Source organism: Lycium ferocissimum, chromosome 7 (assembly GCF_029784015.1).
Source record: "Lycium ferocissimum isolate CSIRO_LF1 chromosome 7, AGI_CSIRO_Lferr_CH_V1, whole genome shotgun sequence".
NCBI classification, from domain to species: Eukaryota; Viridiplantae; Streptophyta; class Magnoliopsida; order Solanales; family Solanaceae; genus Lycium; species Lycium ferocissimum.
In genome coordinates this window covers 6,808,775-6,880,863 of record NC_081348.1, presented here as the reverse complement: position 1 = coordinate 6,880,863, position 72,089 = coordinate 6,808,775, and the positions used below count along the sequence as shown (strand labels likewise).

The following is a 72,089-nucleotide window of genomic DNA, read 5'->3' as shown; positions in this document are numbered from 1 at the left end:
CACCTCGTACATTCGGGCTAAGATTTGACTCGTAAGACGGGGGTCTAATGAAGCTAATATGAGTAGTGTAGAACGGTGTTTGAAACCACTCAAGACATAAGAAGTGTCCTTGGGCAAAGTAAAGTCGGAAGCTACCCAACGGAGCGTGTTTCAAGTGAGTTTGCACCAAGTCTCACTTAAAATGAGTATACGGAAAATTCTGTATGGAATTTGGGAAACCTTCCTTCTTGAAAGTTGTAGATCTTTGAAATATCTTTCCAACGGTATATTATGGAGGTAAGACGGACATCTGTACAAAAGGTTATGCCCATTTTACTAAAACAGTGTTTTGCAGATTTACGGCAGAATTTACGGGCCGTAAATTATTTACGGGTCGTAAAATTGGGCCTTAAAATTGTCCAAAAAATCCAGCAAACTGTTACGGATTTATGGCCCGTAAATCTGATTTACGGGCCGTAAAATGGGCCTAAAGTGAGAGTGTAATTTTAAAACTTCGTTTTAAGGATTTTTCACTTCATTCTTCACATCCCCAAGCCCTAGAACGACCATTCTCTCTTCTCCTCATCCTCATACATCAAGGTAAGTCCCTCCCATGTATTCCCAAGTGAATTTTAATGATTATACATGAATTCTAAGCGAAATCCTATGTTAACAACCTTGGGTTTTCAAGAAAACCCATCTCAAGGTTTAAGATTTTGGTATTCTTCTTCAAAGATTCAGACTTTTCTCAAGTTTTTAGAGTGATTAAGGTATGTAGGGCTTCTATCCATGTGTGCGAACATCTTTGTTCTTTCCCACACCACGTTCCTACATGATTATACAAGAGTTCACCAAAACAAGGGTTTTAGACATGTTCATGATAACCCTAAGTATATATATACCATGATGTACCATGTTTCTATACGTAGTTCGTTATTGTGTTCTTGATATTCCATTTTGGTTATTGAGAATTTGTCCGTAATCCATAAAAAAAAAAACCATCATTTGCATTCCATGGGTTCTTACATGCAAGTTATTAATTACTAAGTTTATTTTCATGAAACATTCTACATGTTTACACGTTTTCATGCAAGTATATTATATAACTACAACCATGTATAATGCAAGTCACGTTTTATGAAAAACCATGGGCTCAGATGCCACCTATATTATGTTCATACTTTGGGAGTTGCACAGATTACGGAGAAGGTTTTAATAGCCTGAAACTATGCTAGCCACTGTAGGATAAGGAACGCTCCGCCCATATTTAGGACGATTCCTTCATGCTTTATTGATTGGATCCTTTCATGCTATATTTATATCCTATACCCCTGGAAAGGTATGAGAGCTCTGCTGGTTAGGTTAGGTACCAGACTCCACCTACCCACGTGGTGATTCATGTTGTTGGTTATACTTATACGCTCCCCACTTAAAATGTTTTTACTCATGATTATATATATATATATGTATTCATGTTCATGACCAGGTTTCAGTTTCAGTTTTCATCATGTTATTTCATGTGCCATGTTTATTTCATTCAGTTGCTTTACATACCAGTATATTCAATGTGCTGACATCCCCTTTCTATTGCCCGGGGCTGGCATTTCACGATGCAGGTACGGATTTACCGGACGACGCATCTGCTCAGTAAGATATCCACGTATCAGCTTTTGGTGAGCCCCATCTTCTTCGGGGTTTAGTCATTTATCTATGTCCTATTAGTTATGCATTAAAGGTATGCTGGGGGCCTTGTCCCAGCAGTTATGTTTAGCAGACTCATGTTCATGTTAGAGGTTTCATAGACTAGTCAGTTATGTTATGTCAGATATTCGGAGTCGTTTAGCCATTTTGGCTCATTATTATTATGTTTATTCAGACTTATGATTTATGATCCCACGCTTTACTTAAATTATGCTTGTTCACTGGTTATTCCACATCAGTTCATGCCCATGTTGAGTCAGCAAGCCATGTGGTTCGCTCGGTCACATACAGCCAGACATCGGGTGCCGTGTTACGCCAAGGCCATGATTCGGGGCATGACAAAGCTTGGTATCAGAGCACTAGGTTCAAGTGTCTTAGGGAGTCTATGAAATCGTGTCCAGTGGGGTCACTTTTATATGTGTGAGGGCCCCACACATATAAACAGTTGACCACCAAGACATTCAGGATTGTCTCACTTCTTTCATACTCTAGATCATGCAGTTAGAGCAGTACTTTCAAGAATTCTCTAACTCGTGCAAATTACGTATTTCAGAATATGGCTCCGACAAGAAATTAAACAAAGAGGAACTCAACTACTATCATGACCTATTTTACTAGGACGTGCGGGCACCTATCTTTCCCACCGCGATAGGCGAACCCTTATCTCAATTTAACCAATTTAAGTAAAAGCGGAAGAAATCAATATAGAATAAGTCTCAAATCATCCATATAAGATAAATTGCGGAAATACTAAATACAACCCCATAGATCTGATCTGGTCATACAAGAGCACTAACTACATACTACGAGTCTGAAAGATGATAAATTCTCATAATACAACTGTCTCGAAATAAGAGTAAGACAAGTAAGTAAAGAGAGAACATCCGGGCAGCCCAACGCTGAAACATGGAGACCCTGTAACCCTCTGAACTAACTCCTAATTTCTCATGAACTTCCACAATAAATGAGTCTAACAGCGACTCCACACAGTAACCGAGTCTAGTCGCGACTCCACACAATCGAAGCCTCAGGCCATAACTGTGACTGAACTGAATCACGCGTCCGAATCAGGATAACACATCTCGTACCATTCCATGACACGTCATAGATCAACGATTCGCGTAAGAATTTAAGGACAGATTTTCATATTCTGAGGATGATCAAGATAGGAAGGTCCAGCTACCAATTAAAATCGACTAGATACCAATTTGAATAACGTCGCATGAGGGAATGAAAGAATTCAAAGTTTCCTAAATATCTTATAGTCTCTCGCGGATAAGTACGAAGCTCATTGTACTGATCCACAAGACTCTACTAGACGCGCTCTTGTATTAAAGATCGGGTAACCTAGGGCTCTGATACCAACTTGTCACGACCTATTTTGCCTAAGTCGTGTGGGTACTTACCTTCCCACCTCGGTAAGCGAACCCTAAACCCAACAATGAATAAGTACATAAAAGAATGAAATTAAGCAACGGAATAAAATAAATACGTAAGTCTCACGATATATATATATATATATATATGAGTAGTAGAATAGTGCGGAATGACGATAACACCCCCAGGGTCTAGTCTGAATAACACAAGAGCATCTAAAAGGGAAATAATAGAATCTGGAATACTAATACATAAAGTGTCTTTGTCTCTGAATAGAATAGGACATAAAGATAGAAAAGTCTTTAAGGCGTTATGGACGACCATGCTTACCATGAAACTCGAAGGAAGATAAGTGCAGAACGACTATCAGCCACGCGTCACAGAAGTGGACCCAACCTGATACTCTGCATTCATAAAAGAATGCAGCAAGTACAGGTCAGTACAAACAACAATATTGGTAGGTATCATCGGCCGACTAAGCATAGCTAACACAACAAATAACAAAGTATAAGTCAATGTAATCAAATCCAAGTATCTGGCATCGCCTATGTAAAGCATCTAAACCCAAATGTGCCAAGTCTGAATATATCCAATCCAATCCAACATCACGATACAACACCAAACATCTCAAATCGAGTCATAATGCAATGCAATGCAATAGTGTATGAATGCAATGCAATGCAGTAGTGTATGAATGCAATGCAATGCAGTAGTGTATGAATGCAATGCAATGCAAATGCGGTGCAAACTTGTACTCCGGACGAAAATATCGATGTCTCGGTAGCACAACCCAGCGTGACTCACGAAGTCTAAGTGCTACCCATCCCGAATTTTTTTCCAACAGACAAATGAGACCCCGGATCTTTGGCTATGGTTGTTCTCACCGGCACCACCCTGGATAAAGATCCGGGATCCCGTCTGTCTGTTGGGCAAAGATCTGAGATGGGTGGTACTTAGACTTCGCGAGTCACTCTGGGTTGTGCTACCGAGAGGTCGATATTTCCGTCCGAAGTACAGGTGTACACCACATTTGCATTGTATTGCATTCATACACAACTGCATTGCATTGCATTATGACTTGATTTGATATGTTTGGTGTTGTATCGTGATGTTAGATTGGATTGGATATGTTCAGACTTGGCACGTTTGGGTTTAGATGCTTTACATAGGCGATGACGGATACTTGGATTTGATTACATTGACTTATACTTGTTGGTTTATTTGCTTATCTGCTTTGTTGGTTGAGTTGTGTTAGCTATGCTTAGCGGCCGATGATCTAGTATCAAGATCACGTTGTTTGTACTTGACCGCACTTTGAATTCTTTTATGAATGCGAGGATATCGGTTGGGTCCACTTCGTGACCACGGTTGATAGTCGCTTGACCTTCCTCTTCGAGTTTCCAGGGTGAGCATGGCCGTCCGCTGCCTTGAAGACTTTTTTTTATCTTTATGTACTATTCTATTCAGAGACATAGACACATTCTGTATTAGTATTCCAGATTGTAGTATTTCCCTTTTAGATGCTCTTGTGTTATTCAGACTAGACCCTGGGGGTGTTACCGTCATTCCGCACTATTCTACTATATATATATATATATATATATATATATATATATATATATATATATATATATATATATATGTGTGTGTGAGACTTACGTATTTATTCTATTCCGTTGCTTAATTTCATTCTTTTATATACTTATTCATTGTTGGGTTGAGGGTTCGCTTACCGAGGTGGAAAGGTAAGTGCCCGCACGACTTAGGAAAAATAGGTCGTGACGGCCTACTACCAAAGAATCATGACTACTTTTAGGAAGAAACTCGTTCCGTACTCAAACAACTGCTACGTTCCGGCGGTCCACATTTAGACTAATGCGATAACTATACCTCCTAATGCTTCGGACATGGATCCTAGGGGAGCTCTTCAGTTGCTTACCCAGATTGTGGATAATCAGGCTCAACGTCAAGAAACTGCTCTTAGCGCCAGTGCTAGTGGAGGATCTGCTAGTTTCATGACTCAGGAATTCATGCGGATGAAACCTCCAATGTTCACAGGGACTAAGGCAGAGGAGGATCCGCAGAACTATATAGATGGGCTGCTGAAGTTGTTCCTCATTATGCATGCTACTGAGATAGAAGCATTGGAGTTTGGTTGATCACTTCATGCCAATTGAGGTCAGGGAAGCAAAGGCTATTGAATTCGAGAGGCTAAGGCAGAATAACATGACAGTCTAAGAATATTATTATAAGTTCATTTCATTGGCTAAGCATGCTCCCCATATGTTTCCCGATATGAAGGCCGTAGTTAGGAGATTTGTGCTTGGACTCAAATCTGATTTGCACGACGATGCAAATACGGCTACTCAGAACAACAACATGACCATTGCGAAGATGGTTGCTTTTGTGCAAGGTAATGAGGACCGAATGAAAGAAAGAGAAAGAGAGGGAAATCAGTAAAACAACTAAGTGTATAGGTAACTCCGCGTTTCGTCATGAGGGGAGTGGAAGGAATATTCTTTAAGAACAAAGTCATCGGACCCGCTTTATCGGCAACCCGGTGCCCCCGATCTCAAAGTTCGGGGAATGATCGAGAGAGAGAGAATTTCCAAAACCGACTCGTAAACTCCTATTCTCGAGCTAATGTGGGTCGGAAGACTTATGACATTTCGAAATTTAACAGAAGTGTGGTAAGAGACACCCGGGGTGTGTCTTATGGGTATGGATGTTTGCTATGGGTATGGCTATGTGGCCATTTTCGCAGAGATTGTCCGTCGGCCTAGAAAAGGTACCGAGGTAACGGTGGCCGATCCACAAATTCACAGCTCTCCTCGTAATTCTCAAGCCCAGCAGGGGCGTGGAGCTGCAAAGTCTAGCAATACGGGCGGTGGTTCAGAGCCGTTTGTAAGCATTGACAGGTCATCAAGATACAGAGGCACGTGCAGATGTTGTCACAGGTACACTAACAGTTTTCACTTTTGACATCTATGCCCTTATTGACCTAGGATCCACCTTATCTTATGTAACCCCATTTATTGCTAAGAAATTTGGGATTGAACCAGAAAAGTTGCATGAACCCTTTGAGGTGTCCACTCCAATTGGGGAATCAGTTATAGCTAGACGTATTTATAGGGGTTGCCCAATTTTAGTCTATCACCGCAGAACCATAGCTGATCTAGCATAATTAGAAATGGTAGACTTTAATGTAATCATGGGTATGGATTGGCTATCTTCATGTTATGCTACAGTGGATTGTAGGACCAAAATAGTGAGATTCGAGTATCCTAACGAACCAGTCATAGAGTGGAAGGGTGATTCAGTAGTATCCAGGGGTAGATTTATTTCCTATATTAAAGCCGTAAAAGATAATTTCCAGGGGTATATCTGTCACTTAGTTCGAGTCAGGGATTTAGATGCCCAGACCCCAACTCTCCAGTCCGTACTAGTCGTTAATGAATTTTCAGAGGTCTTCCCAGAAGATCTTCCCGAAGTCCCTCCCGACAACGATTTTGACTTTGGAATTGATATACTTCCCGACACTCAGTCGATATCTATTTCGCCATACAGAATGGCTCCACCAGAGTTGAAAGAATTAAAAGTCCAGTTGAAAGACCTTCTTGATAGGGGATTTATTAGATCAAGTGTCTCACCCTGGGGCCCCCCGATCTTGTTTGTCCAAAAGAAAGATGGATCCTTGCATATGTGTATAAACTAAATCGTTGAACAAGGTCACCATTAAGGACTAGTGTCCCCTTCCTAGAATCGATGACTTATTTGACAAACTTCAGGGTGCTCAGTGTTATTCCAAGATTGATTTTAGATCAGGCTACCATCAGTTAAAGGTTAAAGAAGTTGATATTCCCAAGACCGCTTTCAGGACCCGCTATGGGCATTTCGAATTTCTTGTCATGTTTTTTAGGTTGACGAATGCACCAAAAACTTTCATGGACCTTATGAACAGGGTCTTCAAGTCTTATCTTAATTTATTCGTCATTGTGGTTATTGATGACATATTGGTGTATTCCCGTAGCGAGGCTGATCATGCAGAACATCTCAGGATAGTGTTACAGACACTCAAGGATCGTAAGCTTTATGCAAAATTCTCAAAGTGTGAGTTTTGGCTTAAGTCAGTGGAATTCTTATGCCATGTGATTTCAGGCGAAGGATTTAAAGTTGATTTTCAGAAAATTGACGTTGTTAAGAATTGGCCCAGACCCACCTCAACATCAGATATCAGAAGTTTCTTGGGTCTGGCAGGCTATTACAGGCGTTTTGTCGAGGGATTTCCTCTATCTCAGCTCTGCTAACTAAGTTGACTCAGAAGAAAGTCAAATTTCAATGGTCAGATGCATGTGAGCAGAGTTTCGAAGAGTTGAAGAAGAGATTGATTTCTGCTCCAGCTTTGACGCTACCAAAAGGAACCGAAGGGTTTATGATTTATTGTGATGCTTCGGGAGTTAGTCTTGGATGTGTCTTAATGCAGCATGGTAGGGTTGTTGCTTATATGTCTAGATAGCTTAAGACTCATGAGAAGAATTATCCGACTCATGACTTAGAATTGGCAGCCGTGGTTTTTGTACTTAAGATATGGCGTCATTATTTGTATGGAGTGCATGTTGATATTTTCACGGATTATAAAAGCCTACAATATATCTTCAAGCAAAGGGAGCTAAATCTTAGGCAGAGAAGATGGCTCGAGTTGCTTAAGGACTATGATGTGGATATTCTCTACCATCCGGGGAAAGCGAATGTTGTAGCCGATGCTCTTAGTCGGCGTTCCATGGGAAGTTTAGCTCACATTAAGGCAGATGAAAGAACTCTGACCAAGGAAGTTCACCGTTTAGCTAATTTAGGAGTTCGACTCTTGGACTCCGAAGATGGTGGCGTTGTTGTTCATAACAGAGCTCATTCCTCCTTAGTGGTAGAAGTTAAAGAGAAGCAGTTTAGTGATCCCTTTTTATTGCAGCTGAAAGAGGGGATTTACAGGCATAATACAATGGCTTTTGAACAAGGGAGAGATGATGGTACCTTGAGGTACCGAGGAAGATTATGTGTTCCAGATGTAGATGGGCTCAGAGAGCGAATTATGTCAGAAGCTCACAATTCCAGGTATTCCATTCATCCAGGTTCCACTAAGATGTATCATGATCTTAAAGAGATTTATTGGCGGAAGGACATGAAAAAGAATGTAGCAAATTTTGTGGCTATGTGCCCGAATTGTCAACAAGTGAAAGCGGAACACCAGAGGCCTGGTGGCATGTCTCAGAATATTGATATTCCTATCTGGAAATGGGAAATGATTAATATGGACTTGGTATCATGTTTACCTCGTTCAGCTAGGAGGCATGACTCTATTTGTGTAATCGTTGACCGGCTTACTAAGTCGGCACACTTTTTGCTAGTCAAGACCACAGATTCGGCAGAAGATTACGCCAAGTTGTATGTTAATGAAATTGTCAGATTGTATGGGACTCCAGTGTCTATTATTTCAGATCGTGGTGCCCAGTTCACGGCCCATTTTTGGAAATCCTTTCATAAGGGATTGGGTACCAAGGTAAACCTCAGCACAACTTTTCATCCGCAGACAGATGGTCAGGCAGAGCGTATTATTCAGACTCTTGAAGACATGTTGAGAGAATGTGTCCTAGATTTCAAAGGTAATTGGGATGATCACGTACCTCTCATTAAGTTTGCTTATAATAACAGTTATCATGCTAGCATTGGGATGACACCGTTTGAAGCTCTCTATGGGCGAAGGTGTAGATCACCAATTGGTTGGTTCGAAGTTAGTAAGTAGAGTTGTTAGGACTAGATTTGGTCTATCGGGCTATGGAGAAAGTCAAGTTGACTCAAGAGCGTTTGAAAACGGCTCAAAGTCGCCAGACGTCTTACACAAATGTGAGGCGAAGGGACTTAGAATTTCAAGTTAATGATTGGGTATTCCTTAAGGTTTCGCCTAGAAGGGTGTTATGAGATTTGGAAAGAAAGGAAAACTCAGTCCCAGATATATTGGACCTTACAGAATTCTGCGAAAGGTCGGTCAAGTAGCTTATGAACTTAAGTTGCCCCAAGAGTTGGCTGCTGTTCATCCAGTGTTTCATGTATCCATGTTGAGGAAGTGTGTAGGAGACCTGTCATTGGTTATTCCTGCTGATATTATAACAGTTAAGGATGGCCTCACCTATGAGGAGATCCCCGTAGCCATTCTTGATCGTCAAGTTCGCAAGTTGAGAACTAAGGAAGTAGCCTCAGTAAAGGTCTTATGGAGGAGTTAGAAAGTTGAAGAGGCTACATAGGAAGCCGAAAAAGACATGAAATCCAGATATCCTCACTTGTTTGAAGAGAAAGCAGATAAAGTTCAAGGTAAATACCTTTAGTATTCATGTCATGTCTCTTACATAGTCATGCCTCACATTTCACGTTCACGTTCATGTATTCTCTATTCATGTCTCATGTTTCAGCACTCATGTTTTCACGAAACCATGTCATGTCAGTTCAGTTCCCATGTTCCATGTCATGTTTCTTCACGTTCATGTATTCAAGGCATGTCCTGTCGCATTCTTAACCATGACCCATCATTCGAGGACGAATGATCCCAAGGGGAAGATATTATGACACCTCGTGCATTCGGGCTAATATTTGACTCATAAAATAGGAGTATAATGAAGTCAATATGAGTAGTGTAGAAACGGTGTTTGAAACCCACTCAAGACATAAGAAGAGTCCTCGGTCAAAGTAAAGTCGAAAGCTACCCTACGGAGCGTGTTTTCAAGTGAGTTTGCACCAGGTCTCCCTTAAAATGAGTATATGAAAAAATCTATATGGAATTTTGGACAACTTCCTTCTTGAGAGTTGTATATCTTTGAAATAAATTTCCAACGGTATATTATAGAGGTCAAATGGACATCTGTACAAAAGGTTATGCTCGTTTTACTAAAACAGTGTTCTGCCGATTTACGGCAGAATTTATGGGCCGTAAAATTTTCCAAAAAATCCAGCAAACTGTTACGGGTTTACAGTAGGATTTATGGCCCGTAAATCTGATTTACGGGCTGTAAAATGGGCCTAAAGTGAGTGTAAAACAGGTCCGATAGTTAATTTAAAATTTTCAGTTCATTCTTCACATCCCCAAGCCCTAGAACGACCATTCTCTCTTCTCCTCATCCTCATATATCAAGGTAAGTCCCTCCCATGTATTCCCAAGTGAATTTTAATGACTATACATGAATTCTAAGCAAAATCCTATGTTAACAACCTAGGGTTTTCAAGAAAACCCATCTCAAGGTTCAAGATTCAAGATTTTGGAATTCTTATTCAAAGATTCAGAATTTTCTCTAGTTTTTGGAGCGATTAAGGTATGTAGGGCTTCTATCCACGTGTGGGAACATCTTTATTCTTCCCCACACCACGTTCCTCTATAATTATACAAGAGTTCACCAAAATAAGGGTTTTAGACATGTTCATGATAACCCTAAGTATATATATACCATGATGTACCATGTTTCTATACGTAGTTCGTTATTGTATTCTTGATATTTCATTTTTGTTATTGAGAATCTGTCCGTAATCCATAAAAAAAAAACCCATCATTTGCATTCCATGGGTTCTTACATGCAAGTTATTAATTACTATGTTTATTTTCATGAAACACTCTACATGTTTACACATTTTCATGCAAGTATATTATGTAACTACATCCATGTATAATGCAAGTCATGTTTTATGAAAAACCATGGGCTCAGATGCCACCTATATTATGTTCATGCTTTTGGGAGTTGCACAGATTACCGAGAAGGCTTTAATAGCCTGAAACTACGCTAGCCACCGTAGGATAAGGATCGCTCCGCCCATGTTTAGGACGATTCCTTCATGCTTTATTGATTGGATCCTTTCATGCTATATATATATATATATATCTTATACCCCTGGCAAGGTATGAGAGCTCTACTGGTCGGGTCAGGTACCAGACTCCACGTACCCACATGGTGATTCATGTTGTCGGTTATACTTATGCGCTCCCCACTTAAAATGTGTTTACTTATGATATATATATATATATATATATATATATATATATATATATATATATGTATGTATTCATGTTCATGACCAGGTTTCAGTTTCAGTTTCAGCTTTCATCATGTTATTTCATGTGCCATGTTTATTTTATTTAGTTACTTTACATACCAGAACATTCAATGTGCTGACGTCCCCTTTCTATTGCCTGGAGGCCTGCATTTCACGATGCAGGTACGGATTTACAGGACGACGCATCTGCTCAGTAGGATCATCCATGTATCAGCTTTTGGTGAGCCCCATCTTCTTCGGGGTTTAGTCATTTATCTATGTCCTATTAGTTATGCATTAAAGGTATGCTGGGGGCCTTGTCCAACAGTTATGTTTAGCAGACTCATGTTCATGTTAGATGTTTCATAGACTAGTCAGTTATGTTATGTCATATATTCGGGATCGTTTAGCCATTTTGGCTCGTTATTATTATGCTTATTCAGACTTATTATTTATGGTCCCACGCTTTACTTAAATTATGCATGTTCATCGGTTATTCCGCATCAGTTCATGCCCATGCTGAGTCAGCAAGCCGTGTGGTTTGCTCGATCACATGCAGCCAGGCATCGAATGTCGTGTTACGCCCAGGCCATGGTTTGGGGCATGACATGTCCAAAAGTTATAACTAACAAATTATCCATTCAAGTAGACCCTCAACTGCTTCTTTTTGTTGCAAGGATCTCAATTTTATCTAGCTTAACATTCCTACCCATTCCAAAGTAATATGCAACATTTTTATTTTCGATAACATATTCCATATCTTCAAGAGCGATTCACAGCTTTATATTCTTTCTATATTTTAAATTTAACTATTCAATGTCTTACTCAATAAGCAAGCAGAGAGCATCATTCCATAGGTCTAAGGAGGTTAATGAAATGCCTCCACTTTAGAGAATGAGAATAAATTCCTAGTATTTCACTGGTCATTGTAACATTTAACTTCAGAGCACACTGAAAGTATAACAAAGAGGTAAAAAGACTTAACAAAGAGGTAAAAAGACTTCTTGTTCAAATATAAAAAGCATTTAGTTCAACACATTTGTCTCTGCAAAAGAAATGAAATTTTAAAATATAAATAATGTGTAAGAAAGATAACTAACATGTTAATAAGCATAAAATAGTAAATTTACAGGGAAAAGGATATAGAGAATAGGGAAACAAAACTTAAATAAGAACATGTCATGTGTTTGTTAGCCTTTAACCACTGAAACAAAAACACAGAACATCAAGACACAAAGTTACAATCTCATAAGCACAACTTAATACACTATAAAAATCATATCATTTGTTTGGAAAGCTTGAAAATCTACATCTATAGAGGAATTGCCCATTAGCATTTCATACATGTATGAACGCTTCCAAAAACTAAAGGCACAGTTCAACTTTATCAAAAGGAATTTATGATGGTCTAACATCTTTTGAAGCGGACTGAAAGTATAAATTTTTACGAATATTTATTTGGTAATTTTGATTCACTGGCTATGAGTTTGAGGCATCGTTTCAAAAGTCTAGCCTTGAAATTTTATGTGCTAAGATTCAATATTCTTTCAAGACATCTTAACAAGAAATTAACAACAAGGTAATGCTCTAACTACAACATTAAATTTGAAAGAAGTACTTAAAAAATGTTATAGTAACAGAGAATTTAGCATAGATGCAATATCATAAGAAGATGAAACTTCTAATTTTTTCTATATAAATTTAAAGGAACTCAGTCCCAAGATAACCTTGAGTTCTCTCTCGCTGTTTTTTTTTTTTTTTTTTACTTTGTCAGCTCGCTATCCTAGGCATCGCTACTTCGTGTTGGAGCTGACGATCTTTCCTTTGCGATCTTTATATTTTTTACTATCTGCATCTTCTTGATACCATTAATAAAACTACTTCATCAAAAAATAAAACTCATACTTGAGCATAATAAATGACTCATGGTAGACAAAGTAAAAAAAGCATAGGAGGTGAAATCGTGGTAGATAAATGAATTAATGGATGTTATCTTAGAGTATAATTAATTTTGGCATTGTAGCATTTGGAAAACTTTTCACCCAAGGTACTTTGAAAGGACGACTCTACTTAAAATTCATGTATGATTGGATAATCATAAAGTTTCTTTTTATTCAATGGATGGAACAATGAAACTTTCTATCTAGACAAAGCTCAACTTCTATTCACTTCAATTGTATTTTTGCTGGCTGCTTGATACATCGTAAGAACTAAGCTATGACAGTACTAAGTTAAAAATATTAACGTTATAATCTTCTAGTGAAACAAATCCAAAGGCAAAAAATGAGATTGTAACACCTCGTGCATTCGGGCTAAGGTTTGAATCGTAAGACGGGGTATAATGAAACCAATATGAGTAGTGTAGAAAGAGAGTTTGAAACCTAATCAAGTCATAAGGAGAGTCTTAGGATGAAGTAAACACAGAAGCTACCCTACGGAGCATGTTTCCAAGTGAGTTTGCACAAAGCCTCACTTTAATCAAGAATATGGAAAAATGTATAAGGAATTTGGGAAAACTTCCAACATGAACCATAAAATTGGGCAGTAAAAATGCACAAAAGATCCAGTACACTGCTACGGTTTCACAGTATGAGTTACGGGCCGTAAAATGGGCCTACAATGAGCGTAAAACGGGTCCAACAGCAACTTTAAACCTTCATTTTTTGGCCTTTTCACTTCATTCTTCACATCCTCAAGCCCTAGAGTTACACCTAGTACTTTTGTACGTTAAGCATCTTCGTGAGTTGGTGGTTACAGTTTGAAAAGTGGAATTATCTTCGAGGTTTTATAAGGTTAGACGTGTTCGTCTTGAGTATACGAAGGTTTAATTTCATGTTTGGTATGTGTTGGAAGTATTAGGGGATAAACAAATCGAAGAGAATACGTTTCGTCGGAGTTTGATTTTGGAAAGTAGAAAATACAGACCATATATTATAAATAGGGATCGTACTTTGGAATACGGTCCGTACTTCTCTTGGCAGAGAGGGAAAAAATTTTGCTAATAAATACGGTCCATATATATATACGTCCAATATTTTGGACCGTATATATACGACCAGTATTTTTATGTCGGTTCTAGTTTTTTTTTTTTTTTTTTTTAATATTTTCGCATAATCCTCATTTTATCTTATTTTCTTCACTTCGCCTAACCGCTAACCTTCCATAAAACCTTCTCTAACTTATCTAATCAATTCCTAAGTGAAATCAAGGAACAAAAGAGAAGATCAAGTGCTTAAAGGTTCTATGTGTTGTGAAAGCTTGTTTCTCCTCTTGGTAGTAGCTTGGAGGATACTTCAAGGTGAAGTAATCTTGGAATTGAAGTGTTCTTGAGTTCTTAAGGTAAGACTCCATTTTTAATCCCATGTTTACGAGTTTATGTGATGAATATAGTAGGTTTGGAAGGACAGAAGTTGGAGGGAAGGTCCAAATATGAGCTTGAGTTTATGTTGAGATGTAATCTAACTTGAGTTATGTTGTTAATGTGTTTTTAAGCTAAAATCTTGTTGAAAGGATAGTAGTTGGTGTTGGAAGAAGAAAGTGAATAGGTGTCGTATACAAAGCGTATATTGGGTCGTTTTGATGTAAATCTTGTTGTTGTGTTGTTGGCTGTTAGGTGTGCTGTAGTGACTAAGGAGTTTGGAGTATTAGTCTGACAGATTCGTTGTGGGATTGTGTTGACGAGTTGAGGTATATTAAGGCTAACTTTCCTTCTTTCGGCATTGATCCTTATGAACAAAACATAAACGTAACGCTACTTCATAATGAATTTATTCTTAGCAGTTAGGGATGTTCTATGTTGATTCATGTTCTAGTAATAATGTTCTTAGTAAGTTCTTCTTCAGATTCAGTACGCTTCATAAAGTCACATACTGATGAAAATGCTATTTCATAATGATGATCGGAAGTGTAACGACCTTACGTCACTCCGACAAATTCAGGATGCACTCTTATCATATTCATGCATTGCATTATATATATATATATATATATATATATATATATATATATATATATATATATATATATAGGGTATGAGGAAGGTTACGGCATTATATACGCACTACCACCTGATCAGCTGGTCATATGATGATGATTATGCCCACAAAGGCTGATATGATGATGATTATGTACACACACACACACACACACACACACATATATATATATATATATATATACAAAAAATATTTATGCATATCATTGGCCCTCGAGGCAGTTCAGATGTACAGGTTGCATTTTTTTCATCCTATGTACGTTTATGTCTCATTTATATTACTTTCATGCCTTACATACTCAGTACTTTGCTCGTACTGACACCCCTTTTGCCTGGGGAATTTTGTGTTTCATGCCCGCAGGTTTAGGTAGACAGGTTGTCGATCTGCCGCAGTAGGTTGTTGTCCTGCTGATATTGGAGCACTCCACTTGTCTCGGAGTTGTTGTCGTGTTTTGGTACGTTATATATATTTTTGTTGTACATACGGGTATGGCGGGGCCTATCCCTACCTTGCTATGTCATATACTCCAATAGAGGCTTGTTGATAGTTATGGTACAGTTAGACGCTGTATGGCCCCCTCGGCCTATATTTGTTGTATAATTGTCTATCATGGCTTTGTCGGCTTGTACAGTTTTGTCCAGTATAGTTATATACGTATGTCCTTTGGGATCGTTCCTTTTAAGTATAGCTCTCTTGTGATCTAGTATATTGCCATCTGATGACCCTCGTGGTCCACCCTTGTTCATGATTATGATATGAAGGCATTATTAGCGGTGCTCGGCAGGTAGGGCCTGGATGCCCGTCATGGCCCTCCGGATTGGGTTGTGACACCTAGAACGACCAATATCTCTTCCCATCATACTCCTACACCAAGGTAACCCTCTTCCAAGTGATTCTAAGTGTTTCTAACATCAACACATGAATTCTAAGTGGAAATCCATTGTTCCTAACATAGGGTTTTCAAGAAAAATCCATCTCAAGGTTCAAGATTCAAGCTTTTGGAATTCTTCTTCAAAGATTCAGACTTTTCTCAAGTTTTGGAGCGATTAAGGTATGTAGGGCTACTATCCACGTGTAAGAACATCATTATTCTTCCCCACGCCACGGTTCTTCTATGATTTCCTATCATTGCCCTAGTTCATGAAAATACAAAACCATGTTATAATTAAGTTATAATCACTTTGTTTGTGTTCATGATATATCATTCTGAATGCCATGAACACTGCACGTAATCCATGAATGCTCATAATATCGATTCCATGAGTTTCAAGCATGCAACACAAGTATTTATGAACTACTATAGAATTACTTCATAAATCCTCCATGATTTTCTAAGTCTTATGAAAACTAAATTCATGCTATATTATACTTACAAATCATGTCTATAAGTCATGTTGATGAAATCCATGGGCTTCTAAGCCAACTATATTCATGTTCATGTTTTGGGAGTTGCACAGATTATCGAGAGGATTTAATACCTGAAACTACGTATGCCAACGTAGGATAAAGATCGGTTCACCCAGATAGGACAATTCCATCATATTTACCCATTGCGGGTTATTTTATGGATTCATTCATGTCATGTTCATGTCTTGTATCCCGGCAAGGTACGAGATGGATTAGCTGAACAGGCAGAGATCAGGGGCCACGTGCTCACGTGGTGGTTACATGTCAGTTATACTGAGGCTCTCCCATTTAATAATGTTTTACTCATGTTATTTTATATTTAAGACAGATTATGTTTGAGTTCATGTTCAGCTTACAGTTTTAGTTTCAGTTCTATTATTTCATGTGCCATGTTTATTCATTCAGTTATTCTACATACCAATGCAATTCAAATGTACTGACGTCCCTATTGCTCTGGGCCTGCATTTTATAATGCATGTATTGATTTAAAGGACGATAGATCTACCCGCTAGGATTTCTCTATCGCCCTACTGGTGAGCCCCACTTTATTCGGGGTGTTGTCTTGTTTTATGTTATGTCATGTCATACAGTAGAGGTATGCCGAGGGCCTTGTCCTAGTAAAAAATTTAGCATTCAGACTCATGTCAGATGTTTCATAGACTAGTCTAGCATATCATGTCAGATACTCTGTTGTGTTTAGCCTTATCGGCTACGTTATCATGATTTCTGTATTATGTTTAAAACGTTATTTTCAGACTTATGATTACAAAATCTCATGATTATTCAGACTTGTGATTTAACTTATATTCTGCATCAGTATATGTCCCATGTTAATTCAGCAAGCCATGTGGTTCGCTCAGTCACATGCAACAAGGCGTCGAGTGTTGTGTTACGCCCAGGCCATGGTTCAGGCGTGACAAAGCTTGGTAGCAGAGCCTAGGTTCAAGTGTCTTAGGGAGTCTATGAAACCGTGTCCAATGGGGTCACTTTTATGTGTGTGCACATACCACACATGTAAACAGTCGACTACTAAGACATCTAGGATTGTCTCACTTCTTTCATACTCTAGATCATACAATTAGAGCTATGCTTTTAGGAATTCTTCTAACTCGTGCGTATTACGTATTTCAAAAAATGCCTGAGAAAAGAAAGTACACCAAGAGGACTTTAGTTATTAGCCGGAGAGCTACTGCTAATGTTGCTATAGAGGTGGACCTCAGACTCAGAGAGTCGTATCAGGTTCAGCACCCCCACCTGCTATTAAAGGGCATGTGGATGTCTGTACTCCAGTGCCGCCACCCAGTTCCACTGACATGGATGTTAGGGGAGCCATCCAATTGCTCACCCAAATTTTTTCTACCCAAGCACAACGTCAAGGAATGGCTCCAAGCGCAGGTACTAGTGCAGGGTGGTCCAGTTCTAGGACCCAGGAATTTCTGCGAATGAAGCCTCCAGTGTTCACAGGGTCTATTAAGGCGGAGGATCCGAAAAATTTCATCCATGGGCTTCAGAAGGTTTTTTGTGTAATGCATGCTACTGAGACAGAGGCGGCAAACTTAGGAGTTTATCAGTTGCAGGATGTTGCTCATATTTGGTATAAGTCGTAGGAATAATCCCGAAGGGAAAGTGCGTCTTTTGCGACTTGGGATGAATTTATAGAAGCTTTTATTGACCCCTTCCAGTCGCTAGAGGTCAGAGAGGCAAAGGCCTTTGAATTTGAGAGACTCAAGCAGAATAACATAAGTGCCAACGAGTACTACCTCAAGATTGTTTCTTTGGCCAAGTATGTTCTGCATATAGTCCCCAATATGAGGGCCAGAGTTAGGCGATTTGTGTTGGGACTTACACCCGACTTGTATGGTGATGCTAATATTGCTGCTCAGAACAAGACATGACCATTATCAAGATGGCTGCTTTTGTACAAGGTAACGAGGACAGAATGAAGAAACAAGAGGCACTGCAGAAACAGAGAGACAAGGAATACAATAAGAGGGTGAAGTCTGTAGGTAACTTCAATCATGGGGGATCTCAGGGAGGTAGAGGCAAGAAGTTCTTCAAAAAACGTCAGGACCCGCTCCATCTGCAGCCAATGCCCCAGCTCTAAAGTTCAGGCACAATTAGAAAAGACAGAGTTTCAGGGCAGTAGGCCCCCAGTCTCAGGCCAGTGTAGGCCAAAAGACTTATGATAACCCGATTTGCAGTAAATGTTGTAAGAGACGCCGGGGGAGTGTCGCATAGGTATGGATATATGCTATGGATGTGACCAGCGGGGCTATTTTCAGAGGGACTGTCCATCGGCGAGGCAGGGTTCCGGAGGTATAATGGCTCAGTCTATAAATTCAGTAGCTCCTCTGAATGCTCAAGCCCAACAGGGGCGTGGTGTAGCTAAGTCCGGTAACATAGTCGGAGGTAAGAACCACTTATATGCACTAGCAGGTCGTCAGGATATAGAGGCATGTGCAGATGTTGTTGCAAGTACATTAACAGTTTTTACCTCTGATGTTTATGCCCTTATTGACCCAGGATCCACCTTATCATATGTAACCTCTTTTGTTGCTAAGAAATTTGGGATAAAACCAGAAAAGTTGCATGAACCCTTTGAAGTGTCCACTCCAATTGGAGAGTAAGTTATAGCTAGATGCATTGATCGGGATTGTCCAGTTATGGTCTATCACCGCAATACCATAGCCGACTTAGTAGAGTTGGAAATGGTAGAATTCGATGTAATCATGGGTATGGATTGGTTGGATTCATGTTATGCCACAGTATGTTGTAGAACCAAAATAGTAAGTTTTGAGTTTCCTAATGAACTAGACATAGAATGGAAGGGCAATTCAGTAGTACTCAGGGTAGGTTTATTTCCTATCTCAAAGCCAGAGACATGGTTTCCAAGGGGTATATTTATCACTTAGTCCGAGTCAGGGATGTAGATACCTAGACCCCAACTCTCCAATCTGTACCAGTCATTAATGATTTTCCAAAAGTTTTCCCATAAGATCTCCTCGAAGTTTCTCCCGACAGGGAGATAGACTTTGGAATTAATTTACTTCTCAGCACTGAGCCAATATCTATTCCACCATACATAATGGCTCCAGCAGAGTTGAAAGAGTTAAAAGCCCAGTTCAAAGATCTTCTTGACAAGGGATTTATTAGGCCAAGTGTTTCACCTTAGGGCGCACCAATCCTGTTTGTCCGAAAGAAAGATGAATCCTTACGCATTACATTAACTACCGTCAGTTGAACAAAGTCACCTTTAAGAATAATCTTCTCCCTAAATTTGATGATTTATTCGACTAACTTCAGGGTGCCCAGTGTTATTCCAAGATTGACCTCATATCAGGATACCACCAGTTAAAGGTTAAGGAAGTTGATATTCCAAAGACCACTTTCAGAACCCGTTATGGCCATTTTGAATTCCTTGTCATGTCATGTGGTTGAAAAATGCACCAGCCGTTTTCGCGGACCTTATGAACAGGGTCTTCAAGTCTTATCTTGATTTATTAGTCATTGTCTTTATTGATTACATTTTGGTGTATTCCTGTAGTGAGACTGATCATGTACAACATCTCAGAATAGTGTTGCAGATACTTTAGGATCATGAGCTTTATGATTTTCAAAGTGAGAATTTTGGCTAAATTCAGTGGCCTTTTTAGGCCATGTAATTTCAAGTGAAGGCGTTAGAGTGGATTTTCGAAAAATAGATGCTGTGAAGATTCACCCAAACCCACTACAGCAACAGAGATGAGAAATTTCTTGGATCTGGCAAGCTATTATAAGCATTTTGTTGAGGGGTTTTCCTCTATCTCAGCTCCATTGATTAAGTTGACTCTGCAGAAGGCCAAGTTTCAATGGTCACATGCGTGTGAACAAAGTTTTGAGGAGTGGAAAACGAGGTTGACTTCTGCCCTAATTCTGACACTACCAGAGGGAATCGAAGGGTTCGTGGTGTACTGTGATGCTTTAGGAGTTGGTCTCGGATGTGTCTTAATGCAGAATGGTAAGGTTGTAGTCTATGCATCTCGACAACTTAAGGCTTATGAAAAGAATTATCCGACTCATGACTTGGAATTGGCAGCTGTGGTTTTCGCACTTAAGATATGGCGTCACTATTTGTATAGCGTTAACGTGGATATCTTCACTAATCATAAGGGCCTTCAATATATTTTCAAGCAGAGGGAGTTGAATCTTAGACAGAGAATATGGCTCGAGCTTCTTAAGTATTATAATGTAGATATCCTCTACTACCCATGGAAAGCAAATGTAGTAGCCGATGCTCTTAGTCGGCGATCCATGGAAAGTTTAGCTCACGTTGAGGAAGATAAGATAATTATGGCAAGGGAATTTCATCGCTTGGCAAACCTAGGAGTTCGACTCTTGGATTTTGAAGATGGTGGAGTTGTTGGTCAAAACAGGGCTTATTCCTCCTTAGTAGCCGAAGTGAAAGAGAAACAGTTTGATGATACCCTTTTACTCCAGCTGAAGGAGGGGATTCACAAGCATAAGACAACGACTTTAGAACAACGGGGAGATGATGGTACCCTGAGGTACTAAGTCAGATTATGTGTTCCAGACGTAGATGGTCTTAGAGAGCGAATTATGTTAGAAGTCCACAATTCCAGGTATTCTATCCACGCATGTTCCATGAAGATGTTCATGAGCTTAAAAAGATTTATTGCTGGAATGACATGAAAAAGAATGCAGCGGATTTTGTGGCTAAGTGTCTAACTATCAGCAAGTGAAGGCCGAACACCAAAGGCCTGGTGGGTTAGCTCAGAATATTGACATTCCAATTTGGAAATGGGGAATGATAAATATGAACTTTATAACAGGTTTACCTCGCTCATTTCGGAAACATGACTTGATTTAGGTGATTGTGGACCGACTTACTAAGTCAGCGCACTTTCTGCCAGTCAAGAACACCAATTCAGCAGAAGATTATGCCAAGCTGTATAGTCAGGAAATTGTCAGATTGCGTGGGACCCCAGTGTCTATTATTTCAGATCGTGGTGCTCAGTTCACAGCGAATTTTTGGAATTCCTTTAAAAATGATTGGGCACTAAGTTAAACCTCAGCACAACTTTCCATCCTCAGACAGATGGCTAAGTAGAGCACCCTATTCTGACTCTTGAGGACATATTGAGAGCATGTGTCCGAGATTTTAATCATAATTGGGATGATCATTTGCCTCGTATTGAATTTTCTTATAATAACAATTATCATGCTAGTATCAAGATGGCCCTGTATGGGCGAAGGTGTAGATCACCCATCGGGTGGTTCGAAGTTGGCGAAACAAAGTTGTTAGGGCTAGACGTACTCTATCAGGCTATGAAAAAGTCAAGTTGATCCAGTAGCATTTGAAAATGGCTCAAAGTCGCTAGAAGTCCTATTTAGATGTGCGGCGAAGGGACTTAGAGTTTCAGGTTTAGATTGGGTGCTCCTAAAGGTCTCACCGATGAAGGGTGTCATGAGGTTTGGAAAGAAATGGAAACTTAGTCTTAGATATATCGAGCTATACAGGATTCTGCAAAAATTGGTCAAGTGGCTTATGAGCTTGAGTTACAGAAGAATTGACTTCTGTGCACCCAGTGTTTCATGTATCTATGTTGAGAAAGTGTGTGGGATACGCACCATTAGTTGTTCCTACTGAAACTATAACGGTTAAGGATGGTTTATCCTATGAAGAGATCCCTGTAGCTATTTTTGATCGTCAAGTTCACAAGTTGAGTGTCATGACCCAACCGGAGGGCCATGATGGGCACCCGGAGCTAACCCACCGGGCACCTCTTATCATACTTTCACAATCATATCTATGCGAGCCACATGGCCTTCTAATAATCTCTACACATCAATAATACCATTTCCATTGGGCTAAGGCACTTTTATATCAACATCAACAAACATGCCCATGTACATATATACAAGCCGACGAGGTTGACAAAATGATATACAAAATATGAGCCGACAAGGCTAAAAGACATCTAATTATACACAACTATCTACGAGCCTCTAGAGAGAGTATGTAACATCATATAGACGGGACAGGGCCCCGCCATGCCCATATATACATAAAAGAATAGTACCAACAGCTACAGCTCCGAATCAAGTGGAGCTCCTCTAAGCGCGATCTTGAATAGCGACCCTAAGGATCAAGTCTATCTCCCCGTCCACTGCGGGCATGACGCAGCGTCCACAAACAAAAGGATCGTCGTCACGGATAATGTGCGAGTATGTAAGGCATAATCAATAACATAATAGAAGCATGAACGATAACATAAGAAAGAAAAGTCATGGGATGATAGAGCCATTTATACCTCTAGCGACGTTCATCATATTCACATACCTTTTTTCTAATGGGAACCTTCCATTACATACACTTAAATATATAGTATTATCATACCCGACCATAGAGGTTCGTTTGTCTTACATACCCGACCATAACAAGGTTCGGTGTTATACATACCTGGCCCTACCAAAGGCTCGTTGTTATCCGTACCCAATCGGTAGTGGTGCGCACGCAATAGATATCATACCCGGCCATATAAGCTCGGTGTTACTTAATAGCATATATATATATATATATATATATATATATATATATATATATATATATACATACATACATAGGAGTACATAAGTATCGTCAACATCATCATCATTATCATCACTATCACTATATCTTTCCTTAGAGGATCAACTATCATAGGATGGAACCAATAGTATCATGAGAATATCAAGAACTGTGAGCTTTAGTGATTCTAGGAATTGAAGTCATCATGGAAGACATTATGGAATTCACATGAAGGTATACGACAAATGAGAACATGCCTTAAGAAGAAGGGTTAGCCTTACATACCTTTACGTCTTCTTAACTACTTAATGTTCACCTCCAAAGCTTGGGAAATCTATATTTAAAAAGGATTCATACCATGGTTAAGCCTTAAAGACACTCTTAAGTTCAATCTAGAATAATTCATGAGCTAACGAAAATTGGGCAGCATTTCCCTTATTTCATCGTCTTCCACCATATTGCAAAACAACTCCCAAACAACTATAATAACATCCACCATATCATAATCAAGTAGTCATATTCAATTAAGTCTCAAAATTCATTCTCATATTCAACCTATATCAACAACTTCACACCAACCCTTTGCACAATTGCATACAGCACTTCCTTGTCATCATTAATACCCTTCATAAAAAGATTATATCCATAGCATACTAAGAATCATGACTCAAGTTATTTTACTACTCAAAATATCATTAAATCTATATTTGAACTCCATCTTCTATTTTCTTCCCTATCCAAGTTATTCAACAACCAAGCATGCTTAAAAACATGAAATAGACATGAAAACTAACATTTTATCTCATAGGAATGAGCTTTGGATCAATTTACCAACTTGTATGAAAACCCTAGCTTCAATACCAAAGAAATTCTTAAAGTCTACCAACCCTAGTGAGTCTACCAACACATGGATATCTTAATTCTTGCTATATGATCTTTGATTTCTCTTGGGTTTGAGTGGAATATGCTTGAGACAAGGTTCTAGAGCCTTTAAGAGTTTGGGAGAAGTGGAAAATGAAAAATAGAAACAAGGGTCGTTCATATATAAAAAGAGGAAAAACTGACCCGACCCGATTATACGCCCATTTATACTATCCGTATAACTTATACAGTCCGTATAAATGGACCGTATAATCCCACCATGGTTTTACCCCTCTCTAGAATGGTTATACGGACAATTTATGCGGGCCGTATAACTTATACGGTCCGTATAAGTGGTCGTACAACCCAAAAATTTTCGAAACTTTCTCTCGTCGATTCGATCAACCTCCAATCCTTATGGAACCTTATTGACACTTATAAAACACTTCATTAACCATCTAAGAGGCCCTATAGCTCCTGCTTAAGACATTACTAAATAAGTATTAGCTCAATTGTTACGAACCCTTCTCAAACATGACTTACACTTCACTTCCTTCAACGAACTTAATTTCACTTATTCATATGGCTTCAAAATCTTATGATGCGCACTTTAAAGTTATCAAATTATTCCCTTAATCTCATAAGGACTTCATGCTCACGCTAAGATCGTGTTAGTCTACTCACAACGCAACAATCCGAAATCTCCGAGGTGTAATATTGAGGACTAAGGAGGTTGCCTCGATAAAAGTATTATGGAGGAGTCAAAAAGTCGAAGAGGCTACATGAGAAGCCAAAGAAAACATGAAATCCAAATATCCGAACTTGTTTGAGGAGCAAGCAGGAAGCATCTAAGGTAATGGTAAATACCTTTCTATCCATGGCATGTCCCCATATGTATTCATGTCACATGTTTCACGTTTATGTATTCACTACTCATGTCTCATGTCCCAGCATTCATATTTTCATGAAACCATGTCATGTTATTTCAGTCTCCATGTTCTATGTCATGTTTCCTCATGTTCATGTACCCAAGCCATGTCCAGACGCATTCTTAACCGCGACCCAACATTCGAGGATGAATGATACTAAGGGAGAGATATTGTAACACCTCGTGCATTCGGGCAAAGGTTTGACTCGTAAACGAGGGTATAATGAAACAAATATGAGTAGTGTATAAAGAAGGTTTGAAACCTAATCAAGTCATAAGGAGAGCCTTAGGAAGAAGTAAACACGAAAGCTACCCTACGGAGTATATTTCTAAGTGAGTTGCACAGAGCCTCAATTTAATCAAGACTATGGAAAAATGTATAAAGAATTTGGAAAAACTTCCAACATGAAGTTTGTATCCCTTTGAAATACCTTTCCAACAGTATATTATGGGGGTCAAACAAACATCTGTACAAAAATTTATGTATGATTTACTAAATAGTGTTTTGCTGACTCCGACAGAATTTACGAGCCATAAAAATGCCCAAAAAATCAAGCACACAATTACGGTTTCACAGTATGATTTACGGGTTGTAAAATGGGCCTAAAGTGAGCATAAAACGGGTCCAACAACAACTTAAAAACTTCATTTTTTTTAGCTTTTCATTTCATTCTTCACATCCTCAAGCCCTAGAGCAACCAACAACCATTCTCTCTTCCCATCATCCTCCTACACCAAGGTAAGCCTCTTCCAAGTGATTCCAAGTGTTTCTAACATCAACACATGAATTCTAAGTGAAAATCCATTGTTCCTAACCTAGGGTTTTCAAGAAAACCCATCTCAAGGTTCAAGATTCAAGCTTTTGGAATTCTTCTTCAAAGATTCAGACTTTTCTCAAGTTTTTGGAGCGACTAAGGTATGTAGGGCTTCTATCCATGTTGGGACCATCATTGTTCTTCCCTACCGGTTCTCCCATGATTTTCTATAATTGCCCTAGTTCATGAAAATAACAAACCATGTTATAATTAAGTTATAATCTCTTTGTTTGTGTTCATGATATATCATTTTGAATGCCATGAACCCTGCACGTAATCCATGAATGCTCATTGAAAAGTCCAAGTGCATTCATTTTTTTATGATTATCAAAATATTTCAGAACCAGATAAAGAACTGGTCTGTAATCTGCTCTCTGTGCACCTTGCATCGTCAGCAGAGACAACTGTAACGCCGAGCTACTCACTGCACACCAGTACAGCAGTTGACCTGGCCCATGCTTTCTGTCAAATATTGAAAGATTGGTCTCTATCCATCTCCCATGCTCCTACTATATATACAACTTATTGCAACATATTATGCATCACTTGAAAAAACTAATCTAACTTGTGCAAAAGCTGCCACCGCAAGAATTCAAGTGATAACAAGAACAAAGTTACTTTCAAGCTGAAGAACCAGATCCTGATATGAGTTTAGTGTATGTTCTTTAGGTTGTTATAAATCTTTGTACGTTTATGCTTAAACTGCAAACCTACTCTTCTTATTTAAAAGTTGTTTTTAGGTATTTTAAATTCTCAAAGTATGCTTGTTGGAAGTGTGTTTCCTTAAGGCGAGTGGTACATTAGGTCAGATTAGTCTAAGTGTATTAGTGTCCTTAGCTAGAGTTAGCTAAGTGCAGTTGCTTGCAATCGGAGTATTGCAAGGGTTGAGGGACTATGAGAGTTAGTTCCTAGGTTACATAAGTGTTATTGTAAAGGTGAGGGATTATGGGAGTTAGTTCCTAACTTACAATAGAGTTGTAACCTGAAGTTGCTCGGTTAGTGGAGTTGAAATCCTACTGAGGTAGGTCGTGATTTTTAATCCCTTGAGCAAGGAGTTTTCCATGGTAAAAGCGTGCCTTCTTTACTTACTGCACTGCATAAGGGAATTGGTACACAACCAGGTCTCTCCGTATTGTGTTTGGTGGACGCACAGCCTACAATAATTGGTGTTAGAGCAGGTCCTTTCTAAAAGGTTAACACCTAGAAAGGTTCATTCTAATGGTTGTCTTACCAAACGAAAAAGGATAATCCAACTCAGCATCATCAAGCCTCAGGAGAAAATGTATTTTTTCAAAGGAAATCTGGGATGCCCATCAAATGCTCTCCTCAAAATATGACTTTTTTAGAATGAACGTTGGCGAATCAGTTCATGACATGCATAGTAGATTCACCTCAATCACAAATGAAGTCTGGGGTCAATCATGGAGACAAGGCTTCTAGTTCACAAACTACTTGATGCCCTTCCAGAATCTTGGTTGAACCAGGTGAATATCATCGCTGAAACCAAGAATCTCCAAAATCTGACCATTGAGGAACTCATTAGCCACCTCAAGATACATGAGCTTACGAGAAAGTCAGATTTTGAAGCTAAGAAGGCAAAGGAAGAGAAAAGAAATGTTTTGGATAAAGATAGTAGAAGAGATTCAATCTACGATGATGAATCAGAAATGGAGTATCTCACTCGCTGGTTTCAAAGATTGATTCGAAGAAGTGATAAATCTCTGAAGAGAAGAAACCATGGCAAAGATCTCAAGAAAAATCACCGTGAGAACAACAGTGAAATTTCAACGGATGAGTCAGACTCTGTTTCAAATGAACAAACTGATACTGGAAGTAAAAGAAAGAAGGTTAAAGTTAATCCTCTTGACGATCAAGTGAAGATAAAGGGATGTCCCTATAAGATATTAGTCTCCTTGATTAAGAAATTGTTAAATGAGTGTTATGAACTCATTGAAGATAAGAAGGAGATAATTAATAAACTCAACAGTTTCGAGCAAGAACGGGATGATATGGTGGTGTGCATTTGTTATACCCCGCATTTTCAGAGCATGAGTATGACATGTACCTCACCGTAGTAATGGAGTGTCGGAGACGTCCCATGATGTTTTGAAAGGCACAAGCCATGGAAAGTACGTAACAACGAAGTAAAAGGATGAATTACAATCTCGTAAGTCGTAATCGGGAAAGACTATTTTGAGACCCGAGAACATGACCATTTTTAGTATAATGAATGACAAATACCATGTATGGAGAGTTTCGAAATATTTCGAGGTCGAATAAATTGAAGAGAAATTAGTTCGACGAAAATTTGAGAAATGCTGGGCGGATTTTTAGTCAAGTTTGGAGGCGCATATCTCCTAGTATATTTGGAGTTCTAAGGTGAAACCAAAGCCTAAAATGAAGCTCGTCGAGTCTAGTTTGTAATGCAATAAACCGCTCGTTGATAGGACGTCGGAGTAGAGAATTATAGACGTTACAAACCGGGCGTCGACGCGAGAAACGGGCGCTACAAGATCGCTACGCATCTTTGCTACGGTGATGCGACTACGGTGCGCCGCCTCGCCCCCTATAAAAAGGGTTAAAACCCCATTTTTTTCATCTAAAAATTTCTAGAAAATTCAGCAACAAAAGGGAGAAATATATATCACAAAAATTGAGGATTTTGACTGAAATTTCAAGTAACGAAGTATCAATCGAGGTCCGGGCAACCCGTAGTCGCGAATATAATTTCGTTTAATGTTGGAGTGGCTTGGGAACACGAAAATGATGAAGATTTGGGCTGCCTTCATAAAACAAGGTATGAATCTTCAAATCCCTCTTTTTATTAAGTTTGATTAAGGGATATTTGAAAGAATAAAGATTATAGTTGTTGTGTTGATGTTGTTGGATTATGGATTGAGGGTTGAAGAGAAATTTGGATGAAAAATACATATATTTATCTTGTAGGATGTTGAGAATGTTGTTATTGATGTTGTTAGTATTAATTTCGACTTCCACTACTAAAAAATCAGCGTTTAGTGACGGAATATTAGCGACAGACCATATTCTGTTGCTAATTAACGACGGATTAGCTACGGATACCTCATTTTGTCGCAAAAAAAGAAACTAAAATTTTATCTCATTATATAGCGACGGATTAGCAACGAAAAATGAGTTTCGTTACTAATAATTAGCGCGAATTTTTGGCGCCTTAAATTTACTGATTTAGCAATGTAAGAGGCGCGACAAATTTTATTTTTAATTAGCGACGGATTCAAAGAACGAAATATCCGTCGCTAGGCCTTTAATTTTTCTAGAAAAAAATATATATTTGCAGCAACGGAAAATTTTGTCGCAATATTAACTATTAAAAGAAATCAATGTATTATTTAGCGACGGATTGTAAAATCCGTCGCTATTCCGTCGTTAAATGTAAAAAACAAAAGATATCTCCTAGCTAGGTTACGCATTCTTTCATTTCCAACACAGTAGCCAACACGGATAGAGAGATAGACTGTGCGAAATTGGTAACATAGAGAGAGAGAGAGCACAACATAGATCAAAATAATGTGAATCTAGGGTTTACATTGTGTTTTTCTCTTCTTCTACTGCAATTTTTATCTAAAGGAAAGGTATGTTTTGATTTTTGTATGTGTTATGGCGAGCTTTTCTTTCTTCTTTACCTCCTTCTTTGTGTTTTACGACATTAAATCTAAAACGAAATTAAGATATCCGTGTTTTCTTGCTTATTATCTAAATGACAGAGTGTTTTAAGTGTTTTTTTGGCTAAAATCGAAGTTGGGTGTGTTGAAAACCGTTGGGTTTATAATTTATTTGGAGGTTAAGTATTGGGAATCTCTATTTGGGCGAAAATCGATGAAAATGGAAATTCGACCTTTGTTTGTGCTAAATCTTGTAGGATAATATTATTTGGTGGTTAAAGTTTGTTTTAATTTATTGCATGTCGAGAAAAAGCTTGAAGAACTCAACATTCTTTATATAATCTGTGATTTGAAATCAGTGTTAGTGAACTCGGGTTTCTTACTCGATTTTTTTTTGTTTGATTTTCAGTTTTGTTAATTTCAGTTTGTCATTTTTTTTTTTAACTAAAAGGTGAATGATATGGTCTGTTTCACTAAGTTATTTCGGCTTGTTCTTCCATTTAGAGGTCATTCGGTTGTATTAATGATATGAAGACGAACATTAATTTGATTGCCACCGTTTATGTCAACATTAATAGGAACATGAATAATCTAGAGCGTGATTGGATGTACAATAGGTTGGATGGCCGAGGGGGTATAAATTCTAGCTTTGTAACCGGTGTAGATAATTTTATCCAATTTGCACTTTCTAACGAAATTACATGAGCGGTAACAAGGTTAGATGTCCATGTAAAAAATGTCACAACATTAAATACATGGATGTTGAAATCGTTGAATATCACTTTTTAATTTTGGATTTGTTGAGGACTATTTTGTTTGGGAGTATCAAGGGGAAAAAGATGTGATCGGTGAGATAGCTTCTGGTAATGATTTGCATGATGGTTATCAACCTGAATCGGGATTCGATGATCCATACCGACAAATGGTCTTGGATGCAGCTGGACCCAACTTTGGTCAGGGTTCGAGTTCGCAATCTTATAGCAATATTGAAGTATGTATGTGCAACGTCTGCAAGGAGAATTCCCGAATCTATCTCAAGGTCAAATAGATGAGAGCCTTGAAGCATATTTCTCTATATGGTTCAAGGAATATGTAAGTTTCAACAATCATTAATTTTTATACAATATGTTATTAAATTCTCAAAATTTAACTAAGTCTTACATTTTTCCAAATAGGTCCGCTGCAACCATATTGAGAATAAATTCTTGCGTAGTCTTGCTCATGGACCACTAATAGGCGCTACATGTCATTCTGTGTATTTTACTAATGGATACAAATTTCACACGAACAACCATGGTAGCGCAAGATCAACAATGAACGATTGGAGTTTGTATCTCGGATCCAAATTTTGGTGATTACTATGGACGGATAAAAGAGATTATACAAGTGGAATTTCGTGAAGATCCTTTAAAGCAAACCGTGTTATTCAACTCGTGAATGGTTTGATCCAACTATGGATGTTGGTGTTAAAAAGCATAATCAAGACAAATTGGTTGATGTTAATCATCGTCGCCGATATAAAAAATATGAACCTTTTATTCTTGCGATGCAAGCAACTCAAGTGTGTTATGTGTCGTATCCTAGCAAGAAAAGGATAAGGATGATTGGGTCGCTGTGTTGAAAGTCAAACCTCGAAATGTTGTTGAATTAGCCGATGAGGAAGTAATGGTGACAGCTCCAGATTTGAATGTTCCATTCCAAGTTGAAGAAGTTGAAGTCCACGAGATAGATATGAATGTTTCGATTGATGAAAATATACTCTTATATGATCCAAACGGGAATGCAATTGTAATGGATGAACCCATCGATGATAGGTTATTGCCGTAGCATCATGAAATCCAAAATGAATCTACGGAAGAAGAGTTTGAAATCGAAGAAGAGTATGAAAGCGAAGAAGAGTATGAAACGAGATAGGAAACTACGGAGGATGAGGAAGAGTTCGAAGAAGGAACAGATAGTGACTAATGCTTAGTAACATGTGTTGTTGTATCTTTATTGTATTTTGCTTAAGATTTGGGTGTAAAAATTTTCTGATGGATGGTTGAGTGTTTTGATTTGCACCACAGTTTTTCTTTATTGTTTTCTTTAACCTATTTTACCACTTTCATCATTACTTACTGAATCTTGTAGTGTACTATGCGACTATGTTGTTTGATAAATGCCATTATAGTTTTAGTTCAACCTTTGATAGAATCCTCCTGATGTTATTTATATTACAGATACGTAGTGGACAGCTGGTCAGAATTCATTGACGTGCTACTCATTGAAGGTTCTGCATTTTAGCTGTTGTTGTTGAGGTATTGTTGCCTGTATTGAAGTTCTTCTCACTTAAGTTTATTTATCTCCTCTCTCTCTGTACAGTAACTTGACTATTGATTTGTATAAAATGATAAATAGCAGTTGTTGATGACAAAGAACTGCTACATTTTTTCTACAACTGATGAGCAAGTATGGCCAAAATTGAATTTGATGAAAACTACGCTTGTGTTGTCATGTATTCGCATTTTCGAAATTCCCCGCAAACCGTTAACTCATCATGTGTGTCATACCATGTGATTCCGTTGTCATGATTCCGTTGTGGTGTTAATATCTTCTTGGAAGCTGTAATGTGATCCTAGATTCTCATCAATGTATCAAATTGCGATGTGACCGTAGTAGAAAATCTGCATCCGTCGCTACTAGTCTTAAACTTGCCTAACAAGATTAGAAAACCGTGGACTCAGTTCTTCAAGAGATTTGCTAATCTGTAGCCTTTGAGATTGTGACATTTGTTCGTTTCAAGCTTGCCCTGAGTTAACAATTTGTGCCCCTATGACTTATTTGTTGAAAGACATCTGCTTGCAGTCTTTGTTTCCCCTTGTGCTATCATAACATCACTTCCCATATCCCTTCCTATAGATGTAGGATCAATGGAAAGAGAGACTGCTCCAGCCTGTACCACATCATTTCCTACTTTACAGAAGAAATTGAATGTCCATACGTACCTTAGCCCCGCAAAAAAGAAAAAATGTTAGTGAAAAAATATATCACCATGTTCTCCTCCAAAAGGATTTGAACATGATGATAATGTATTCTTTCCAATCCAAAGACCAAACATCACCTTCTTTGCATAAACATAGTCCCAAACCAAATCCCGTAGCAAAGAAAGTACCGCATCTCTCCATAGCCGATTCTTATAGTTGCATTAGAGCAATGATACTCCCTTCATGGTCTCTTAGTATGCAGCTAAGGATATGCAGCAAGTTGTATCTCCCAGCTCTGCATTGATTCCTTGCAGTTGCTGCACATTTTATTGCAGCCTCCCTTTTTTTTTTTCTCCTGATTCCTGATTCACACCAGCAGTAAATTTTGTTCTTGTGATTTGTTCTTTTGAGTCAAACCTGCAATCTCCTTGTTTCATAATTAAGTTTCATGAGTTATGCCAAGGAATCCCCGCAATCTCCTTGCCATCACACCAGCAGTCAAATAACAAATCAGATGCAGCATGCACCAAATCATGTTAATCAGGTTAAGCCACAACTTCTGGTGAATTTCTCCATGAATTCTGATGTCAATTGCAGGCATTGCTGCAAAGCTACAGCAGTCACTGCAAATGCAGGCTGACATTGCAGCAAACTACAGCAGTCTCTCATTACAGCAAATTATTGTTTCCTTCTCCAAGGGAAAACAACAATGATGCTCCCTTCATGATCTGTTAGTATGCCCTCAGCACCAATTTTCCAGGATTACCTAAAGCACTGCCATCAGTGTTTAGTTTTACCCTTCCCAGATCAGGTCAGGCTTCAATTTCTGCATTATTGTTGGTCCTAATCCCCAAAGGTATGGCATAAGCCATTATAATCTCACCAGTACCAGTAGGTCCAGGATTCCCAAATGCACTGCCATCAGTGTTGAGTTTAACCTTGCCAAATTCTAGTTTGATCCAGCAAACCTTTGTGATTTTTATTACCAGGGTGCATTTTTCCATTACTCTCTCCACCTCACCACCCTTGTGTCTCCATGTTGAATCATATCAGTAGCATGTTGCAAGAAACACCAGATTTTTTTTTTTTTTTTTAACATCATGCCATTTTCTTTCCTGGCCACCTTGAGTTGTATACTCAGCACCCTTTTGTGTCCAAGTTATCTGCAAAACACCTCCAAGCTTCTGTGGCCACTGTTGCATATAATACCCATGCTGCTGCTTGATGTCCTTCATGTGCTCTTTGTTGACTTTCCTTGCTCCAAACCAGCTTTCTAATGCAATTCCTAGTGATGTGTAAAGTTTGTCACACCAGCAGTCTGTTTCCAGCCTTTTCTTCACCCTTTTTTTTTTTTTTTTTTTCTGTACAAGCAAACCACATACACCACCAGCACAGTCCCTTTCTCTCCACCTCACCAGCCTTATGTCTCCTTATTAAATCACCCCAAAATATACGACTAAGTTGCTTAGTGGTTATTATTATATATCAAACGAAACCAATCAGCTGTACAAGTAACACTGTCAAAATAAAAGCACAACAATAAACAAATTTTATGCTATGAATCATTTCCCAGCATCTATCACTATATGAACTTGGTTTGCTTCCATGCATTTGTTTGCTGTTAACCACAAACCAGTGTCATCAAACCAGCTCAATATGTAAGTGCTTCTTGTTCCTCTCAGTAGTTGTAATGCTATGTAGTTTTGTATTACTATATGTGTCAAACTTAGCCAGATATTGCAAGTTTTCAATAGGAATGAGCATAGCTAATACTGCCCATTAAAAACCATACAATAGCAGTACTTGGTTGGGAATATGGCTAAGGTTGGGAATATGAAACTTATCCATGTTGATAAGCCTTCTTCCAGTACTTGGTAGTTCTGAAAAATGACTGAACTCAACTTCACTTTGATACTTCTCAGTCAATTTTCTGAAAGTCTCTTCCTTTTCCCTCGAAAATTCCTTATTTGCCAATTGAATTTTCATTTCTTCTCTCTTTTTCTTGAGCTCATTGATGGCTACCAGCTTCTTAGCATGCTCCTTTTCACTGTTTTGCAAGCTTTGACTTCTTTTTCTTACCTGAAGCATGTGAACCATGAAGCATGATCCTTTGCTTAACTTGTGAAAGAAATCCTGGATATAAATGAATAGAAATCTGGCTTAGGATGTTGTTAAGACTGATGAACTGATGAGCATAAAGACTGTGTTTAGCATAATTGTGCAGTTAATTGATGTTCGTCGTTCCCCTGCTGACTCGCAGCAGCAACAAGTGCTGCATTTATGCAACCTTGTGCCTGTTAGTCTGTATTACTTGTACACCAACGAAAAATGGATAAATATCTGCTCTTTTATCTTTGGAATTCATTTCTCTTTTTATTTGGTAAAATTGAATGGTTAGTATTCTTGATGTTTTAATTTAACTAATTATTACAGGAAAGATATCAAGAAATATTACGGGAAAAATCACAGTCTCAGTCTGATATTGATCAATGTGAAGCATATTACGAAGCTGCTGGGGGAACAAGGAAGAGAAGAATATATGGTCTTGGATCTCAAGCACAAAGTTATTATGGGCCAAATCTTTGCGTCAATTTTGCCTTTAATGCTTCAGCATCAGCAGCACCTTCAACTTCTCAATCAGCACCTACAGAAAATATGGAGGAGTTAGTGATGCGATTGATTCCTACACCGATTGATCGCTTGCTTCCTTTATTTATTGAGAAGGCACGCGGAGTGATTTCTTCACCATCACATCATCCAAATACTCCTGTCGACAAACCATCAGTTGTGACACCCATAGTGCCTCCTCCTACTACTGCCAACGTTGACGATGTTGATCCTTTAGTTTCTGATGGTGATCGTAGTCCTTCACCCATGCATTAGTTTTTTATGTTATCCGCTTTTTGTTGGAAAGAACAAACTTATGCACTAACAATACTTGATGGATGTGTGGGTTCTTTTGGTAGTTGATAGCTTGGTGTTGTCGGTGTTTTGGACTTAACGATTGAGATTTCGCTATCTATTTTGAACTTTTTTTATAAATATTATTTTATGTGAATGTCATTTATTTTTAAGGGTATTTATTAATTTGTATTTAGTATGTTTCAACAGGCGTATTTAAAAAAAAAAAAAAAATAGAAGAAAAATATTTGTGACAGATTTGCGACTTGATTTTTTGGTCGTTGCTAGAGGGACAAATATTCTATTGTCGCTAAATGCACACAAATAATTCAATATTTTGCGACGGAATAGCGACAATGGTTTTCGTCGCTAATTTACTAAAACGACGAAATGAAATATGAAATTAGTCACGGAATTTATAACAATAGCAACAAAAATAATCCGTTGCTATAATGTGCAACGGATCTCATACGTCGCTACTCGTCGCTAAGTTTGCAACGGATTTCAATTTTTCGTCGCTAATAGGTTAGCAACGCGCAAAATCGTAACAGACGCCATTCCGTCGCTAATCCGTCGCAACACATGTTTAGCAACAGATATATGCTGATTAGCGACGGAGTACGTCCGTCACTAAACGCTGTTTTTTTAGTAGTGTTCTTTACGGAAATAAAGTTATTAATTAATCGTATCCCAAGTTGGTTGGTTGGGAAATTTAGAAAAAACAGTGTGTGGGCTGTTTTATGGCATATGTTGGTGTTGGAAATGATGTTATTACTATTGGTTTTGTTGATTGATGCTGTTGGTGGTTGAATTGGAATTTTGGGCTAGGCACATAAACAGGGGAAATGCTGCCCGAATTTCGACAGAATCTAAAAGGACTTTCATTAAGTATTTAAGACGAGCGTATGACGATGATCCTAATGATATTATGAATGGTTCTATATGTAGATTACGAGGCTACGAATAATTCTTAAGTGAGTTGCAAGACAGGAAATAAGTTGGAAATCGAGAAGTATCTTCCAGGTATGTTAAGGCTAGTCCCCTTCTTTCTAAAGGCATGATCCTTTCGTTATAAACCTTTATGTCGTACCATAATATCATTGTTTCCGCAAATGCTAGAAATCCACGAATCTCGCGATCCTTATGATGTTATTGAGCTTCCAAAGGCATGATTCTTTTCTTACCAAACTATGCTTGAATTCCATGAAAACTCTCATTTCAAGAATGTTAGAGATTCATGACTTTTAAAGTTTCTATGATGGTAGAGTTGAATAATTTCTTATATGATAACCATGATGATGATCATGAGGGATTTATTTATCCAAGCTCCAAGGCATACGGATTTCATGTTGTTATGAGATAATTTTATTCACAGAGATTTCCATGTACCTGAGCTATATATTATTATGATGACTATCATGAGAACGACTTCATGTTTGAAGGTTCCAAGTATATGTTTTCGATGACGATATGAGAACGTTGAACTATTTCTTGATGTCTCAATTTTGTTCATGGATGATGACTATTTCTTTTAAGATTCCAAAAGTACATGACTTGATGCCCTATGAGATTTATGGTCTACTCTATGTTTTCTCTTAGTTCTATTCTCCATTGATAGTCTCACCTTAAATCAATTGTTCCTTCAAGGTGAGACAAAGTGACGATGAGTATTCCATAATATATTCGGAGGCTACCGACCTTACGTCACTCCGATATAATTGTGGCTTTTGATTGGGCTCTCATGCATGCTTTATATATATGTATGTATTTTCTCACACCGCGCCGCGCTATAGTCGGCGGGCAGGCACGTAGATGTGCACACACACCTTTGCGGTGGGCATGTTATGATATTGCCCCGGACGCGGGAGGCACCGGGACGCAGCTAACGATGATAACACCGAGCCTTAAATGGCCGGGCATAATACTACTTATATATCACACCGAGCCTTCACGACCGGCATGTTACTTTCACACCGAGCCTTTATGGCCGGCATGTTACTATGTATATGTATGAAATGTTTTTTTAAAAAGGCTAAGCATGCATGACATCGCCTTATGAGGCATCCGGATGTTCGTGTTATCTCTCTTACTCATTGTTACTTTTCATATCTATACTATGATATTATTCATGCCTTACATACTCGGTACATTATTCGTGCGACGTCCCTTCTTTGTGGACGCCGCGTTTCATGCCACGCGGTGTATACGAACGAGAGTAGAGGATATGGCTAGAAGATGTTCCAGCTGGATTGGCGAGCTCCATTTCTTTCCGGAGTGTTGCCGAGTCAGAGTATCCATGTCATGGTATAATGATTTACGTTAGAGACTTTGCAGACAGAGTCATGTATACAGTATGCCAGTCTTGTAGGCGGCTATTTAAGTCGATGCCTCCTTATACATAACTTTACAGATTTCGTATGATTACAGTTTCCTTGGTTAAGAAAGACGAATAGAATATTTTTTTTCTAAAAAGCTTCCGTTATGCATTTCAATTCATGACCTGAAAGTCCAGTGAGATTATGAGTATAACGAGAGCCAGTGGGTTCGCTCGACTCTAAGTAAGGGTCGGGTGCCCATCATGCCCTATCAGGATTTGGGGTGTGACAGCATTATAATCTAAGGGAACAGGTTGAAGAAGCTACAAGAGAAAATCAACTCCAGAAAATCCTTAACGAGGTGAATATCTTGCAAGAGACCCGTTCCTCAACCATATCCATGGATCTCTTAAGTACAAAAGACAAACAAGGGCACGGACTTCAGAAGATGAGCATCTCTAACTATCTACACAATGAAGACACTGCTAAATAGAAATCGGGAGAGGAGGAATTCTTACTGCATCAAGAAGTAGTACACTTCCCTGAGCAAGAAAAGGGGAGTTCAACTCACTCCACTCATTATTCTAAGGGACCCAATCTGGAATGTGGTCCCAAGCTGAGTTAGCAGTTGTGATGGAAGGCTGGAGTGTGAAAAGGGGAGAAGATCAAAAAAATGAATATTGCTTTCTCACTCAAGTAATTGCCAAAGAGAGGGTGTGTCACTGGAATTAGAAAACATGACAATACACCCTTCTGTGATTCAGAACACGGGATACTTCTAAGAGAAAATGTTGAAATATTCTCACTAGATACAGAGCAAAGCTCCAAACGTAAGCCGTTTGAATGCGTAAAAGGACGTTGCTGAAAATGGCTAGGTTAAGAGGAGTGGTAAAATCCTATAAAAAGTGTTTTTCAGCGATATCTAACACACTTCTATACTGTTATAGGTATACACACATGCATGTCTCAGAACAACTTAAGCAGAAGTGACATGGCACATTTCAAAGTCTTTGCCGAAATAATCTCAGAGACCTTGTCTCTGTAGCCCAGGTTAGTAGCCTTTTCAGCATTTGTATAAAATTGAAAATGTCATTTAAGTGCCAAGTCAGCTTTTTGAAAATCCTCCCCAAAATGCTACACCTTCTCTATATCGACCCGACCCATTCGTCTTTGTTCCTTCTCAAATACCCACGACTGCATTCCCTTTCTCCTCACTTGAAATTGAAAATCCAAACATATCTTCTCACTTCTCCTCTTCGATTACAAACCTGCTCTCTCTTATTCTTTTAAAACTCCTCCCATTCCTTCTCAAATCAAACCATCGATTATGTTAAGTGAAGGATTCACCACTCAAAATCCTCCTGAATCAAACCAGCACATGCTCTCCCCAAATCCCAAACTCCATCAATTTAAATCTTGGTACCTCCTCCTCAAAATCATCTGTCTCCAGTCAAACCCGCAGAAAAACTGTACCCTCTTCAGTTACCTCTGTCCAAATCGAAAAACCTGACTCGGTCAGCAGTGGGCATACAGTATCAGTGTTTAAATACCTTCAAACAACTAACGAAAGAGAAGAACAGGACAATAGTATAGAAGTTACTAGTCAACCGTTCGAGAACACAGAGAAATTAAATCAAGCTAAAGAGGATCTGGTCTCTTCAGGATCTGTTGAAAGAAAAGTCACGCATGACAAAGAGGAACAAACCACTGAGATTGACAAAAAAATGTGGAAAAAGGTAACTCTTATTATGTTGATCTTGATAAAGGAGTAGAAGAGTCAATGGATGAGTCTCCCATAAAAGTAGATAGTACTATTTCTGGGATTAGTCAGGGACGTTTTTGTAGGATGAGTAGTGATGTTGCTCTTATGGAAAAACTTGCTCAGACCATGTGTACCATGAGTAAGTTAGAAAATGTGAGGTCTTCACAAGAAATAAATGAGAGACCAGTTCCATCTTCACGAGGAACCCTTGAAACTGGACCTATGATAGCTCTTGTGTGGGATGAGGCACCAGGGTTATCTAGGAGGAACCTAGACCTGATCCTAAGTCCTGAGCCTGTACCTCATGATGTCGTACCTCTTATTGAGATGTCACCAGAGAAAGATCATGGTCAACGTGTGTATCTTTGATGAGTCTGATAAAGATGAGATACCTTTTGTCTTTAAAATAAAGAAAAGGTCAAAGAAACCAAAGGATCTACATCCTCGATGAGAATTACCTTTGGTCGAACCGCACCAAGAACCGGCGGAAGTAAGCATTAAAAAACAAAGGCAAATTTCTTGAATCGGCTCTCTTCAAGCAAGTATAGCCAAGGGTAGAAAAAGAGCTAGGGGTTCTCAGACAAAGAGTAGATTGATTGATGAAATTGAGTTAGTGGATGTGGAGACTGAAGTTGCCAAAGGTAATGATAAAGAGAAATAAGCAGAAGCGGAAGATGTCTCACTTGTGAGGGAAATTGCTAAGAAGAGGAACAGTAAGTCAAGGGTCACACTAGCTAAGGGTGATAGGTCGACAAATGAATCAAACCCTTCAAAGAAGAGAAAGAGTAAGATGATTAAGGAATCTGGTTCCTTAAATGAGCAAAGGGTGAGCAAAATTATTGCTCAAAGTGAAATTGAGAGAACAGAAACTCTGGGAAAACAAAAGGTGTTCTTTGGGAAAGGTGCTTGACCCTAAAGTTGCACAAAAATCTAGAATGAAAAGAACTGATTGAAATTGTTGAATTTCAGGGATGGAGTCATCTCTTTGCTCCACCTGTACCGAGTGTGTATGAGGAACAAGTTTCTGAATTCTATGAAAATCTCTGCTACTCCGATGATCTCAGTACTCTCATTGCATCAGTTAGTGGGACTAAATTTGTGTTGGAGGAAAAGATTTTGGTAGAAATTCTGAAAGTTCCTACTAAAGGGTTGAGAACCATAAATGGAAAGGTAGAAGCTTCAAGTGACTTCAAGGTTATGGTAGTCAAGAATGGAGTAAAGGATGTCGGGTCAAAGGCTAGACTTTTGAAGAAAGAGCTAAAAGGAGAGTTTCAGCTCATGTTTGAAATGGTGAAAGAAGTCCTGCTTCCAAGAAAAGAGGGTCACACCAAGAATTTTATCAAAGACCTGGTCATCATGGAGGCATTGACTAATTACCAACCTATCAACCTTCCTGCTATTATGATTGAGCATATCATCAAGGTGGAGAGGGCACCAGGGGGTCAACATAGGCTCCCATATGGTTTTCTTCTAACCTAAGTATTTGCTCACTTTAAGGTCAGGATAGATAACGCTACTGCTGGCACTAAGAAGCATATGTTTTCCATGGGAACTCTGGAAGAGTGTGAGTGTATACCTAAGAAAATAGGTATGGGAAGTGTCTCCACAATCTCAAAATTGCTTGAGGCTCAAGAGATCCTCTTTACTGCTGAACTACAAAGGGTAAAGGCTGAGAATGTTGTCCTTCAAGCTCGGCTATCTGAGAAAGAGAAAGAAGTTAGTTCTTAGGGTGCTCTAAAAGCTGCAAAACTGGAAATTGAGAGGCTCAAGTCAGACAATGAGAAGCTGACATTGAAGGTGGATGAGCTCAAGAATCAGATGATCGAGGATCAAAGTGTCAATGGTGAAAATGAATGAACAATTTTCTCAAAGCCCTAGCCCAAAATTCACAGAAGCCCAAAGCTCCTTAGCTTGTTCATGTCAAATTCATCTTCCTGTGCCTTTTTGAATCCTATTCCCTGTTTTCTGTTTCTGTGTGACAATGTTCTAGCACTCATGACAATTTCTCCTTCATGCATTTTCTGATTTGGCTACTATGCTATGTATCTGTATTAATTATTTGGGCTTTTTACTATGTTGTGTGCCAGTCTAACTACTTGCATGTTTCTCTTACTTCTCATGATAGTGTTTCCCTAGTGGCTCTGAGTTCATAATGCTGAACTTCTTTTGTTTGTGCCAACTCCCCTTTTTGATGATGCCAAAAGGGGGAAATAAAATAGTGTGCTTGTTGAAAACGGTGCACATGATGTAATTAAGGGGGAAGGGAATAAGGGAAATAACTGGAAGATTGATATATGCTAATTGAAGGACCCTTCAGTGGGTGACCTGGTCTTCCGATATATGTGTATTTTGTTGCTAACATGTTTATGGATTCCTTGAAAATGATGGTCTGCGTCACAGGGGGGAACAAGTGAGATCTGGCTCTCAGAGGGAACATAGTCTAAAAGTTTGTCATCATCAAAAAGGAGGAAATTGATAAGTCCAAGTGCATTCGTGTTTTGATGATTGCCAAACTGTTTCAGAACTAGATAGAGACCTGGTTTGTGATTTGCTCTCTGTGCACCTTGGATTGTCAGCAGAAACAGTTGTAAAGCCGAGCTACTCACTGCATACAAGTACAACAGTTGAGCTGGCCCATGCTTCAGGTCAAATGGTGAAAGAGTGGTCTCTATCCATCTCCCATATATATACAACATGTTGCAACATATTATGCATCACTTGAAAAAACTAATCTAACTTGTGCAAAAGCTGCCGCCGCAAGAATTCAAGTGATCGCAAGAACAAAGTTACTTTCAAGCTGAAGAACCAGATTCTAATATGAGTTTAGTCTATGTTCTTAAGGTTGTTGTAAATCTTTGTTCGTTTGTGCTTAAACTGTAAACCTACTCTTCTTGTTTAGAAGTTGTTTGTAGGTGTTTTAAATTCTCAAAGTGTGCTTGTTGGAAGTGTGTTTCCTCAAGCTGTTGAGTGGTACATTAGGCTAGGATTAGTCTAAGTGTATTAGTGTCCTTAGCTAGAGTTAGCTAAGTGGAGTTGCTTGCAATCAGAGTATTGTAAGGGTTGAGGGACTATGGGAGTTAGTTCCTAGGTTACATAAGTATTATTGTAAGGGTGAGGGATTATGGGAGTTAGTTCCTAACTTACGATAGAGTTGTAACTTGAAGTTGCTCAGTTAGTGGAGCTGAAATCCTACTGGGGTAAGTCGTGATTTTTAATCCCTTGAGCAAGGAGTTTTCCACGTTAAAATCGTGCATTCTTTACTTACTGCACTGCATAAGGGGACTGATACACAACCAGGTCTCTCCGTATTATGTTTGGGGGATGCACAACCTACAACATCATAATATCGACTCCATGAGTTTCAAGCCTGCAACGCAAGTATTTATGAGCTACTATAGAATTACTTCATGAATCCTCCATGATTTTCCATGTCTTATGAAACTATATTCATGTTATATTATACTTACAAATCATGTCTCCAAGTCATGTTTATAAAATCCATGGGCTTCTAAGCCAACTATATTCATGTTCATGTTTAGGGAGTTGCACAGATTACCGAGAGGGTTTAATACCTGAAACTACGTATGCCAATATAGGATAAGGATCGCTCAGTCCAGTTAGGACGATTCCTTCATGTTTACCCATTGCGGGTTATTTTATGGATCCATTCATGTCATGTTCATATCTCGTATCCCGGCAAGGTACGAGATGGCTAGCTGATCGGGCAAAGATCAGACGCCAGGTGCTCACGTGGTGGTTATATGTTGGTTATACTAAGTCTCTCCTATTTAATAATGTTTTGCTCATGTTATTTTATATTCAAGTCAGATTATGTTCATGTTCATGTTCAGCTTACACTTACAGTTTCAGTTTCAGTTCTATTATTTCATGTGCCATGTTTATTCATTCAGTTGTTCTACATACCAGTGCAATTCAAATGTACTAACGTCCCTATTGCTCGAGGCTTGTATTTCATGATGCAGGTATTGATTTACAGGACGACGGATCTGCTCGCTATGATTTTTCTCGTATAGGTATTGGTGAGCCCCACTTTATTCGGGGTGTTGTCTTATTTTATGTTATGTCATGTCATGCAGTAGAGGTATGTCGGGGGCCTTGTCCCAGTAAACAATTTAGCATTCAGACTCATGTCAGAGGTTTCATAAACTAGTCTAGCACGTCATGTCAGATACTCAGTTGTGTTTAGCCTTGTTGGCTACGTTATCATGATTTCCGTACATATGTTTAAAACGTTATTTTCGGACTTATGATTACAAAATCTCATGCTTAGTCAGACTTTCATAATTTAACTTATATTATTTGTCCCATGTTGATGTCATGTCACATGCAACAAGGCACCGAGTGTCGTGTTACGCCCAGGCCATGGTTCGAGACGTGATTGAGATAAAACAGACATAACAAACTCATCTATCCGAATATCGGCATACTTCTAGTAACTTCCAAAGCAACAAAGAATTGCAGCAAATTTACATAACTATCAAAGCAATTCTCCAAAACCTATAATTATAGTACACTTCTATTAATATCCAACACAACTCTCAATACCTAAAATCAACCAAATATAAGTGTCTCATTATTTGATTTTAGATTTATTGGTATGTTCTAGAGGCCTCGGATTATACTAAAATAGAAAAACATTGAAAAATCATGACAATAATAGCTCACATGTGTAGATCGGCAATAATGTCTCATTGAAGTAAATGACGTACCTTATAAATGATAATTTTGTAGAACACCTGTGGGAAAAAGAAAAAAAAACGTAAACGATTATTCGGATGTCTCAGGCATATCATCAAATATCTTGGGTGAATTCAGTGTACACAGCATTTTGTGAAAAATTGGAACATGCATGTTAGGACAGAGAGCAAAAGGGGGAAACTTTCGAGGAAACGGCGAAACACAATATGAATACTCAAACATATTAGAAAAAGAAAAAAAATCTCAGTGCTTATTGGTAAATAAGAAGAAGTAACAGATGAATAAATGAAGAAGTGCATAAAATATGGAGAGTGCAGAAGAGACAAAAACTTCATTTCAAATATCATTCACTGTCATCTTCTACGCCCCCAAACAGCCACCGCAAGAACAAAGATATTTAAAAAGAGAGATGATAGTTTGAAAGAGTAAAGAAGAGAGAGAAGCAGAGGAAATCTGAAAAAACTGAACTAGAGTCGTGGAATGAGAGAATTTGATCAAAGATACCTCTGGAGACGACATCGAAGAAATCATACCGAAGCAGTTCGCGTGGTTTGGTTAAAACTATGGAGTAATACACGTGTTAGCAGGAATAGATTAAAATGTATCTATCCAATCAGATGGGCCTAAGTATGAAGTACCATTGACATTACTCTTGGTACAATAAGGTTTTGTATTTTACAGAGGCGACAAAATCACATAGTTTGAGATAAAACAAACATTCGGGTGCACATTGCTTTGAACGGTAGATATCACTATCATAAAATCACTAATCTATCCGAATATCGGCATACTTCTAAGAACTTCGACTTTTGGTAATAGCAACAAAGAATTGAACCTCCAAATAGGCAAATTTCGGTTTGATAACTATGGTTATTTATCGTTTATATATACAAATCGATCTACTAATAATTAAACCAAAATAAAAGTTTAATAAGTTGTGAATATAAAACAAACAGACATTTTTAATTCCTTATTATTTACACTTCTAGATGGGTTTTCTTATTGATACTGCCAAAACACAACTCTCAAGTTTTACAAACTCGACCATAATCAACCAAATATGAAAAGTGATCCTTCTTCTCATTATTTGATTTTAGTCTTCATTGCTCCCCTTTGTTAGCCAGGAAATCAGCTGGTGTATTGTTCCTATAGCAATGTTGATCTGCTTGTTGTGCTATCGGATTATCCACAACATCCCATGAGCAAAATAGCTCTCTTGAAAAACATTGATTCAATGAAATCTATTATCAAAGCACCATTTAACTCCAAACAATAGAGCCTTAGCTCAGAAATATTGTTTGTGTAGATCAGCAAAGCCATCTTCATATCTCCTCTATGATCTCATTGAACTTCCTGGATTTTCTTTTGTAAATCCACATAAGTTTCCACGTTGGTACCACTGGTTTGACCCATTTGATAATGATATGATTTGCTTCAGTTCCTTATTAAGCAAAGAATCATCATTACGGGGAGAGAATAACTTTTAAACGGAAAAAAACAATCTTATTTAATGTAAAGTCTTAAACAAAAAGTCAAGAATTAATAAAAAAGAAAAGTCAAACAGCATTTAAAAAATAGTTGCTCAAGTGGAAAAGAAGAAAGACCTGCGCGTGTGTGATTACTTATTTAGAAGTGAAAAAGAGGTGGACGATGTCTCAAGAGTAATGTCAATGGTACTTCATATCATCAAATATCTTGGGTGAATTCAGTGTACACAGCATTTTGTGAAAAATTGGAACATGCATGTTAGGACAGAGAGCAAAAGGGGGAAACTTTCGAGGAAACGGCGAAACACAATATGAATACTCAAACATATTAGAAAAAGAAAAAAAAAGCTCAAATCCGAGTGCTTATTGGTAAATAAGAAGAAGTAACAGATGAATAAATGAAGAAGTGCATAAAATATGGAGAGTGCAGAAGAGACAAAAACTTCATTTCAAATATCATTCACTGTCATCTTCTACGCCCCCAAACAGCCACCGCAAGAACAAAGATATTTAAAAAGAGAGATGATAGTTTGAAAGAGTAAAGAAGAGAGAGAAGCAGAGGAAATCTGAAAAAACTGAACTAGAGTCGTGGAATGAGAGAATTTGATCAAAGATACCTCTGGAGACGACATCGAAGAAATCATACCGAAGCAGTTCGCGTGGTTTGGTTAAAACTAAGGAGTAATACACGTGTTAGCAGGAATAGATTAAAATGTATCTATCCAATCAGATGGGCCTAAGTATGAAGTACCATTGACATTACTCTTGGTACAATAAGTGACTGCGGTGTTCGTCCACCTCTTTTTCACTTCTAAATAGTAGTAATACACACACGCGCAGGTCTTTCTTCTTTTCCACTTGAGCAACTATTCTTCATTAAATGCTGTTTGACTCTTTCTTTTTTATTAATTCTTGACTTTTTGTTTAAGACTTTAAGTATTAAATAAGATTGGAATTTTTTTTCCGTAAAACTTAAAAGTTATTCTCTCCCCGTAATGATGATTCTTTGCTTAATAAGGAACTGAAGCAAATCATTGAAGTCAAGGTTATCAAATGGGTCAAACCAGTGGTACCAACGTGGAAACTTAATGTGGATGGGTGTACAAAAGAAAATCCAGGAAGTTCAGGTGGGGAAGGAGTTCTTAGAGATCATAGAGGAGATATGAAGATGGCTTTTGCTGTATTCTTTGGAGTAACTACAAACAATATTTCTGAAGCTAAGGCTCTATTGTTTGGAGTTAAATGGTGCTTTGATAATAGGATCAACCAGCTAATCATTGAATCAGATTCTCTGGTTTCTATCAAGAGAGCTAGGAAAGAATTTGAATGCTCATGGGATGTTGTGGATATCTTTGCACAAATCTTGCAGATAGCACAACAAGCAGATTATAAGTTTCAACATTGCTATAGGGAAGGGAATACACCAGCTGATTTCCTGGCTAACAAAGGGGAGCAAATGAAGACCAATACCATCTTCAATGACGTTGTTTCTCTACCTAATGAAGTTATAGCATTACTGAAGAAGGATCAAGAAGCATGGCCAAACTTTCAATTCAAACCAAAGAAGGGTTGTTGTAGTCTAGATTATGGTCGAATGTTTGTAAAACTTTTGTAATATTTTCCATAAACTTCTGATCAAGAAGTGTTATGGAACAACTCTATGTTTTGGCAGTATCAATAAGAAAACCCATCTACGAACTTAGAGGCCGATTGAAAAAAATAAATAATAAGGAATTAAAAATGTCTGTTTGTTTTACTTTGATTCACAACTTGGATTAAACTTTTATTTTGTGACAAGTTAATAATTATTAGTATAGCTTTTGTTTTATCGATTTGTATATATAAACGATAAATAACCAAATAGCCTAAAGTTGATCAAACCGACGCGTTGTTTGCCTATTTGGAGGTTCTAGGAGCCATACTGCTTTGGTCGTAGACGCATATTACCAAAAAGTCGCTAATTTCTTATGGAAATTTTTATCGGAATTTGGCTAGTGTCGGTAACATTTCTGACGAATTGTCCTCGAAAATCCTATACCGATGAGCCAAATCCCGATGCTTGCAGAAAATTAGTGATTTTATGATAGTGATATCTACCGTTCAAAGCAATGTGTGGCACCCGAAATCTCCAAATTCTGGATCCACCTCTGATGTAGGATGAACTTAGACAACTTAAACTATGTGATTTTGTCTGGTACGCCTGACGGAGTACAAGGCCCAAATGTAAAATACAAAACTTGGAAATTAGCTAGATCCCATCACAATACAATTGGGAGTTTATTTCCCGTTAAATAAAAATATTTTTTTTAAAATGCAAGCACACTAGGTTAGCATACTTGTAATGGAAATACTGAACCATGGGATCTTGCTTGATTGGACGTATATTTGGTACCACATCATTCTTTTTAAGTAATTGAATCTCATATCACAACCAAATCCGCTCCAAAATGAATTCAAATACTAATTAAATGGTATTACACATATGACAGAACCATCAGTTCATTCTATTTTCATTCTCAAATTTTCAAAAGAAATGGGAAAAAACATTTTCTTCCTGCTTTTAACCATCGTTCTTTCAAAAATTGTGGCTTCAAGTCCTGAGAAAGGAGGCATAGTCATGGTGTTGGCAAACTTTACTTAACTAAGTTAATGAAAAAAGATTCATCCATTGATAATAATAGCCATTTTAGTTCAGCCATTGATTATTTAGAATTGGATAAATTTGTTCTTCCTCAAAAGGGGGTTAAAGATAAAGATCAAATCAAGAGATTGCCAGGTCAACCACCTGTCAAATTCAAACAATATGGTGGATATGTCACGGTCAACGCATCTGCTGGTCGTGCCTTGTTTTATTATTTTGTTGAAGCCGAGAATTCCATGTCATTGCACCTTCTCCTATGGCTTAATGGAGGTACACAAATTTAGTTCAATTTGTTGACATAAACATTTTCAATTAATTACTAGGATAGTTTCTATTGAACTCGAGACATAGGTGGACAAGTCCTATATGGGTTGGGTTCAACTGAACTCATTGCATTTGACTCGAACTATGTATATATGCATACTAAAAATATTCAAAATGTACAAATATAATCAAGATTACATTCATCCTATACCCGTTAACTCCAAATTTAACGACAGACTTGTGGTTATTTTATTATCTAATACCTTAATTTAAGTACCTTGAATTCTTTTTGGTAGGTCCTAGTTGCTCTTCAATTGTGTCACACCCTTAATCCGATAGGGTGTGATGGGCACCCGACCCTTACCTAGGGCCGAGCGAACCCGCAGACTCTCATAATACTCACAACCATACTGGGCCCACGAAACATAACATAAGCACCGGGTGAAAAAATTTCGGAAAACATACATGCCTTTCATCTTTTCAAATCAAACAAAATCCGTAGTCACAACAAATCTGTAACATAATGCATAATAATACATCGGCCTACATAGCCGATTACAAAACTGACATATCACACACACGACACTGTCTGCAAAGTCTCTACCAACATCTCAGATGCCACACAAACGCACTCAGACTCGGCAGCACTCCGGAGGAAATGGAGCTCGCCAATCCCGCTGGAACATCTCCTGCTAACATCATCTACTCATCTGTGGGTACCTGCGCGGCATGAAACGCAGCCCCCAAAGAAAGGGGGTCAGTACGGAATATGTACTGAGTATGCAAAGCCGAAAATACAGAAAGCGAAATCATAATCGAAGTCAGGAGTACAGAAAGTGAGCATAATAACCCGAATACCAAAGTTCTTACATCTGACATACAAATCACACATAAGGGGTTCAGGAGACAAATAGGATAATCATAATGTCAAAATGCTTCGCTTTCTTTTAAAAAAACATTTATGTCTCGTATATACAAAAAATCAAACATATCATATGAGCTGACATTAACCGAATGCCGAGGAACGTACGGCCCGATCCATATATAACATATTATTGCCGAGGAACGTACGGCCCGATCCATATATAACATAATAGTGTCGAGGAACGTACGGCCCGATCCATATATAACATAGTAATCATAAACATACCGTCATATTATCACATATCATATTGTATCATCAGATCATCACATATCATATCATCAAATCATCACATACGGTCCGCAATGGGACCCGGCGGACAGAACGTGGTCGCCACTCCATCTGGACGCCACAACACATCATACTTCGGAAGTTTCATATCTCCGTATCTCCGTCACACATCATATATCATATCACATCACATACCGGCATACCGCGGCCAGGAACCCAGCGGTAATATCATATACCGGCATACCGCGGCCAAGAATCCAGCGGTAATATCACATCATACTTCGAAATCACATCATACTTCGGAATCACATCATACTTCAGATTGTGCGCACGATAATAACCGGCCCGGGATCCGGTGAAGGATGTAACAACAAAACGCACGAGCATCGTAAGTAGCCATATGCATACAAATCATTATTACAAACTCAACGAATCACCAAAGCGAACTATTATTTCAAAACCAAGACCATAGTCAACTCAAATTTCCTCCGAATGTCACTCGGAACATATCAAACCGAACTTCAGAAATCATAGCCACGTATCCAAATCACATGCATAAAAATCCTCATTTCAGACTTAACGGATAAATAAATAATCATACTCGGGGGTCGGAAAGGTGGTCATATTAAATTCTTTCAAAAATAGGTCATTAGAACCAAACATAGAAATGTCGCGGGACCCACGGACGAGCGTCAACCCAACCGGGGCCCGCCTATGAAAATTAAAGTCCTCACTCGTCATGAAGTCATTTGCGAAAATATCAAAGCGATCCGAGCCCTTTCTTGAAAGTTACGGGCGTTCGTAATTTCGGAATCGTTTAGGAACAAAACTCCTTTGAAAACAAATCTTTTTTGAAAACCTTAGAAATTTAATCATGCAAAAGACATAAGGATCATAATTCGACCACATTAAGAATACGAATATCAAGAAACAAATAAGAATCGTTCGCGAACTTATCAAAGCAATCCGGTTCTGTCTGTGAAAGTTACGGACAGTTTAGACATAAGATCCTTTCGGAACAAGCCGTCTACACAGCATTTCAAATCCAATCATATCAAAGACATACGGACCATAGCTTGACCATATTAAGGAGGCCAACATCAAGAAGCGAATATGAATCAGAAACATGTTCGGATTTTAGGAATAGAATTATCCCCAAGGCTCATAGCATATTACAACTTACTTGCGTCTAGGACATGCCAAAAAGAAAGAAGGGTAAGCTTCACATACCTTGATCGCTTCCTACGCTAATCCAAATTTAAGTCTTGACTTCTCGAGATCTACAACACATCAATAGGCATCGAACATTAGCCATAAGCATCAGAAAGTTCAACTCCAAACCATCATTTTATCTACAGAAATTTGGGCGCATTTCCTGTAAATACACCAACCCCGAGAATTCAACTCGGCCAAATCAACAACAACAACACCAACAACCAAACTAGCAACATCAATAACCAATTCAAAATGCATTCTAGCATTAAATACTCTTTTCTACATAATTCGGCAACATTCATGCATATTCAATTCAACTTCATATATTCAAACTAATATCAACGATCGCATATTCGAATACCAATCCAAAACCATTCAAGGACATTTCCAACAATCCGCACAATATTTCAAACAACCCAATTAGTGCTCCACTCCACCCGAAACCTCAAATTTCCATAAGAACAACAACAATACATTTTCTTTCTTCAAAATTCACAAACCATACTAACAATCCATACTTTAACAACATTAATCTCATAATTACAAGAAACTATATTAAGATTACATTGACTTCCAAAACAGCCCATATACAACTTTACCTTCAACTTGATGCATTAATTCTTCATTTTGTTCATCATAAATCCACAACAACAACAATCTAAACATGCTAAATAAACTTACTTCTTCACTTCTACACCAACCATAGCATGTACACGCCACACACACAACAATTACAACTTCAACTTGAACCATTCAATACCTTCATTCTCATTACATAATCCATGACAACAACAACCAAAATACTAAGTAAAATCACTTCGCTATAAGCTACCAAAAACAGCCCCTATTCGGCCAACACCAACATACATCAATTCCATGATTTTCATTCATTTTCTACACATTACAACAACACACAAACATGTTGAATACAATTAATTCATCACTCCATACAACACACACCCACACACGGCCAAACTACAACTCACAGCTACAACTTCAACATCATACCTTCATGTATTTCATTCACTTCTACATATCACAACATGCACAAATCATCCATAAAACATGTAAGGAAGATGAAACCTCACCTTTTCCATTGACTTCATCCTCGGCTAAGGTTGATGAATCGCAACAACGAACGATTTTCTTGTTCCAACAACCACTCCATGTTGACGAGGGCCCTTCAATTAGTAGGAAAGCTAGAAGAAAATATTTTTTTTGCTCAAGACTTTTTGGTCTTCATTTTTTTTTTTTCTTGGCCGTTTTTTTCTCCTTCTTTTTTTCTCCATTTTTCTTGAAGTTTCTAGGAGATGAAAATGATGAAGATGACTTAAGTTAGTCATCTTATGCTCCATATATAATTTGCACAAGTGGCCCTATGGCCCACATCTCACACATGGCCACATATGGCCATTTTCATGAATTTAAGTTTCCATAATTTCACTTCTAGCCCCAAATTTTCATGAAATGCTCAACTCTCCATAATTCACTTTTAACCCCAAATTTTTCCTTATTCCAATTTTACCCTTATTCCAATTATGCAACTTGCGCATTAAAACAAAAAAAATCAACAAAACCGAAAATTAAAAGTCTTGTCCATAACTTGTCGCAACCAACTTAGAATATTCTAACGTCCAAAGTACGGGGTATAACAAATTGCCTATGGAACTATGGAGGAAGTTGGACCTTTTAGAGTCCACGGTGATGGGAAGGCATTGTATAGGAATCACTACGCATGGAATCATGGTAATTACCTTTTATTTCGGAGTGAATTTTATGCCCTTTTTTTTTTTTTTTTTTTTTCTTGTTGTGATTTAGAAAATTGACCTTAACTTTGAATATCTATTCACTATTCATAGCGGCAAATATATTATTCTTGGAGTCCCCAGCTGGAGTAGGATTTTCATAATCAAATACAAGTTCTGATGTCGAATCAAATGGAGATAGAAATACTGCCTTGGACAATGTAATATTCTTATTGAATTGGATGCAAAGGTTTCCAGAGTACAAGAATAGAGATTTTTACATTGCTGGTGAGAGCTATGCCGGCCATTTTGTACCTCAATTGGCAGAATTAATCCTCCAGCATAACAAGCTTGCTAAAAAGACTCTTATCAACTTAAAGGGGATAATGGTAATTACTTACTTTTCTCATCCCGCTCTCATTTTGTAAAAAAATTTAGAACTGGATTTTTAATGCTATTTCTTTTATAATGGTATGATGGTGTTGGTGTCAACTTGCAGCACCTCGACCATATATTTCAATAACTCTACCTATCAAAATTTACTATAGTTTTCACCTATTCCACTAGTTGTTACGCCACGGAACAAATCTAATGGCCAGCTAACAGATTGCCAAGAGCCTATATATATTAGAAAATCTAATGAATAGTTATAAATATTTGATTGTGAACCCAGTTATAATTGTAGAATTATTGTAGAATTAACTTAAAATCGTTGTAGGGGCACAGCTTCAGATCCTAGAACCGACTCTGCATTAGGCCACACTTTTGGGTGGGGGATTACTGATTCCCATGATTTTCACCAATTTTATTGAACACTAGCCATATCCTTGGATTGTGAATTTTAACTATGCTATTTTTTCAATTAACAAGCTATCCCTTTAACTGTGTTTAAATTGAGTTTCAATTTATACAGCATAAATGTTTGTGGGGAACAATGATTGCTTCCTTAGAAGATTTTACTTTTTATGTACTACAGAAAAAATAAGTATCATGACAATTTACCATGTATGCTAAACATAAACATATATTGCATAACTGCTTGAAGGAGATGGTGCGGATATTAGTGTTATGACATATTAAAACTTTCACTACCCTCACAGCCCAACTCTGATAGTTTTTATTATGTTCTTTTTTTCTTTTCTTTTTTTCGGTGCAGATTGGGAATGCAGTGATAAATTATGAGACTGATAAAAAGGGAATGTATGAGTACCATGCAAGTCATGGCTTGATTCCAGATGAGATTTTAGAGGAAATAGAGAGATACTGCAATTTCTCGGACAAAGCCCTTCCTCAACCGCACGAGTGCGATAATGCCATTGATATAGCTATTGCTAATACTGACCCCATCGATCTTTACAACATATATGCCCCATTATGCCCTAATTCCGACGACCTCACTGCCTATAGATATACCCCCTATAAAAATTCAGTAAGTTAATTTTGGTTTTTTTAATTTGTCTTAATTTGAACTAATCAATTCAATAACGTAAAGATGTAGAAAACTTATAGTACGTGCTATTAATGAAACTTTATGTGTGTAGTACTTTGTTTATTAAATTCATGATGTATTTGGAGTATGTATATATTGCTAACAAGATTAATTATGGAATGCAGCAAGTGATCGATCCATGCAGTGATGATTATGTAATTGCCTACATGAATCGTCTTGATGTTCAAAAGGCTCTCCATGCCAGTGTCACCAAAATTAAGTATAATTGGCAGCCATGCAGGTATTTTCAGTTCGATATATTCTAGCTTGCCTTAAATAACCGTAATCTTTTATTTTAATAAATTTTAGTCAGTATGCAGTATATAATCAAGTATAGTCACCGTATAATTGGTATAATATAATTCATGTGTACGCTAATTATTAGTATATAACATGAGTATACACCAACGACAGCTACAAACTATTATGGCTAGACATGTACAAATACTTTAAGCTGATTAACTAAAAATGTTAAGACCCGGCCCCAACATTGTTTGCTCTAACCTAGTTATAATGGGTTAATTGGATCTAGTTTAAAACAAAATTTGCAGTGATGTCATAGCAAGTTGGACGGATAGCCCATTAACAATAATTCCTCTTCTCAAAGAAGTTATGGCAAATGGAGTAAGAGCATGGATATTCAGGTGAACACTTAATTTCTCAGGCCACCATTTTTCTTGTGCGTGTGTGTGTGTGTGTATTTTTTTTTTCTATTGTGTTATTATTCAACTTTTAATGGTAATAATCTATTTAAGGGTTTGCAAAATTGCAGCGGGGACACAGATGGAATAGTACCATTAACTTCGACTAAGAAATCTATTAAGAAGATGAAGCTTCCTGTTGAAACACCTTGATATCCCTGGTTCCACAGTGATGAGGTGCGTGCATTACTTAGTTATATACATGCCAATTAAAAATCGTTTAACACTTTCAAGTCACCAAAAATATCTTCAAATAAGTCTCTTTAAAATGTGAAATTTGTAATACAAAAATAAGATTACTACAGTTAAAGGTGACCTGATATAAATATTCCTTAGAGAACTAATTGTATGCTCCCGCCGTCCCAAAACAATAAGTGTCACCTTAAAAAAAAAAATTGTCCCAAAATAAGTGTCACGTTAGGAATTCAAGACAAAAATTGACATGTGTTTCCATCCACGTCCTTAGCATTAAAGTAGTCCTCCTTAACATACTTGATTCTCAAAAGACATTTATTAAAAAAGAGTAGTTTAGTAAACTTCACATTATATTTATTCATTTCTTAATATGTGTGATTTTTGCTAAGGTGGCACTTATTATGGGAACGGGAGAGTATAAATTTAATTGACAAACTTAGGAGAATAATTTACTTTTTAAGCTAAATAGAAATAACTTTGACCTCTTTCATGTTGGACAAAAGTACTTCATTGAACAGCTAAAATGTCCACAAAGTTATTAAGAATCGTCTTTTGGCTCCACGAGAAACTCTAATAAGCACTTCAAATTTTCATTGAGGGAAGCATCTTTCATACTGTAATTTTGAAACATGAAAATTTGTTTGGGCACTTACATATAAATTACTATCTTTTATTTATTTTAATTTAGGTTGGTGGATACGCACAAGTATACAAAGGTAATTTGATATTTGCTACAGTGAGAGGAGCAGGACATCAAGTGCCAAGTTATCAGCCTGCTAGAGCCCTTTCACTCGTTAACCACTTCCTTGCAGGAACAAAGCTCCCCAATTCTCCAACACACAAAATAATAACGTAGTTATTTCCTGTACAATCAATTATATATTCCTCTTTCAATAATGTACACCTAGACTTTAGTCAAAACATCGTAATGAGACAAAATTATTAAATAAATTTCATTTTCTTTCTTATCGATATATTATCAGGTACTGCTGGTTTTACCCATAAGTTAAGTACATAATAGCATGTGAACTAATTGTATGAACGCTGGTATTCAATTTATTGCCAATTGGATCATATAGTTGAAACGAAGTCTGTAACAAACACTTAAATGCTCAACAGTAGGGAACTAATTCCTTTGATTGACACTACAACAAATTTCATTATTTGTGATGAATTATTTTGTCACTTAAAAGTCATATTTCGTCACAAAAGATCTTTCGTGACAAAAAAAAGTTCGTCAATCTTTAAATCGCAAAAAGTGGGTCGCTAACAGTATATGGAGACAACTTAGTGTTTCGTCGCTGAATAAAGTTATATTAACTACAAAATAAAATTTCGTCCCAAATGAGTAGTATTTATGACGAACCTATTTGTCATGAATAGCGTAAAAGTTTTGTAGCTAAAAATATTGTACGTCACTAAAAATGTGGGTATTACCGAGAAATCTAATTTGTCACTAACTATAATTTTAATTAGTGACGATACAGATTGTCTTTAAAGCTATGCATAATTTGTAGTTAAAAGAATGTGATTACGTCACTAAACGCTATATGCTTTGTGTACGAAAGGAAATTTTCGTCTCTAAATAATTAAATTAGTGACAAATTTGTCTTTCTAGGAAAGGCACCAATTTCGTCATTGAATCTTTTTTTTTTTTTTTTTTTTTTTTTTTTTGTCAAGACTAATTCGTCACTATACGTTACGTTAATTTGTGAAAATTTCAATTGTCATCAAATAAAGTTAATTTGTAATTAAAAATATAATTATGTTATTAATATGAAGGCCATTATGGAATAAATTACTTTTTTCACTGAATTTAAAATTTGATGCAGGTTGAAATGTGCAATACAATCTACTTTCCGTAAATAGATACTTTGTGATCAAAAGCGTACTAGGGAGTATTTAAATCTTTAAATAAAAGACATCACAAAAGTCATACAAAACCAACTGCTAATTACATCTATAATTATGCGATAACATATGGGTCCAAAATTGAGTAAATAGAGTGAAATCACTAATCATAAAAAATCTAATTGAAATGCATGAATAATGGTAAATTGAAAAAGAAAAAGTATGTTGCTTCCTCATGTGCTAATGCAACATCTTTAAACTAAAAACTTCACTCTTGAGACACTTTTTGCACCTTCATGTACCTGTGTGAAAAGAAGAAAAAAATCATAATTTAGTATATACTTTTTTGATATCATGATTTAAGCAAAGTACATCTTCAATTTTTAATCATAAAACTAACATTAATTAGTGAAGAAAACAAAACAATGAGAAAGAAATAGTAACTTCTATATAAAATAGTTAACTATTCGATTATAAGGATCAATAAAAACCTACCTCCTTATTAAAAGGATGTTAAGAATTCCTCCATTAAGACAAATTATGTGCTGGAGTTGAAAACTCCATAGAATAACTGTTCCTTGTGTTAACTGAAATAAATATTCAAATAAAAATTATAATAGGAACTTTTATTAGGTAGAGATATTGATGAGTAAAAACTACACAAGAGAGGGGTTAATTTACAGCGATTGTTGGATGACCATCAGGTGGGGAAATAGCAAGACATTGAGAGAAAAAAAAAAAAAAAAATACACGCAGGGAATTCTTTTTTCTTTGGAGTGTATGTGGTAGCATTTGAATTGGATATTTCAAGTTTATCTGAGTGGGGTTGGTCGTGGGTTACAGGGAGGGAATATGGGGAATGGGTGACATAGGGAATTTTACACCAAAATATTAGAGGGAAGCCAAAATAATTGAAAGTCAACTTTTGTTATTTTACTTTCCCTCCAATATTTCATATCAAATTCCCATACTTAAAAAAAAAAAAAAAAAAAAAAAAAAAAAATCTTAAACGACTTACCATTAAATATTAAAATTATATTCCTATCTTTGATTTTTTGTATTATGAATGGTTTCAACACTTTTTACCTCACAAAATCACTGTGAAAATAATTTTGTATATGATCGATATTATATATGCACATGAGCAGGCTTAATGTTAGGATAATTGTACATATTATTGGTAAGGTAGCACAAATTTTTATATTTAAAATAGATTAATTACAAGTTTAACGACAATGCAATTAAAGTAATTCCGGGCTTGTGTGACCCATACAACGTCAAAAATAAGTAGAATATGGTACCACGAATATGGGATAAGTTTAAGGCATCGGGTGTTGGTCGCGTCTCTTTTAATCTGGGGCGTGACATTAATACTGAAGAGTCTCAAATAAATGAAATAAATAATGATTGAGATAAATTGTTTCTCGAAGTAACTATTACCAATACAGCGACTGAATCATGGCCAATTTATTTAAGAAATAATAATAATGCAAAATTATGTGATAGAGCTACGATAAAAAAATTATCTTAAAAACTTTTCATATAATAAATATGTTATCTATTGTAATGGATTAGTGATAGATTTACTATCACGATTTTAATTTATCTGATCATTAGAGATACACAGTGCGCTAATCATTACAAAAATTGTATTGAATATATATTTTGGAATGGTTTTTTGAGTTATGAAGTAGAAATTAGAACATATAAAACATATTTGACGTAAAAAAAAAAAATTCAAAATATTTTGTTAAACATAAAATTTATTATGCATTTTTCAATTTTGACTCTCCAAATTTTAAGTTAACTTATTAAGTGGGCGTATGGCCATAGAAACCAAATACTATTTTTTACTTTATTTGAAATTTTTGAAGTTGAAGTCGAAGATGGAGTTGTGTTTGATTATAGTTTTGTAACGAATATTTGGATGTTTGAATGTACTAAAAGTGAAAAAAAGTGAAAACAAGGTTTTAGGCGTTTTCCAAATACAACTTCAAGTTGTATTTGAAATTTTCATGGTCAAACGGTGATTTTCAAATAAAATGAAAAAAAATCCGGAAAAAAGTGAATAATTCTCATGACCAAACAGGCACTAAGCTTTGTGAATTTTAAAAAGAGCATACATATCTATGTATTATTATTATAAAATTTAAAAATACTTTTCATATTATTTTGGTGCTATTTTGTCATTTCATTTGCCAAAATACCTTAATATATATTACATGTATACTTTATATAATTTGAGTATTAATTTTATTTATGTAAATTAAATACATATTATTTCTTAAAGTACAAAATGTATTTGATGTTTAGAAAATTACAGATGTTTAGAAAATTACAAATCATTTCAAAATAAAGAATTGTCTAATTACATACATAGTTAAAATTACTAACTTATAACTATTTACGGCTTATTACTATTCATTTAGTCTATTTACGGTATTTAATTTTATCTTTTTTAGTCCAAGAAGTTTGTTTAATTTATTTGATACATAATTAAATCTCATTTTTACTCCAATTTGGTCAATTTTTAAAATTATATTTGAATTTGGTTTAATTGTGCAAGAAATTGATATTAATTTAAAACAAATTGACTATTCTAGAAACTAATGGCTATGATTGAAATAATTTTGGCTACGAGTTAAAACAAATTTGGCTACAATTGCAAGATTCAGATAAATGAAATAAAAAATTATTGAGATAAATTATTTCTCACAGTAATTCTTACCAATACAGTGACAAAATCATGGCAAATTATTTGAAAAACAACAATAATAATAATGCAAATTTATGTGATAGAGTCTCGTAAAAAGCTTTCTTATAATAAATATATTATCTATTATAATGGATTAGCGATAGATTTACTATCACGACTTTAATACAATTGATCAATAGAGATGTGTAGTGTGCTAATCATTACAAAAATTATCTATATTCACAAAAATATATATATATATATATATATATATATATATATATATATATATATATTAGAATGATTTTTGAGTTATGAAGTAGAAATTTGAATATATAAAAATCTATGACGTAAAACATTTTTCAAACTATTTTATTGAACATAAAATTAATTATGCATATATGTGTAGAAATATATATATATATATATATATATATGAAATTTGAATACATAAAAACCTATGTAAAACATCAAACTATTTTATGAACATAAAATTAATTATGCATATATGTGTAGACATCATATTATGACTCTCCACATTTTACGTTAATTTATTAAGCTCCGTGACCTCTAAACATAGTAGAAATATCTATTGATAACTATTATAAAAGTCAAAAATATTTTTCATATTATTTTGGTGCTATTGACCATTTCATTTGGCAAAATACCTTAATATATATTATGTATATATTTTATATAATTTATATTAATTTTGTTTATGTATATTAGTTACATATTATTTCCTAAAGTACAAAATGTATTTGATGTTTTGAAGTATTAATTTTGTGTATGTATATTAGTTACATATTATTTCCTAAAGTACAAAATGTATTTGATGTTTAAAAATTACAAATCGTTTAAAAAAAAAAAAAAAAAACTTGTCTAGTTACATACACATTTAGAATTATTAAGTTATAACTATCTACGGCCAATTACTATTTATTTAGTCTATTTACGGTATTTATAGTTTTATCTTTGTTTAGTCCAAAAAGTTTAATTAATTAATTTGATACATAACTCAATTTCAATTTTACTCCAATTTGGTCAATTTAAAATTATATTTTAATTTAACTATTCTGGCAGCTTAATGGCTATGATTGAAATAATTTTGCCTATGAGTTAAATAGAATTTGGCTACAATTGCAAGGTTCAAATAAATGAAATTGAAAATGATTGAGATAAACAGTTTCTCGCAGTAAGTCTTACCAATACAGTGACAGAATGATGGCCAAATAATTTGAAAAATAATAATAATGCAAAATTTGTGATAGAACTACGACCAAAAGAAAAAAAATTGCTCATATAATAAATATATTATGTATTGTAATGGATTAGTGATAGATTTACTATCGCGATTTTAATATAACTGGTCATTAGAGATGTTCAGTGTGCTAGTCATTACAAAAATTGTACTGAATATGTATATATATATATATATATATATATATACACACACACGCACACACATTCGCACAGTCAAGTCTCTCTATAATAATATTGTTCGAATTTATTTTTAATTGTTATACAAATTTATATAACAACATTTGACATTTAAATAATAGTTGGTCGTTACAAAAAAAAAGATGCATAAAATCTAATTTTTATCTTTTAATGTAATAAAAAATAATAAAATTATTTAAATATTTAACCTCAAAGATATGGATACTTCACTAACTAAACATTGGAAAAAGTTAATACAATTTCAATAAATTCATGATTGAATATATAAAATTTTAAGTTCTATGGCCCACATTTTAATTCTACTTGAAAATTAAATTCTTTCAAGATTGATGGAAGAAATTTATAATTATAGCTTGTTTAAAAAAGATTAGAAGTAATTAGAGATTTGTTTCTTTGCTTGCTCTAAATAGTAGGATTCATACTCCTTATTCACTTTGTTTTCCTTCTTGAAATATTTATAAATAAAAATAGAAGACAATGATATTTTTAGATTACAAATATATATATTCATATGTAATATTTTGTCACAAATATAATATATTAAATTAAATATGTTTAATTTAAAATCTCTACACTTGTTATAGTAATCATAGATATTCTATTTTTGTTAAATATGGTCAATTATTATATTACCAAAAAAAGAATATAGTTGTTATAAGAGGGTTTATAAAGAGCTTACTGTTATAAAGTTAGTTGTTGCTGTTATATGTAAAATGTTGTCATAGAGAAGTAAAATGTAACATAAAATATCTATTCCGAAAAATTTAAGCATCGTTATAGAGAGTGTCTTTGTTATAGAGAAATGTCCGATCGTATATATATTTAGTATGATTTTTTGAGTTATGAAGTAAGAATTAGACCATATAAAATATCTATATCCAGTAACAAAATTGAAACATTTTATTGAATGTAAAATTCATTATGCATATATGTGTTGACATTCAATTTTGGATCTCCACGTTTTAATTTAATTTATTAAGTTTCAGGAATTTAAACTGATTAGAAATATCTACTTATTATTACTCCTATTATAAAAGTCCAAAATAATTTTCATATTATTTTTGTGCTATTTTGTCATTTCATTTGACAAAATACCCTAATATACATACATAATATATATCAAATAAATTACATATAATTTCCTAAAGTACAAAATGTATTTGTTATTTAGAAATTACAAATCAGTTAAAAAAAAAAAGAAAAAGAATTGTCTGATTACATACATATTCAATCAGAAAATTACTAATTTATAACTATTTACGGCTTATTACTATATATGTAATCTATGTACGGTATTTGTTTTATCTTTGTTTAGTCCTAAAAGTTTAATTAATTAATTTAATACATAATTCAATCTCAATTTCACTCTAATTTGGTCAATTTAATATTATATTTGAATTTGGTTTAATTATGCAAGAAATTGATTTTACTTTAAAACAAAATGACTAGTCTGGCAATTAATTGCTATGCTTGAAATAATTTTGGCTACGAGTTAAATAGAATTTTATTACAAATGCAAGGTTCAAAATTTGGTCTAATTGTCCAACGTTTGGCAGTCTAGACCCTATTCAATGCAACAATCTGCTTGTGTGTTGCATGTTTATTGATGGATAAAACTCTAAATTTTATTTTATCAGATTAAAGATATGTCTATCATTGATGATCTTTCAATTTATAATTACGAATGTTTTTCGCAGCCAATAATTTCACTACTCAACTATGAAATTTATGAATTATGTCGTAGCCATTTGAAATATGTATTTTCTGTGACAAAATTTCGTCGTCACTAAATTTTAGGTTAAATAGAGACAATAATATGATCGTAACTAATTGTTTCAACTATTAGTGACAAAAATAAAGGTCACAATTAAATACAAAATTTTTGGCTAAAATGTACAATGATTAACTACAAATACTAATTCGTCATTATTGTATGAATGTATTTTTTGTGACGAAAGTTTTTCTTGTCTAAAATTTAACTAATTTAGGACAAAAAATGATTCGTCACAAATTGGGTACATCATTAATGACAAAATAGTGTGTCACTGATAATTTTAAATTTATGGCTAATAGTACTCAATAAATGGCGCCAACTCATTTTTTGGTGGTAAATTTTAGTGGACAAAACTTTGCTACGACTTTTTGTGTTTCGTCATTAAAAGTATGTGCCTCATGTATTTAAAGACGAAATATAATTTTCGTCACGGAAAATGAATAATTGGTGACGAATTTCATGTCATAGCTAGTAATTTCGTAGCTATATATCACATTTGTTGTAGTGTGAATGTTTAAACTAACTCTTACAATGGAGAGATTAACCAAGGCAGTAGAAAAGATAACCGGGAAATAGTAACATAGCATAGAAGAGAGATGAGAGGATACAAACACTCATGAAGGGAGACTCTTAACTCAACAATACGCATAATTCCCAAAGCCACAGACGTCATCCCTTTCTCACGTTCTTCGCTACTCAACCCGGATTTCAAGCAAATCTATTGTTTGGTTGTCTAATTCTTTGACCTCTGTGTGGTTTAGCCCCAGGCTCAACAGCTTGGTCGGCCTCTGTCTAGATAACTGGTTCATAAGCGTTATTTGGGCTTTCCATGTTCACAACTAAGTCTACCAAGTATTGAGCATTGGTTTCTATCTTAACATTCTCCCCCAAGCAAAGCCATCGATATATTCCACATTTCCACCGCGCAAACTTGTCACAAAGAAATTGATAGTTGATCACTTGATAAAACTATGATAAACACGAGTTTTATATATATAAAAAAATCCAATGCTTTTGATGATAAAAATTTCTTGCGTGATTATAAGTTAGGGAGCAATATTTTGTCTAATAGACATAAAGAGAGATTTAAATTTAGCGAGAAAAGATTTGTAAGAAAAGTAATTTGAGTTGAAGGTACCATCTAAAAATCTTGTTTTCTCAAAAGTAGCCAAAGTGAAAAATCATGTTTGAATAGTCAAAGCGTGTACGTGAATTAGATAGGGTAGTTGGCTAGAAGGCCACTTCCCAAACTTATTTAGGAAACAAGTCACAAGTTTCAAAAAATTAGAGGCAGGGCCACCTTTTATTACGTCAACATTGTTAGCCCCACAAGCTGTCACCTTAGCCCCAAAGTTTTGAAAAATATCTTTTGGCTCCCAACCCCCAATATTTTAATTACCCCAAAAAGAAATAGAAAACTAAATATTTCCCTCCAAAAGCTCACGATTGTCCACTTTCCAGATCTCGTTTCCGGCAAAAATTTCAATTTTTCATCAAAAAAATCAATTCCCAACGACTCAAAGCTTCCCTATTTCAACCATTGTAACTAAAAGCTCGTAGAAATCGTTGAAAAAGGCGACTCCATAATTGTAAAATCTCACTTTTCTGGCAAACTTTCGGCGTCATTCTGACATTGGAGTTCATTTTGGGAATACAAATTCTTTTGTGGAGTCAATTCTCCATTCAAATACCTCACTTCGTAATTGGTAAGAACTTTATTCCAACTCTTTTTGGTTCTGAATCTGGTGTTGTTAGTCGGTCAGTCATAGACCACAGTCATCGACGAGTCATCGACCAAACATAGACCATAGTCATTGTCTATTATAGATTTATTATGCCGTCGATTGCACAATATATTATAGTAGGCGGTGATTACATGGGTGAATGGGAGGAGATCTCAAAATGTTGGAATTGGATTTCTATAAGCAAGGTGACAGTGTCGATTGTCGTGCGTTGCAATGGTACGTTTAATGACTGGGTTACGAGCTTAATGGAAAGCGGGGAGCTAAATTGTAACCCCAACGACTTGCGCATTAGTAATATGATTAATGCTCTTCCCACTAGAGGGAAAATCCATCCTTTTTTCATAACGAATGATAGAGAGGTGGGATTGTACATGCTTGATGTTTTTGCTGATGGTTCTAGACCTGTTTTAAGAATACATGTTGTTGAGAGGTCTCAAGAAGCTTCTACTTCAGCTGCACCAACCCCACACCCACCACCTCCACAGCCGTCAGCCGATGACAATTCAATACAACATGAGCGCATGGGTGATCATTTAATGGATATGGATGATCCTCATAGTGATGATGAAGAGCGTGATGGAGGCGATCGGGGTGATGGGCAGCCAAGTGGTTCACAAAGCAACCGCAACTTCAATGATGGAACCGGTTTTTACTACGGGCAAACATTCTTTAAAGGTTTTATTGAAGAAAGCTGCAATAAAGACCCTGTTCTATTTTAAACTGAACAAGAGTAATAACAAATATTATAAGGTGAAATGCACATCTCCTAATAGTGGTTGGATGTTGAGGGCCAATAAGTAGATGAAAGCTTTCGGACTTTTATATATGAAAGCTTTTGGATATATTTTATGTTTTTGTTGAGGTTAAAATGAAATGAAATGTTGGGGTTATTTTCCTATACATATTTCTTGTGATTTCTGCATTTTGTGTTGTGTTTCACTTCTGTTCTCTTTTGATTTCTGCATTTGTCTTTCTTTTCAGTTGAAATAAAGTCAAGTGTGATGTGTCAATTATAAACCAAACTAGTAATAAACCACCTTACTCTATAATAACTCACTGCTTAGGACCATTTTAGACCATTTTGGCCAATGTTAAAGCAGAGAAATAAAGGCGACTGTTGGAATAAGAAGCATTTTAAATTTGCACTAGTCTAACGGACAAAAAAAAAAAAAAAGGGTAAAACCACAAACCCCAAATTGCACAAATCTAAGGAACCGTGGATAGGTTACCATAAACCGACTGTCATCAATAGCTAACAGTTATCACTAAGGCTCGACTTCACGCATGGTCAATAATTTTCCACAAGTTATATATACACCAAGGACAATATTTGTCTAAAAAGCCGTAAATAAATAAAATAAAACAAAGAAAAGAGCATGCCACTATTTAAACATTATAATAACACTTTAATACATTATATGAGAGTCCCCATCCATTAAACACATGATCAAAAGAGTTTTAGGACAAGTAATGATACTTAAAAGGCCAATATTTTTCTAAAAAAAGCCATAAATAAATAAAATAAAAGGACATACCAGTATTTAAATATTATAATAACACGTTAATCCATCATATAAGAGTCTCCACCCATTGAACAGATGATAAAAAGAGTTTTAGGACAAGTAATGGTACTTAAAAGGTCAATATTTTTCTAAAAAAGCCATAAGTAAATAAAATAAAATAAATAAAAAGACTTGGTACTATTTAAACATTATAATAACACTTTAATACATCATATGAGAGGCTCATCCATTTAGCACATCATCAAAGGAGTACTAGAACAAGTTATGGTAATCATAACACTGCTATCTAATTAGTTTGACAAGAAGTTATTGCTCTCAAAGTACAACGTTGTTCTAAGGACAACCATTACTTGTGCTTAAACTCTTTGGATCATGTGTCTAATGAATGGGGACTCTCATATGGTATATTAAAGTGTTATTATAATGTTTAAATGGTATCAAGTCTTTTTATTTATTTTATTTTATTTATTTATGGCTTTTTGAGACAAATATTGGCCCTTTAAGTACCATTACATGTCCTAAAACTCTTTTGATCATGTTTTCAATGGATGTGGACTCTCATATGATGTATTAAAGTGTTATTATAATGTTTAAATAGTATCAAGTCATTTTATTTATTTTATTTTATTTATTTATGGCTTTTTTAGACAAATATTGGCCTTTTAAGTACCATTACTTGTCCTAAAAATCTTTTGATCATGTGTTCAATGGATGGGGCCTCTCATACAATGTATTAAAGTGTTATTGTTTAAATAGTGGCATGTCCTTTTATTTATTTATAGCTTTTTAGACAAATATTGTCCTTGGTCTATATATAACATGTGGATAATAACCATGTGTGAAGTCGAGCCTAAATGATAACTGTTAGCTATTGACGACGGTTGGTTTATGGTATACCTGTCCACAGTACCTTAGACTTGTGCAATTTGGGGTTTGGGGTTTGGGCTTCATTTTTTTTTTTTATACATTAGACTATTGCAAATTCAACATGCTTCTCATTCCAATAATCACCTCTATTTCATCGACGAAAATGGTCTAAATTGTCCTAAGCAGTGAGTTATTATAGAGTAAGTGTAACGATCCGTTTGGTCATTATAGTGTTTTGACCCATTTAATCTTGTTGACCCTTCCCCAAGTCCCGTTAGTATGCTATATGACTTAATGAAGTCATTGGGTTGGTTTCCGCAAGGTTCGAGTGTAAATTGAGTCATTGATGGAGAAGCTAGTTAAGTTAGCGAGTTAGAGTTGACCACGGTCAACGTCGGGTTAGGATGACCCCGTGTCAGTATTTTGGAAGCTCCAACATGTTAATATGATGATTTTGTACTTGTCCACAAATTTTGGTGAGGTTCCAAAGAGTTTCAGATGGGTTCGGATTTTCTCACGCTCCTATTCGATGTTTTTGCCACAGGTCCATGGATAGAAATGGCTCCAGATTGATCAAACGACCTTTGTTTTGAGTAAGGTTTGAACCATTAGATCCATATCAAAATTACGAAGTCATAGAAAAAAGAATCGTCGTGTTTCGCCTCCGGATGAGGGAGTTATGCCCTTTTTAGTGCGGACTGTTCTAGTAGGTCCGCTATAGCGACCAAGAGGCCACTATAGTGGTACCGCTGCAGCGGTCTAGAGACAGCCACAGCGACCAACGGTGTCAGAAAGTCCCATTGTTATCTCCCAACCCCTCAACATGTAACGATCCGTTTGGTCATTATAATATTTTGACCCATTTAATCTTGTTGACCCTTCCCCAAGTCCCGTTAGTATGCTCTATGACTTAATGAAGTCATTGGGTTGGTTTCCACAAGGTTCGAGTGTAAATTGAGTCATTGATGGAGAAGCTAGTTAAGTTAGCGAGTTAGAGTTGACCACGGTCAACGTCGAGTTAGGATGACCCCGTGTCAATATTTTGGAAGCTCCAACATATTAATATAATGATTTTGTACTTGTCCACAAGTTTTGGTGAGGTTCCGAAGAGTATCAGATGGGTTTGGGTTTGATCGCACTCCTATTCGATGTTTTTGTCGTAGGTCTGTGGATAGAAATAGCTCCATATTAATCAAATGACATTTTTTAGTGAGGTTTGAACCTTTAGATCCGTATCAAAATTACGAAGCCATAGCAAAAAGAATTGTCGCGGTACGCCTCCGGATGAAGGAGTTATGCCCTTTTTAGTGCGGACTGTTACAGCAGGTCCGCTATAGTGACCAAGAGGTCGCTATATCTGTACCGCTGCAGACCGCCGCAGCAATCAATGGGGTCAGAAAGTCCTATTTTTGTACCCCAACTCCGAACGATTACCCACAAGACCCCAAAGTCAGTTTTTAAGAGAGAAAGAGGCAAAATTCATTCCATTCTTTGGTGAAAGCATCTTGGAGGGTAAGTCCCCATCTTTATTTGTTCCTTTTCCTTTCTTCTCCAAGTTCCATGATTATTTTAAAGCTCCATTAATGGTGGGTGCAAGATTAAAACCCAAGAATTGATGAAACCTTCAATAGTTGAGGGGTTGGGAGATAACAATGGAAAATCATTCACAAGCACTTTGGGGGTAAGATTCTAACCTAGGATTCATTATTTAATTGTCGATTATCATCATCTCATAGTCATCCTACACACTAATTGTGAAGAACTAATGGGTTAAGAACCCTAGGGCTAAAAATAGAAAAGATGAATTTGGATATCTTGTGATGAATAGAATTCCATAAAATTAAGATTGAAGGTTAACTAGATGATGGGAAACATAATTTTGCACTAAATTTCCAGTTTTACCCTCATGAACCCGGATTCACATTGTAGGGGTATTTTGGGTATTTTTCTAAAAGTATAGCATTATGGGTGTCGTTGGACTCGTTTAGACTCGTATAGTACTATTTTGACTATATTGTATCTGAATTTTCAATAAAATTATAGTTTTGCCCTCGTGGCTCGGGTTTGGCTATTTTAGGTCCATTTTTGGGTTTTGGGTAAAACTATGGCAATATGGGTATTCTTAGATTCGTATTCTGACATAGAATTCATATTTGATAGACGTTAATCGTTTTGAGGTTCTCCAAAGAGGAAGACAAGGTTAAGATTTGGCGATTCGAGACTGTTGCTCGGCATTCCAGGTAGGTTACGGCTTACTTTAGTTAGACTTTGATTAGCGAAACGTATGTATTGTGTAGAATTGATGGGAGAAAGCATGATTAGGTCTTCGGACATAGTGTTTGGTTGGATATTAGCTAGGTTGATATGACTTCTAATTTTGTGGGCTCGTCGCCATTACTTTATGTACTGAAATATGAGGTGTAGTTGTATTCATACTGTGGCGGTTCGGGATGGATTTCTAGTAGGTTGATTGTTGTGGATGGTGGCTTGTTGTCTTATTATTGTGATTTGACTTAATTGCCTAAATTGTCGTATTGTACTCAGTTCTCTCTTATTGTGACATAAATTATCGGAGAAGGGAAGGATAATGAGTTTAGGCTTAAATTGTGATATAAAATTATGACAGTACGTAGATGAAAACTCGATGTATGATTTACTGTTGATGATAATATATAGAAAAGTGGAGCTTCTTGGTGATACAAGACTTAGTTGTGAGCCGTACTTGCTACATATGGAAGTAAAGAAGGGCATAGACTCTTATGTTGGGTGAGACAGTTTGTATGATCCATTTCATGGTTGAGTTGATCTAAGTCTTGATATGACTTGTGGCTTGTGACTTGTACCTTCACCGTCGCTTTATTAATTTGCATTGATTTACTACATTTGCACTCATTTATGCATTCATACACTCATACATGATGGAAATGGTTCGGTAAGGATTCATGGAGGACTTGTGGCATGATGCCTTGTGTTTAACATTGATATTGCAAATTGTTCATAGTCCATACATACTAATGAACTGAAATACATTGAGACATACATTGTGATGTGTAATTAGCTAAGAAGTTAATATAATTTTCTTATTGAACTGGTGATGCTATTTGAGGCTAGTTGTGAGCTCTTGGTCCGAGGTTCGTTCGGAAATGAGTGGTGTGTATATATATATATATATATATATATATATATATATATATATATATATATATATATATATATATATATATATATATGAAAAGGCACAAATGTGACCTAGATTATCGGCTCGTGATCCGAGGTACGTTTAAAAAATGAGAGGTACTTGATATGGCCCGCGTCCGAGGTTCTTTGCGAAGCGGAGGTTTATGCTCGGGTTCGAGGAGTATTTCGGAACGAGTGGTACATGGACACCATGAGTCCCCTGCAGGTCATGACTATTGAGAAAATGCAATTAGTTAGCATGTATGTACAATTCGAGTGATTGGCCAGTGCATGGCATTGCACATCATTACATTTTATTCTGCATTATTATATGCTCGTCGTTTCTGATTTTGGTATGGATGTTGAATGCCTATTGTAATAAGATGATGACCATTGACTGAGTTAAATTATGGACTAGTGACTCTACCTAGGGAAGGAACTTGGGCTTGTAATTATCAGGTGAGATTATTGAAACTTGTGGGTAAGAAGCTTCATTTTAGGCTGTGACTCCATTACGGGCTATTATGTGACTTGGATTTGAGTGTTAAGTGCCTGTCTGTTTATCTTGTTGATTTCATACTTACATGCGTGAACTAATCTTAGTCGGCCTATGATGCTTACCGGTACATAGTGTTTATACTGATACTACCTTGCTGCACCCTTTTGAGTGCAGATTGTGTTCCAAAGATTTCATCCAGATTACATCTCTAGCTTGAAGCTAGTTTGCTCGATCAGATCCGAGGGTGAGCTTCTATCCATGCCATGCCACCTGAAGATCTCTCTTTCCAGATGTCTATTTTTATTCCAGACATTAGTTGTTATTATAGCTGAGATATACTTCATTCTTTAGACATTGTTAGTTAGAGTCCTTATACGATGACTTTTAGATTTTGGGGGTATAGTAGTTAGACTTCCGCACTAATATTATCTATTAATTATGACTTGTTTTATTTATTCATTCATTCACTTATCTATTGACTGTTAATAAATGATTAAAGAAGTTGAAATTGGCTAATGATTAATGGGTTAACGGATAAGGGTTCTCCTACTAGTTATAATAAGGTAGGTACCCGCACAATCGGTAATTAAGGTCGTGATAGTAAGGTGGTTTATTTCCGGTTTGATTTATAATTGACCCATCACACTTAGCTTTATTTCGATTGACGGGCCAAAGATATTGTTACACCCCGCACTTTCAGAGCATGAGTATTACATGTACCTCACCGTAGTAATGGAGTGTCGGAGACGTCCCATGATGTTTTGAAAGGCACAAGCCATGGAAAGTACGTAACAACGAAGAAAAGGGTGAATTGCGATCTAGTAAGTCGTAGTCGGGAGAGACTATCTCGAGACACGAGAACATGGCCATTATTAGTATAATAGTTTACAGATACATGTATGGAGAGTTTCAAAATATTTAGAGATTGAATAAATTGAAGAAAATAAGTTCGACGAACATTTGAGAAATGCTGGATGGATTTTTAGTCAACTTTGGAGGTGCATGTCTCCTAGTATATTTGGAGTTTTAAGGCGTTTCAAAAGCCTAAAATGTAGCTCGTCGAGTCTAGTTTGTAATGCAACAAACCGTTCGTCGATAGGACATCGTAGTAGAGAGTTATAGACGTTACAAACTGAACTGCTGCGCAGAAACAGCACTGCTACAGTACCGCCACAGTACTGCTACAGTACTGTAGCTACAGTGACGCCGCCCCAACTGAATATAAAAGGGCTCAAAACCCCCATTTTCAGCACAAAAAAATGCTACAATGTTCCAGAAAATTCAGCCATTAAAAAGGCTCCTTCATCACACAAAAATTGAAGATTTTGGGCAAAATTTCAAATTACGGGATATCAATCGAGGTCCGGGTAACGCGTAGACTCAGTTATGATTTCATTTTGGAGTTGGAGGAGCTTGGGAGCAAGTGAAAATTTAAGATCTTGTTACTTCGATAAATACAAGGTATGAATCATTGAATTTATTTCTTTATCAATATGGATTAAGGAATAATTGCAAGAATAAAGGTTATATTTTGTTGTGTTGAGGTTGTTGAATTATGGATTGAGGTTTGATAAAAAAAAATTTGGATAAAATATGTACATATTCATC

At 36.5% G+C, this 72,089-nt stretch overlaps 1 protein-coding gene and 2 long non-coding RNA genes across 5 annotated transcripts; 2 read left to right on the top strand and 1 right to left on the bottom strand.

Moving 5' to 3' along the window:
• Positions 1-28,960: 28,960 nt before the first annotated feature.
• On the top strand, positions 28,961-35,360 carry LOC132063210 (uncharacterized). Its single transcript, XR_009416350.1, has 3 exons — positions 28,961-29,309; positions 31,015-31,636; positions 34,736-35,360. It is a non-coding gene; the product is annotated as an uncharacterized LOC132063210 (long non-coding RNA).
• Positions 35,361-52,413: 17,053 nt separating this feature from the next.
• Positions 52,414-56,026, top strand: LOC132063209 (serine carboxypeptidase-like 40). 3 transcript variants are annotated; one of them, XR_009416348.1, is made up of 6 exons: positions 52,414-52,505; positions 52,619-52,893; positions 53,661-53,933; positions 54,119-54,234; positions 54,545-54,871; positions 55,578-56,026. XR_009416348.1 is itself a non-coding variant. In XM_059455666.1 (5 exons), the coding sequence occupies exons 2-5, from the start codon at positions 52,747-52,749 to the stop codon at positions 54,639-54,641; spliced, it is 633 nt and encodes a 210-aa protein (XP_059311649.1). In that variant the 5' UTR covers positions 52,414-52,505; positions 52,619-52,746; the 3' UTR covers positions 54,642-55,162. The 3 variants fall into 3 exon arrangements, 1 of the variants encoding a protein (XP_059311649.1); XR_009416349.1 differs by lacking the exon at positions 53,661-53,933; XM_059455666.1 differs by lacking the exon at positions 55,578-56,026 and having other exon boundaries at positions 54,545-55,162.
• A 244-nt stretch (positions 56,027-56,270) lies between these two features.
• On the bottom strand, positions 56,271-57,736 carry LOC132062485 (uncharacterized). The gene is made up of 3 exons (XR_009416191.1): positions 57,422-57,736; positions 57,236-57,327; positions 56,271-57,042 (listed from the first exon to the last, which is right to left on the bottom strand). It is a non-coding gene; the product is annotated as an uncharacterized LOC132062485 (long non-coding RNA).
• Positions 57,737-72,089: the final 14,353 nt, after the last annotated feature.

What these genes read in the sequence shown, in the direction of transcription:
- LOC132063209 (XM_059455666.1), top strand. Translation starts at nt 52,747, where the DNA reads ATGCAAAGGTTTCCAGAGTACAAGAATAGAGATTTTTACATTGCTGGT. An exon ending in ATACCCCCTATAAAAATTCA is followed by an intron (nt 53,934 to 54,118) that starts GTAAGTTAATTT and finishes TATGGAATGCAG; the next exon opens with CAAGTGATCGATCCATGCAG. An exon ending in TATAATTGGCAGCCATGCAG is followed by an intron (nt 54,235 to 54,544) that starts GTATTTTCAGTT and finishes CAAAATTTGCAG; the next exon opens with TGATGTCATAGCAAGTTGGA.